The 72,089-nt window shown below is 42.8% G+C and overlaps 1 protein-coding gene across 2 annotated transcripts; it reads left to right on the top strand.

Moving 5' to 3' along the window:
* Positions 1 to 24,995: 24,995 nt before the first annotated feature.
* ppp1r3aa (protein phosphatase 1, regulatory subunit 3Aa) lies at positions 24,996 to 31,844 on the top strand. Of its 2 annotated transcripts, XM_080851296.1 has the most exons (4): positions 25,019 to 26,039; positions 26,277 to 26,329; positions 26,412 to 26,503; positions 26,934 to 31,844. In XM_080851296.1, the coding sequence occupies exons 1-4, from the start codon at positions 25,231 to 25,233 to the stop codon at positions 29,241 to 29,243; spliced, it is 3,264 nt and encodes a 1,087-aa protein (XP_080707422.1). In that variant the 5' UTR covers positions 25,019 to 25,230; the 3' UTR covers positions 29,244 to 31,844. The 2 variants fall into 2 exon arrangements, with proteins under 2 accessions (XP_080707423.1, XP_080707422.1); XM_080851297.1 differs by lacking the exon at positions 26,412 to 26,503 and having other exon boundaries at positions 24,996 to 26,039; positions 26,934 to 27,072.
* The last annotated feature ends 40,245 nt before the right edge of the window (positions 31,845 to 72,089 follow it).

The raw sequence follows: 72,089 nt of genomic DNA on the forward strand, positions 1-72,089 counted from the left end.
TTTGACATTTAGGGAAATTGTACAAACACCAGGCACATTACGCATGGCACACACACAGACAGACACACACACACACACACACACACACACACACACACACACACACACACACACACACACACACACACACACACACAAACACACCTACCTCACTGAGACGTACTCACATCCACCTTCTCAAGCTTGATCTGTGTGTGTGTGCCTCACCACACAAAAAGGCTTTCGTGAAGGGCTTTGGTTCTGGTGAATCTCCCCTTACAGCATTTACAGTGCGGCGAGGAGGGCCTCGGAGAATGACAGGTGGTAAACACCTTGGCCTGGGCGGGTGTGTGGGATTAGACTCTGGTAGCACCATTGAGGAGAACAGTGAGAGGGCCAGCGTGCGGAACAATGCAGCCAATGATGAGCGCCTGTGTGACGGGGCCCAGGCTTTCTGTGCACGATGAATACTGCGCCAGATTATAGGAAGCTGCTCAGCCATTTACATAATGTGAAACACTTTTTTTTTTATTATTCTCTTTCTTTATTTCTTTCTGTCTTTCTTTCTTCCTTGCGTTTCTTTTTTTTTCTCTTCTTTCATTCATTCTCGCTCACTCACTCAGTCAGTGGCTCGTTCTCCGCCGCCCCCAAACTATTCACCAAATAAATGAGAAAACTATCAAAGCGCTGAAATATTTCACAAAAGGTGCGAGCGAGTGGATTCCGAATGACCCGGCGCACGAACACAAAGGGCTCGCTACAGTCCCCCAGCATTCACGGGCAGCCGTCTGAGTAAGACCTGGCACAGTATTTATTATTGAGCACAATGCAAATATATTACCATGTCACCTACACCACTTTACCCGGCCAAGCTAAAGGAAATCAGAAAAGAGGCCAGGGGATTTATAGAGAATTCCGGAAGAGAATACAGTAATGGACAACCCCACCCTCCCCCACGCATATTTTATTTTAGGTGGGGTGTGAGGGGGGCGTGATATGGAAGTCCATAGAAAAGGCTCTTTTTCACATTTGGAATATTAATCTGGGGATAATGGAGAGTGTGGTCATTTCTCATGTGTGCTAGATGAACTTGGGAGGCTGGAGGCTGCCATGATGAAAAGAAAGGAAAAGAGAAAAAAAAAGACTCTTATGAGGTCCATCCAGCTTTAAACCTACTCTCAGGCACTCTCAAAACACACTCAAATAAGCCACATAATATCACATTCATACAAAAATCTAGTTTGTTATCTAATCATAACATACCTGAACAGACTCATATGTGTCAGAGTTCAGGTGCACAAAACACCTTCAGGATATCAGTAAAACCTGCTAGTTTGGTTAAAAGTTCAAAGAATGAAGACAGCCCGTGCTTATGATTTGTTATCACTTTGCATGCAAAGTTCACCTTTCAACATGGCACATGGAGTACAGTGCAGAAAAATGCCCCATAGTTGCTTATGGATCCGACAGGAGGTTTTTTTAACCGTGTGGAGGCTACCTCAACAGGCAGGAATGAGAACGGGGTAGTTTCACCTGGAGTGCTTAAGAGCAAGACAGTAAATCTGTGGATGGCATTCCTTGGAAATGCTGTTAAATCACACTGTTTGCTTTCTGCTGGCGAGCCTCTCAAAAAACATTGGACCTGTGAAATTCCTCAGCCATAAAAACTACCTCGCACAGCCACACGCTCACACCTCAACATCACACACACACACACACACGGGTACGCATGCACACACACACACTCACACTCACACACTCACAAACACTCAGTCAAACCAATCAGTTTGTGTGTCTTCAAAGAGTTATGTTTGTGTAAGTCTGTGCCTGCATGTCTCTGTGTGTGTGTGTGTGTGTGTGTGTGTGTGTGTGTGTGTGTGTGTGTGTGTGTGTCCATCAGTGTTTCACCTGCCAGATCATTTCAGTCTATTCTAGAGAATTCTCATACGGCAGCCTAGTTTATTTACTTTATCTCCAATAAAATGCTTCGCTGAGCATTAGCAACTTTGAGACATGAGTTTCAATCAGTCCTGTGGCAGCAGAGTCAGTCTGCATTAAAACACAGCAATGTGTGTATGTGTGTGTGTGTGTGTGCGTGTGTGTGTGTGTATGTGTGTGTGTGTGTGTGTGTGTGTGTGTGTGTGTGTGTGTGGTAGGGCAGGCTGTGAGGTGCAACGAAGGGAACGATGCTATAGACAGGGCAAGTGAGTGAGTGAGAGGAGCCTAATAACAAAGAAAGAGAGAGAGAGAGAGAGAGAGAGAGAGAGAGAGAGGACAAGGAGAGAGAGGTAGAAGGCGAGATAAAAGGAGAATGGTATACTACTGAATAAGGTCAGATGGGGGTTAACCTTAAGGGAAGAGAGAGAGAAATATAAATACAGCACATGAGTCAGAAGGACGAAAGGAGATTTTAACTACAGACTCTAAATAGACCCTTTCCTATGAAGAAGAGTGGGGGGGGGGGGGGGGGGAGAAAAAGTAATTAACCATTGGAGGAAAAAGAATTATAGACGTTGTGAAGACTCTTTCTGTAAAGGGTGCAGAGAAAGAGCACAGGGCAGACAGGCATTCAGGAGCAGACATGACAGCAACCCAATGGTGCTTCACACAGGGTCAAAGACAGCCATGGCCTCTCAGAGTTAGTGGATATGTAAACACAGGAAGATAGAGAGAGAAAGAGAGAGAGGGACAGAGAGGAACAGAGAGAGAGAGAGAGAGAGAAAGAAACAGAGGGGGATACAGAGTCAAAGAGATAGACGGAGCCAAATACCCCCTATCTCTATCTATAACCATCTTACAGGTAGAGTCAGGCATTGGCACACTTGGGGTAGGAAAAATGGAGAGAGAGAGAGGGAGGGAGAGAGAGAGAGAGAGGGGGGGGGGGGAATAGAAAGAGGGAGAAGATCACGGGGATACAGATGGAACGTGATGAAGACAAGATGAAGGGTGATAGATACATATATAGGTTTGGAGAAAGCTGAACAAAGATGGACAGATACAGAAACAGTCAGAGAGAACAAGATAGACAGAGTTGGGGTGTGGATAAAGGATGGAAAAGAAGAAGTGAGAAGAGAAAAGAGAGGGTCAGAGTTGTGAAGAAGAAGTAAAGAGAGGGTCAGAAACAGACATGTACAGAGGTAAGAGGACAGACAGGGTGGGGGTGGGGAAGGGGGGGGGGGGGTGTAGAGGAGGATGGAGAGAATGCTAGAGGGGGGGGTCCGCAGACAGAATCTGTTCCACATGACTTCGCCTCAGGCTCTTATTGTCTGACGCACGGAGCGAAACATGGGGCCAGGGAGTGTGACCGCGGGACTGTCCGAGAGACACACACACACACACACACACACACACACACACACACACACACACACACACACACACACACACACACACACCTGAAGCGTGTCTAATGAGGGGTTATCATACACAGACCATGCTGAGAGCAACTTGCTTGGTCAACCTGCACTCAACTATGTGTGTACATACATAGGCATGTACAAGCACACACACAGACACACACAGACACACACAAACACACACATGTACAGTATATGTGGTATATATATATATATATGTAGGTACTGGTGTGTGTGTTCATATACATATATATTTGAACAAATATGCACATACAAGCACACACACGCTCACACACACGGTCACACACACACAGAGCTGATATGGATATGGAAGCTTAAAGGGCATAAAAGAGTTGCCTTCCAACTGAGTAACCAAAACAATCCATTTTATCAGCAGCAGTAGCTCTAAAGCTGTGTGGTTGTACAGGCTTGCACTCGTGGATGGGAAGCCCAATTCAAGGCTTGTGTCTCGTAGCACTCCTTCCGTCCGTATCACTTTTCAAACCTCGATCAAATGATCAGGAGGAACAAAGCAGCTGGCATGTTGCCTTTGTAGTAAAAGCTTTGCAGTGGCGGTGGGTTGACTTCAGGCATTCAAAAGGAAAGACTATTTTTTTTTGTCTAAAGTGCCATCAAAGGTTTAAAGTGTGTAGCGTGCTTTAAATATATAAGAGAGAATGTAACAAAGAGTGTGCAACTATTTGCACACAAAAAACACCAAGATTAAATACAGTTGTAAGATACATTGAGATGTATTGCAATACTGCCATACTCAAGACAGGATACAACAAAAAAAAGAGAGTGAACTAATTTAATCTAATTTACATTTATATGAACCTTCTTTGTGACCAATTATTCCTATAATCTGGGAGACTTAAAACTCCACGGGAGGCCAAAATCCTTCAGACTCAGTTGCTTCAAAGCATTAGAAAAGAAAATCAATGTTTCTAAGAAGCCAACTGCTGGTAATGTTTTCATTTATGGCATCATTTCCACAATATTCTATGAATTGTTGGTTATATTGTTCATTCTTTGTGTTCAAGGAACATACACATCAGTTACTGTACAGAATGAGGCATCGACTCTGTATTTAAATCAAAAAGTTTAAAAGTAAATGACAACATTCAACACACCAAGTTTGTTTAATTGCGTATTTGTCTGTTTGTTTGTTTGTTTGACTGACTGACTGGGCCACCTGTGTTTCGTATTTAACCCCACGCCGCAATTAAAGAGTTTCTCATCGGTGAGAGACAGTTGTGATTAAGCTGCCAAACAGCTTCTGGAGCCAAGCCAGGCTGTCTCTCTCTCTTCATGCACAGTCTGGAGATCTCTCTCCTCTCCTCTCCTCTCCTCTCCTCTCCTCTCCTCTCCTCTCCTCTCCTCAGCCCAGCGCAGAAATCCCTCTTCCCTTCCATGCAAACTCACAGGGGGGTGCAGGCAATCAGCCCTAGACACTACAAAAGACCCCCCCACACCGCCCGTCACACACGCACACACACCCCAACCCCCAAACGTGAGACCAATTCATTGGACATGATCACCTGCGACTCGGAGCAGGCGGCATCTAATTCCCCCCACCTGAAATAACGGGTTCATGCTAGTGTCAGGCGGCTCTGATGTCATGTCATGCCTTTCCTTGGTGGGGTTCAGTTTCACAATAATCTCGGGGTGCGCTTGGAAACATTCCACAGGTAGGGATTCCGCGTCCGCCTTGCGCAATTAAAGCCGAGAATGTTCCGAATAACACAGGAAGCCCAACAACTCCTCATTTTGGGAGTAAAACCAAAAGTAGACAAAAAAAGTCATTTTCAACCGTGGCTAAAAATGTAGGCGTTGGACCAAAGCAACACAGGGGGATGGGGGAGGGGGAGGAGTGGTGTGGGGAGTGATGGCTAGCAGTGGTGTGGCACGCGATAGGGAGATGGAAGAACCCTCTGGGACAGCGAGTGTCCGTGAAGGACACTTGGCCGTGACACTCCGGCTCATTTGGGATCCGCTGATTAGCATAGCTCCCCTGGCGGATCAATAAGCTCATTGAGTCAGTCTGTCTCTTCCATCACGCCCTGATGGGATAGCAGCCCATGCCGCAGTCTCCCCCTCTCCGCAACTCTACTCTCACTGCAACTGTCCATTCTCTTGAAATTCTCTCTCTCTCACTGTCGGTCAGTCTCCCTCTCTTTGTCTCTCTTGATCTCTATCTATTTATCTATCCTTCTATCTGTCCGTGTCTCCCTATCTCTGCCTCTCCCCTCTTTGCAATTTCTTATTTCATGCGAGCTCTGAAGTGAAGTATTAAGTTTCTGCCATAAAGAAAACACATGACGGAGCTAATCCTTTACCAAATTTGTGTGTTGATAAATGTGCTGAATTGGAGAAGGCCAAAAGGCTGGTTAAGCGTGTAAAGGAATTTCATGCTCTGCATTTTTTTTCAAACTGAGCACAAGCACATCTTAGGCAAAAGAAAAAGGAAAAAACTTCTGAGTGGCGTTGCCATAATGTAGTCACACCAAGGGGCAAAATACAGGGGACACCCTGCAGCCTAGAAGTGATGCTATCAGCCCTTAGCCAAACTGAGTTGAGCAGAAATATGAAAACTTGGTACACTTCCCTAATGCCAAGACAAAACACTGAAGCAGAAAGAGAGCAAGGAGGAGAGTTTTTGAATCAGAGAGAGAGCGAGAGAGAGAGAGAGAGAGAGAGAGAGAGAACAGACCCGTGGCCTGGAAGTGAACGAAGAAAGAAAAAAAAAAAAGAAGTGAACCTTTGATGACTAGGACTTTTGGGTTGAAAAGGCTTAACTTTAAAATATTCCTGCCGGTTGTGAAAAGGGGATTGACCAATGACCTGATCCCAGGCACCCACTGAGCAAAAGGGTTAATGGTGGATAAAGATTAAGACACCCACCCCCACCATCACCAGCACCAATACCCTCTCGGCTGCATCCCAGTGCACCTTCTTCCCAATCCCAAATCAGTCTAACAAAGGGGAACCTGCCAATGGAGAGAGCCTGGGGGTGCTTTGATATCTCCCATCCCCAATGCCTACGCTGTCCAGGGTAAAGACCCGCGGAGGTTACCCGCTCCTACTCCAGGGAGGGAAAGGCTTCTATGCCAGAAAAAAAAAAATCCCATTTGGGGGCGGGAAATGACAGTCACTCTTGATAGAACAAGAAATCAATTTCAAAGGGGAGAGCGAGCAAAGTCGGCCATCCAGGCCAGTCGTCTTCAAACATGGCGAGATATGCTTAATTGCTGTAGATTTTTCCCGAACGTGTGTACATTTTCGGGCCAAAGTTAGGGCGTTTTACACTTTTTTTGTGATGATTAGAGGACTTCTGTTCCCGGACAGATATGCTTTAAGAGTTCATCTTTGAAGATTCAACTGGATACTCAACAAATTAAAAACTAATATTCAAATCTCTTTTAGGTGGAAAGAGAGCGAGGGAGGGGGGGATAAGTGTGGAATGGGGGTTCCGATTCTGCTCAACCCTGTGAGGCGGTGGCTCTTGGGATATCGTCCACAGCCCAGAGCCTTGCCACCCAACCTCACCACTCAAGCCTCACTTTAATCATATCTGCACCTCAAAGGCAAAAACCGCCAGGCAGAATATGGATATTAAGCACCAGTGCCCCCCGCCCCCCCCCTTTAAAAAAAAAAATACTTGCCCAGCATAAGTTTAATCGACCAAACGGAGAGTTGTCCATTATCGTTGCCTGTGAGATCTGGGATCACTTTTTTCCCCTCACTCTCTCTCGAAGTTTCTCCGAACTGAAATTTTTGGCAGCGTGTTTAGTTCAAACATATGAGAACGACATTCCAGAACCCAAGGTGCAAATTTTTGATGACTTGAGGGAACGGGTAACTAAGTAAATGACAGAGCTTAAATTACACTTTTCTTTTTTTAACGTAAAGTATAAAACACTTTCTTTTCTTTTACACCTCCCTCTCCGCCGTCACACACACAATGATCGAGCCCGGAAATTTGTTGCTCGATGCAATCGTCTCATAAGCTACAACTCTCTCCATACATTTCCCCATCATTACTGCAGTCAACCGTCTAACAATGCCCAAGAGTCCCCAGCACCAGTGAAAGGCTGCATTAGCAACAAAGGCCACCTCAGACACATAATCAACGTGCCATGTTTTCTGCGCTCAGATTCTTGGTGCTCATTTCTCTCTGACTTGGTGACTAAGGGCACTTGTTATCGTCACATCTGCCTCGGGAGAGAGGGCGTCTGTAAGCTTTGATGTGTTACATTTCCGTCTTTTACAAACCAGTACGAGCACAGATATTAACATTTAACAGAAGCGGGCAACACGTTCATGTTATTGGGACAAGGCACTTGTTAAAAGTGTTTCTAATTTTTTTTGAGCAGAGATTGTGCGGACACTGAAAAGGTACTTCACAAAGTGTTTAGAATTTTCTGTCATGAATGAAAGGTGATTAATGTTGAAAACTGAAAAGAAAATATCACCTTCACTGGTGTAATAAAAAACAGCATTTGACTCCAACACTTTCATACAAACGCCACAGAAATCTCTTTTCGTGAGTGAATGCTAATAAGAGCTTTAAGGACGAACACGGAGAAATGCAAATGACCATTTTAAAAGACTATAGGTACTCACCACTTTTACTGGACTTCAGAGTACACTTGTTCTGACTTCCGTTATGGCAACTGCCATTCCATATTTCATCCTGGACAAAATGAGCATTTTTTAATGTCAGAAAAAGGAGTCTTGGCCATTAAGAACAGTTGTCAATTAGCACATAAAAGTGGGCACTCTCAGCCGTGCTTCAAAAATAATGGATTCGGTGTGCTGTTTGAATGACATGTCTTGTCATGAATTTACATTAAGTGCTACGTTTGGACGATACATTTGATTCATATTGTCATAAATTGGGAGGTTACACTGAAAATAATATGGTCAATGTTTGTGCAGTAGTCGCCGCTTCAGAGTGTTACTTCATGCCAGCCTGCATATGTTAGTCGCTTTAAGTCTCCATCTGTCTATATCATGTGAAAATATTTTGAGGAGGGACGACCAACCATATAAAGAAAAACTAAAACCTATTGCCGCTATGGTGCATTCAGTCACGCTAGACGGGCAACGATCTCAGTTGATATTCTGAGATAAAAAAACAAGATTATCCCAGCCACACAAGTTCCTCCCAGCGACACACATTCTGTCTTTGGCACATTTCTCTGAAAACTTGTGTAAAAGAGATAACGCATTCTGATTCATTCCGCTTCCTTTAAAAAGGGGGCCAAAGGCTAGGAGACATTAGTAGGACCAGATGAAAAGGCTGGTTTACTGTTTTTTTTTCATACACTTACCCTTGGGGGAGAAACTTGCCAGTAGTGTCCGTCACAAGAAACAGAAGGAGACCAGAAGTGAGGAGGATCTGCAAAGAAAGAGAACCAGAAGAACCCAACACATTACGCACATATTAAAGCCATTACACACTGCACAAGACCCTAATGTGATGTTGACACAACTGCTTTACATTAGATATGCGTGCGGTTTTGTCTGTGTTTTTTGTGCAGTATAACTTTATTTATGGCCTCAGCAATGTCTGAGCCATTTAAGTATGAAATGATGAAGATGTAATCCATCAAAAGACATCTAAAACTCCCTATCTCTCCGTCTGTCTGTCTGTCTGTCTCTCCCTATACCTCTCTCTCTCTCTTTCTCTGTCTGTCTCACTCCATAATGACTGTTTTAGCGCGGAAAAACATAATGTGCTTTCTCAAAAAGAAAAGTCAACAGCGTGCCTTGAGGCTTCATGCCAGCAGGAGTGTAAATCACAGTTTACACCCACCTCAGCTGACACTTACAGGTGTACGGTAACGACCAAAAGAACACAGAGCGGTGCGGATCTAGTGTGTGGACACCCTGTCCTCCCAGTCTCTGTAGCCCAAACTAAATACACACACACACAGAGAGGGGAAAAACACCTCTCAATCTGATGTGTGTGACGTGTGTGTGTGTGTGTGTGTGTGTGTGTGTTTGTGTTTCCTTTCTCCCCTCTGTGCATTTTTCCCCCCAGAATTCCAATGACCCCTACAGGCAACCAGCAACTCCAGCATGGCATGGAATGTGCTCTCTGAACTGTACAAAGGCACTTCAGCCTGGAGACTTCTGCTGGAAACAAAAACCTGCCAAGTGCCATTATTTTTACTGTCTGAGTCTGGGGGAATGTTGCACAGATGCCTGCTATATATCATCTATAAGCTGCGTTGCAATATTATTAGAAGTATTATTGTTGTTATTAATATAATAATAATAACCATGTGCTGTTGTTTATTATTATTAATAATAAACAATAATAAGAATATGTATTAACAAATAATTTACTCTTTCAGGTCTCTTGGGTTTAACTGTGCAATTATTTACAATTTTGTAAGCCCACTAATGCTGCTATTTACACCATACACAAACATCCTATCACTAGAGCGGAGTGTAAGCCCTTTAGGCTTAGTCAACATTTGAATGAGAGATTTGTGCGCAAAATTAGATTTGAAAATGTTCTACACTTTTGTGTAAATAAATGCTTTGAATGAGAGGCAATATAAGCATGCAAGTGTCAACTAATCGGCGCAAATAATCGCGAAACATTATTTTTTGCTAATGTTCCGATCATTTTTAATGACTTCTGAGGATTTTTTCCCCCTTTTATACATGCGTTTGCGTTTGGTCTGTAAAGCTTGTACAATTTCTTTCGCAGGCAACGCATCCAGAATGCCATTAGTCTGTTTGACCTCGAAATGCTAGGGACTTACAAATACCATACACATTTCCATTCGGCACACAAAGCGGCCTCTAAATGCTATCAAATTATACACACTCTGCTTTCACACGCTGAGGGCCCCTAATAATACCGTACCCTGATATTTACATGAAATGCGGCAGTAAGTCTAGATAAACTATTTAAAATCGAGCACAGAAATACCTCCACAGCCTCAAAAGCAGCACAAGCAAAGGGGACGATGAAAGAAGACATTATGCTAACAAGTCAGATTACTGTACACAATAATTTTATCTTTAAAGTAAATACCATGCCTCTGTTATAGGGCTAGGCTGCTATGGAAAGTCACTGCCATATTCTTCCACCCCCCTCCTTGCGCGGGGGCCAAACACACTCTTATCTGAGCGAGTCGTGCAATTCAGGCCCCCCGAACAAAGATGAGTCTTCAAGCTCCGACTATTCATCGCCGGACGTGTAATTACCCCCGGTTCACAGTCTAGACGTCCGCGCTTTCTCTGTATTTAAGACCCCCTTCTGCAACATGCGTGGCACTCGCTACCCCCGAGCCCACGTTAAATCTGCCCGCAGATAAATTAGCGAAGAATGCGGCGAAAGCGACACAATGAAAAGAACTTTATCCTTCCCCGCTGCTAAATGAGATTTCTTTGAAATGCAGATCAGTGGCGCTAGATTAGTGAATTTTAGCCGCTGTCAACATCATAACAAAATACAAATGTGATTGTTCGCCCTGGACTTATCTTCTTGCCTCCATCTGCTGCCTGCTTATTTACTAGGCTTGATTTACTATGCAGATCTAAATAAGAGGCATCAAAAGGAGGGCTTACAACACAATGGCTTCTTAAGCTCCTACATCAAGGTATTTGAGACCAGAGTCCCTTAGAAAAAAGGGTGCCCATCAAAGGCTCATCTCTAATGAACTTCCATATCAGAGGGAGGGGAGGGGGGGCTATAATGCAGAGACAGACAGAGACAGAGAGAAAGAGAAAGAGAGACACAAAGTCAAAGAAAAGGTGGTGTAGAGACAGAAAGAAAAGAAGAAATACCAGCTTGGCTTAAAGAGAGGCAGAGACAGAAAGAGGAAAAACACAAACAGATGAACAGACAGCGAGCATGAAAGGGAGCACACAGAACATGACTGAGGAGGAGAGAGAGACAAACACAAGAGAAAAGAAGCCCCTTAAATCAGGGGGCTGCGCTGAACTAGGGGCCACGGCGTCGGGGACCCCCTGGCTGGGGCGGGGTGAGGTGGGGGCCGGGGAGAGGTGAGATCTGGGTAAACGCTCGGGGCTCAGGTAAGACAGAATGAGCCGTGACATGACAGCACACATTCCCACAGGCCTCGGGGCTAAAGCTCTGAAGGGCTGCCGCCTCCGCCGCTGCCACTAATGAAATATGGCCATGAGAAAATACCACAACACAAACACTGGGCTCTACTGTATCTGCAACGTGCTGCCTCCAGATTTACAGGAAGCCTCTTTGAGGATGTGCAGGACTGCCTGCCTATATGTGTGTGTGTGTGTGTGTGTGTGTGTGTGTGTGTGTGTGTACAGGCACATGTGTGTATGTGACTGTCTGAGTATGTGCAAGTGTGTCGAGTTTACAAGCAAGCAGCACACTACAGACTCAAGTGGATAGTGCTTTCTCACACAACCACAGTAATCTTCAAAGCTTCAGGAGTGAAATTTATAAGGGCGGGGTGGGGGGGGGCATTCTCTTAATTTCACGCCGTATTTGTTGCATCCTGCTTATGGGGGGAAGGATTACAACCCAAATCCCATAACTGAGAAGGGAAAAGGCGATTGGGTGGGGGTGGTTAAGGGGGGAGGTGAGGACTAGTGTCTGGTCAGAGCCAGATCTGATCCTGAGAAGACAGTTATTCATTGCTCATTCCTTCACACACACACACACACACACACACACACACACACAGAGACACACACACACACACACACACACACACCACACAAACACACAGACACACGCAAACTTATTTCTGTACAGGCCGCATATACATAAAAGACAGGGCAGTGTTGTTGCAGTGCTTGTGCTCTGGTTTGTGTTAAGAACCCAGCATCCACATGATGGTGGGTTTAGCCGGGAACAATCAGCCCTGGAGCTCCATGTAGTCTGCAGACGAGTCCAGGACACATGTGGCATGGGGGAAGGGGGGGGGGGGGCATGACCAGATGATGGAGGGATACAGAGGGGGGTTCGGAGGAGAGGTGTGTGTGGCGCGTGGCAGCCACTCGTGTGCCAGTCAATGGCTCCGGGGTATGTCCTACCTCAGGATCATATCTCCCATAGACAATGCAATGGAGAGAAATAAAAAAAAGAATGAGAGAGAGGGAGGCAGAGAAAGGGAAAAAAATTAAAAAATAAAAGAAGGTAAAAATGTACTTAAAAATGCTTGATTGGGAAAAGTAACAAAACCCAATCACACAAACACACACACACACACACACACACATACACACACACATACACGCACACACACACACACACAACAGCATGCATGCAGGCTTGCAGACACACAGATCAGCGAGCAGCAGTGGCATCCTCTAGGCTGTATAGCACCGCACAAACCACAGTTGTCTGCCGATCTCCCTCCCCCTCTCCCCCCACCCTCTCTCTCTCCCTCTCTCTCTCTCTCTCTCTCTCTCTCTCCCTCCCTCTCTCTCTCTCTCTCTCTTATCCTTGCCAAGTGGGCAGAGTGCCAGTCCCATTTGCAACCACAAGGGACTGTGGCATTTTTTTTCTTGTTTAATGAAATGACAAAACAACAGATTTACATATGCAGAAACAGGTGCTGTAACAGGTTTAACTCCTCTTGACCTAAACCGTTTTGGGAGAAGAAAAAAAAAAACATTATTATTTAGAAGAAGAAGAAGAGAAGGAGAGAGAGGGAGAAAGAGAATGAGAGAAAAAAAGAAAGTTTATTAGCAACAGCTGCCTGAAGGTATTTAGGCTCGGATGGGCACTCAAGTCTACACCATCTGTGCTGCAGGTTGCCAGAAGTGACAATCTAAATTAAAAACCACTCATCAAACATCATAAAAATAAACCATTGTGTTCCTGGGCCCATATGCTGTAAACGGCTCTGGGAGCAAGGAGCGAGAGACGGGCAGAGAGAGAGAGAGATGGAGAGATAGAGGAAGGGGTAGAGAGTGTGTGAGGAGGGGAAAGTTAAAAAGAGAAACAGAGAGGAAGAGCAAAAGAGGGAAAGTGGTAGGGAGAGATGTGAAGAGAGAAGGAGCAAGAGAAAGAAACACAGAAAGGAAAAACACAGAGTGACAGCGAGAGAGAAAGAGAGAGAAGGGGAGAGAAGGGGGAGAGAGTGAAGGTAGACAGAGAGAGCGAGAGACAGAAAGAAAGAGAGAGAAAAGGTAGAGAGCGCTCAACATTCACCAGTCTCCAGGCCAAGCATGGGCCTGGCCTACAGGAAACAATGAGATAGAGACAGACAGCTAGACACACATGCAGACAGACATAGGAGTTTGGGAACTCCACTACCTGCTCACTGCATTCCTCAACTGATACCAAGACAGGGGAAAGACCAACAGGAAGAAAAGAAAGAATTCCCTTGTTTGAGAGGTTTCCCAGTGTGTGCGTGTACGTGTGTGCGTGCGTGTGCCTGTCTGTCTGTGGGTTTGTTATTCAAATTTCCTATTTTATTATGATGATAAAGTGCACTATATGCCTGCTATAACCATTTTATTATTGTGACATTACATACAATTAGGCAAATCACATCCACTAACTGATCACAGCGAGCATCCTACCGCCCTCAATACAGAAATGGCTCTGATTGTTTTGCACGCTGTAATAAGCATTTTCCAGAATATTCTTTTGGAATAAAAGTCCAGAACCAGTTCAAATCCGAATGAAACGTTCACAGGAGGCTGGTGCTGTAGGCCGCCACTACACAGTCAGAGCCGTGCTTCTACAAGCCTGCTCCATGCCACCGCAGAGTGCACACTCAAAAGTCAGCAGCAGATTGCTCTTTTGCCCTCCTTTCGAAAGACATCATTGCCTTTCCCCTTGTTGTTGCTTTGCCCTGTTTGTATTTAGCGGCAGGCGAGCTGGGGTGGGGGGTGGAAAGGGGGCAGTGTCGGGAGTGTGGGGGGGGGGGGGGGGCAAACCTGAGATGGCCGTGACCCTGCCGGAGTGTGTGTGTGTGTGTGTGTGTTTGTGTTTGTGTGTGTGTATGTGTATGTGTGTTTGTAAGGGGTTGGGGGGGCAGAAGGCAGCTCCATATGCCTGCAGCCCCAAGCCTGCTGCTCTTTCTGCAGCCTAATGTGCTTGTCAGGAGACGTTAGCCTCACAAACCCTGTATGTGTGTTTGGCCTCCTGTTTTACACAACATGTTGAAAATAAACAGATTTTTCCCCTCCCTGAGTGTGTGCGCATGTGTGTGTGTATGTACTCTCACCCTCTCCGCAAAACAAGTCTGTCCTCAGAGAGAAAGAATAAACCAAGGTCAATATGGGAAGCCTGGTACATGGTACATGGTCACACAAGACTGACACGTGTCAAATCACCTATTCTTTATTTAATTTAGGCCTGACAGTATGGTTCCATAAAAAGAAATGTTTAGAAACCATAACACACTCCAATCAGGCTACTGTGTGTCATAGCAAGATACTCAGTGGATAATCTCACCTTTAGTTCAAATACTGACTCATTCACTGGCAATTATAAAAAAAAAACATCAGTTCCATTTTTTTTTTGTCAAAGAAGAGTGGCAGACTGAAGTGGGGCAAATCAGTGTAACATAACATATACATACAACAATCACGGTGTCAAGTCAAGACTTATGCAAAAGGTCATGACTAACTGCCCAGAACTCCCCCACCCCTCCACCCACCAACCCCTTGCCCCTCTTTTCTCTCTGACTCTCCCCCCCCTCTCTCCCTCTCTTTTTGTCATGCGGGTCACTGTTTACAGCGCCCACTGACCCCCAGGCTGATCTGTGCTGACTGTCGGGCGACCTTGCCGGTTACCACCAGTGACCCTGCCTCATCTTCGATTTGGGGGCTGGGGGTGGGTGGGTGTCTTAGCACCCTGAGAGCGATGTGTTCTATTCCTCCTCCGCCATCCTTCTACCCTGGTCCTCCATTCTTCCCCTGTTCCACATTTCCTTTCAGCCACAAGATCCTGACTTCAAAAAGGTGGACGCATTGCTGTCGCCATGGCGCAATGTAAGCGTTCAGGCACAACAAAGAAGCAAGGGGGGGATCAGCACGGGTGCTTCTGTTTTGACAAATGACCCCACATTACCCTCCGTGCCAGAGAGTCACTTATCTTAAAGATGAATAATGTTGTGGTAGATAAGATAATAGACAGAGGGGCTGAAGGTGTACCAACCCCACACCATCACAGAGGGGTGGGGAGCCAGTTTGCTTAATATGGAGGGTTAGGTTATGGAAAGAACCACTGGAGCTGACTGGAGGACTGTTAAGGGTGTCTGTTATTGAGAGATTGCGAGGAATGTATCCTAAAACAACACAAAGAATACCAGCCAAATGGATGTGAACCGCCGTGTCATGTGTGTGTTTACGCCTGCTGAGAGGGCCTGAGTGTGTTTGAGCCCTTTCCCTAAACCTCACTGATGAAGTAAAAGAGTAACGAGGGGGCCCCCAAAAAATAAATGGCTAACCCCTTTGGCCCCCGGCGTCGCTTTTCAAAAGTAAAACGCTCAGGCACCGGTCATCCTCCGCTGTGCCCGCGTTGAGAGTTCACATCGAATCCAGATTCCACTGGCCGCACCCCTGCAGGAAAAAAAACGAACCCTTTTCCCAGGCAAAAGTCACAGCCTTGCTCCTCAGTCAAATTTAGACCGAGCCAGGATTAAAAAGTGACCCAGAGCATAACTATGAAAAAAAGAAACAAAAGAGAGAGAAAGAGAGAGAGAGAGAGAAAGAGAGAGAGAGAGAGAGAGAGAGAGAGAGAGAGAGAAAGAGAAAGAGAAAGAGAGATGGAAAAAAAGTCTTGGAGCTTTAGTAGTGCTCAGTGACTGAGGAACACCAAACAGCATTACTGCGACAGGGATAATTACGGGAGAGCCGGGGCCTCTTAAGCACGTAATGCAGTCTTTTATCTGAGCGAGTCAATCTCTCCTGGGCTGACAGCTAGCAGCATATGATCCCCGTAAACAAATACTCTCACGCGGCCTGAAAGTGCCATGAAAGGCCAAAACTGTCAACACAAATTCCATTCTTGAGGAGGGGAGGGGAGGAGTGGGGGAGAGAGAAGTGGGAAGGAGGGAGGGGTGAAAAAAGAAAAGGAAAAGAAAGAGAGAAAAAAATGAAGGAAGAGAGAAAGGGAAAAAAAATAAGGAGACTTGATCACCTCTGGTTGCCTTAACTTGCATGGAGGTTGTCATGGCAACTCAGGGAGGAAGTTAACATGGATAAAAACAGAAAGCTTTTTTTTTTTTTCTCCTCTGTAATTGCCATTAAGGCTCAACGGCACCTTTTTCCCCCGGCTGTTTTGCGTTGCTACGACGAGGCTGGCGCTCTACAGTTCTGTCTGACCAGCTTACTCTGGCCCTTTGGTTTCTTTTTTGCTTCTTTCACCCCCCTTTCATCTTTTTTGACCCTTCTTTCCAAAACAACAAATCGCCTCCGAGGGGGTTGAGCAAGTGAGCAGTTTTATTTAAAATCGACTCTCAGGTGGTGAGGGCAATCAGAATGGCAGAGGCTAAAACTGGAGTTTACTTGAACTTTTCAGAAACAAAGAGTAAAAAAAAAAAAAGGAAAAAAATAAACACAAGCTATTTATAAAGCCTGACGAAACCCAGGGCATCTCGCCCCCGAGAACCAGTGAGCAGAGAGAGCAGACGAACGAACGGAGAAAGATTTTCTCCTTGTGCCCCTGCTCCTGTCTAGAGGATCGCCTCTTTACAATGACGCATGGCAGCTATTTGCATGTGTGCATATTTAAAAGCAGAGGCAATGTAGCAGAGCGTCGCTATGAGAGGCTCAACCATCAATATGGAAGTGCGGTTAACCTGCCCCCTGCACCAGCAGTGGCACAGGAGGCAGGACACGGGTGAACTGGAAACAGAAACGCAGGCCGGGCATTTCACTCCAGACTAGTTATAAATTTGGCCACATTGTCATCTGTGAGGAAAATTATCCAGATTATAAAACACAAACATTTTGGGACTGACCAAAAATAATTTATGGTCAAATTTGGCGCTAGACATATAGTCTATTTCTGAGAAAGATCAATATTTTACATATAAATGATCATGTTGGTTTGCAATATTCTAACATTGTGCAACATTCATTCTTAAAACTTCCATCATTCATTCATTATTTGAATTCCCTTAGCTTCCACAAACTGGTCGCTAGTCTTCCTAGGGTCCATACAAAAACAACAGCAATAAAAGAGGGAACAATTTGAAAGCACACAGCAGTACCAATAACATAATAAAAAGCAATATAAGCCAAAATATAACGACTAGAAAAAAGGTGAAATTACTGTCATACTCGCTATCATTTGTGTATCAGCAGCATATTATTGTGGTACCTTGTAAAGTTAAATTGTACCCATAGGTGGCGCTAATGATTTTTCGCAGTACCTGTGACACACAGGCTACTGTGTTACGCTCATGGCTTTATTATGGTTACGTTACTGTAGCCTCTTTAGCTGTACAGTGTGTGCACTTTTCCTATCGTATGTGGCACGATCCAGTGCTGGGAATACCATAGTGTAGGTTTAGGGTACTTTTCTTTACTAGTTGAAATATATTGCCGTCAATGTCATATAATCGTTATGTTGCTATCATTTATATAATTTCTCCGCAAAGACATAAGATGCACAAACTGTGTTACTGAGCTACTCCTAGCCATGCTGGGAATGTCGTGTGTGTGTTTTAAGCTAGTGTTTTTGACTGACCTGGTCTCCTACTGGCGAACATGCTGCTAATTATGCAGCATTTACCATAGCCTGTGTCAAGGGCCTTTCTCTTTATTATTCTCTCCCTCTCTGCTCCACCTTTCCTTGTCTTCTGACCGTCCATTTTGCCGGGGTGACTTGTTATCGTTAGAACAGCAGGTACCCTTGCGCCAGGAGACCACGTAACGAGAGAGTGAGAGTCGTGCCTGATTATGGGGATTATGAGAGGTGCGTCAACTCCTTCCCGCTTGCTATATTATTGCTGGTCAAGTTGAGGGTTCACGGCAGGCCAAAATGACCCTCAGGCCACGGGGAAATGTCCCGGACCCGGCTGCTCCCAACGGCCTGCCGCCTGAGGCAGGAGCAGAGGCAGCAAAGGCAGCATCGCAATTTCACTACAGCTTAACTCTGATTTGGATAAATGATGGCAACTTGTGACAATGCACACACATCAATCCTCTGGAGTGTTCATTTTGCTATTAACATAATGAAACACACGTACCTATCCCCCGCTCTCACACACACACACATACAGACCCCTCAACCCAATGAAAAATGCAGCCTGACTAAAATGAATGCATGTCTGATGTATAGCCGAGCCTGTGTGGAGCTGGGGGGGCTGCGGGGGTGGCACGGTGTCGTAGAGGTCAGCTGTCATTTGTCTGCGAGAAACTGGCATGTTAGGACAGGGACCCCCCCACTCAAAACTGAATGTCGAACGGTCAGAAAAAGGCTAATTAAAATCACCTGGTGATGGGGCAATGCGGTGTGCATGTGTGTATGTCTGTGAGCAGAGTATGTGTAGGCATGGGTGTATATGTTTGTGTTTTCGTGTGTGTAAGATATGTGTGTGTCTAAAAAAGGCTCAGCCTGGGCACAGCAGTGTTTGAGAGTGTATGAGACCCAGGCTGCCACCGAGCGCCCCTGAAAGATATATTTTTTTTTTTACAGCCGGGCGTTATTAGCCCCGGCTTTGAAGAGAGCCGCCGTGTTGAGTGATGAAATGAGGTGGTGGAGGGGGTTATGGTGGCAGCAGGGGGGCCGGGTGGAGGTGGGGGGGAGACACACCTGCATTTCACCTGTGCAGCTGCCAATAGTACACAGAGGTGTGCCTGTTTTAACGCAGGGTCATAAACCAGGCTCAGGTCATGGTAGGCAGGGGGTGCGAGGGGGTTGGAAATGCTGGTTAGGGCAGAGGTAGGTAAGGTGTGTGTGTGCAAGGGGGGGGGGGGGGGGGGGGGTGAGGGGTGGGGGGGTGTAGTAGACCAGGGCACCTTGTTAACGCTTTAAAAAAAAAAACTCCACTGATTGATTTCTTCTCAACGTTCCTCAGTCCGAGCAGATGAGGCTAAAGGGCTGTAATACTCCGAGCCCAGACAGAGAGCTAGCCTTCAATGTACACCTCACCTCTGAACACTATCTGCCTCTCACATCTAATGTACAATTAACACAGCCTCACGGAGGATATACAGTATGGAGGAGAGGCAGCAAGAACACGGTAAGATGGAAGCCATTGTTTAACAATTAGGGCAATAACACTAATACAAATCTTGCAGTGCATCCATAGTTATTAATGGTGGTTTTGATAATAATGCAATAATTAATAGTACCATGTGATACAAAAAAAAGCATATGTCTCAACATTCTATTTAATCTCTAAGACCAAATAATAATAATAATATTATGAAAAACACCTATATTTAATTCATTTGAAATGTGGTCAATACACCCATACATAAATGCTCAGGAATTGTCAGAAAGGTAATGCATGAGACTTATGCAAATTAGGTTCAAATGAACATGCATGGCAAAAATATCAAACACTTCGGGCAAAGCAGGTAGCACAGTCAATTTTAAACATTATGAAAATTAACACAAATATGCGATACGTAAACTGTGGTCAAAAGAAGCTTATAGAAGACGTCTGTCAAATGTGACATTTACAAGATAAGACACACTTAAGTTTACTTCATTTTCTTAAAACGTTATATATTGCTTTATATATACTCCTTAATTCCTGTGTTCGTCAAAAGAAATACAGCAAGAAAACAAATGTAGCCTTTTTAATAGTCAGTCGTCAAACGTACTCTATCTATAAATCAGAGGCAAAGAAAGACACATGTTGAGCTGAGGTATTTCGCTTGAATTTGAAGTAAATAAGTGTGCGTGTAATTTTTAAGTCAAAATAGCGATGTTACTAGTAGTCAACTTTACGTGTTGACAAACATATTGTTTGTACACAAGTAGTTATATTGAACTTTGCGTCCCGTAGCGCAAGAGACCAAAGTATGTCCAGTAGCATCAAAGAGTCTTGGGTCATCTTAAAAGTCGCTATGCCTTTCCTCCCCGTTGACTCTTCACTGACCCACGCCGGGGCTAAGGGAGCTAGAGGGTCTTAACTAGCAACAAACTATCGCACAGCGACAATTGTGTAGACAACAACGCCAGGAAGAAACGTTTAGTAGGCTAACCGCAAAGCACTCAAAACGCTACCTTTCGACCACCCTTTTCCATTTCAGGGGTCCTGGAGACGGCAGCCCATTTATCGATAACGAGTAGTGAAGTGAAACTCAACGGGTGGAGAGAGATAAATTGTGAAGTGAAGAAAAAAAAACTTACCAAAAACAGACTAGTAGCTTACTGCCTCCGTCAACAACGCGGGCAAGAAGAAAACAAGTCTATGTGAGTTGCGCAGTTGTGAAAGCTTCACACGTGGAGGTACGAGTTAATCATAAAGTAGAAAAATGAACAACAAGGCGCTGAGTAAATAATAGCTGCGATATTCCTCCGCTCGGAGATGCCCGCGTAGCCGTGCTGCTGTCTTCAGTCAGTGTGCTGCTGTTATTACTCACGCAACAGAAACAGCAGTACACTCCGTCCTGCTAGAATGCTCTCGCATGACGCGCAATGCCAAGAAGTAGCTTGTTTTTGCATTACGATTCAATACATCAAGATGTATTCCGCGAAGTATTTGGGACTAGCTTATTATAATGCAGACCCCGGGGAAGCACTTACGCGGAGTTGGATATTGTTATTTTTTGGAGCACTGCGACCCCATGTGACGTCATGTCCACCTGCTATGTAAATAAAAAACTCATCAGAAGTTTAATGAGAGCACCACTTTTGACAATCACAAATAAAACACCACACACCACTTTGTCTAACCAAGCCTCCATCTTTTTTGACGTATGATGCCTTTACCAGATAGTAAATGAGAAGTAGAAGCTGTTTCAAAAGCAGGTGTCTGCTCCATACATATTTTTTTTATAAACAAATAGTCAGATTTTTTTGTTAAGATGCAAACTCGTGTAAATGATAAATGGAGGGGGTATAGTGGAATTCATTTTGTAATTGAATTGCTTTGCAATTGTAATTGAATATAAATAAGATTCATGTTATTATGTATTTGTTTAATTTGTTATGACAATTCTGGCTTTGCAGTCTGTTACAGATTTGAGGTCATGGTCAGAAACCAAACAGTAAACAGCTTTAGTAAACGTTTCATTTTATATTTGCACAACCACAAATATAGGCTAAAGCTGTATCACGTAGTCTATTATATTAAAACGTCTTTGGGAAAGGCATTAGCTACCCACGCTGGTTGATGTAGACTATCTATAGACAAGACATTCGTGCCTTAATTGAATTCTACACTTAATAAACTGTAAACAATACCACGTAAGCTAGATACTGAAGCTCTGAAATGGTTGCATTCGAACTTGTGGAAAAAATGTGGGCCAATTCAGAATCTAACAAGAAATATGTGCAGAGCCCAAAACTGTTTCTATATTGTTTAGTAAATGTTTATTTGTTTCTCACATTTGTTTCAGTTGCATAATTTCTCTGTTGTAATTTATAATTTCCTAAACGCTTAAATAATCGCCAAAAGATAGATTACACATTTTTAAAGCAAGATTTTCCTGATAATGTCTATTTTTCTATCTTGATTTACACAATTAGTCGTCGCTTATGATGTAATTTCTGTGAGATCGTTCTTAAAATATCCAAGATTTTCTTTAAAGACGAGAGCCTATGTGTCTTTCGCTATTTCCATTGAGAAATCGTATGTGCCGGTATGTGAATAACTATCTGATTCCACTTTCTGATTCTGGAAATATTTTTCAATAGCGTTTTAATTGTAGTATGCTCAATTAACATGTTAATCATATAATAAAATATTAAAGCGAACAATTTAATCTATTTTAAATATCTTGGAAATACATGAGTCTATGCAATAACTTAAGCCGTCTCCTAAGAAGCACAATTCGACGAGCGATATAACAGAACACTGTAAAATGTATATTTCATTTGTTTTCCTGAAGAACAGTATTTTAAAAGTTGTATGTCTGTGTTAGATTGCCGACTGTCCTTTTACCTGTCGGTTTAAAGAAGTAATATGTCTCACGTTTGAGATGTATAATTAGGCTGGTATTATGCCTATTTATTCACGAATAAGTGTGTATTTGAAAGAAAATACATAATTTAAAGATTAAGTCGTTTATTTGTTCCTTTAAAAGGTTAATAATCGCATACTATATTGGCGCAGTCTTACAACTTTCCATACTTTCTTTCATAGAAATGTCACTATTCATCCGCAACGTAACGTAGTGCGTTGTTGTTTTGGAATGTCGAGAAATTTGCCATTCCAGTACACCCTGTAGTCACGGAGAGATCTTAGAAATTGTGAATAAACTGATGTGAGTATACAGTTCGGAATTGTGATTGTGGAGTTTTGCCTCCCCCTAGCGGTCCTTTTATGTACGTTTCCATGATTAACCAATCGACCAACCTCGTTTTGTACTGCTGCACACATATCTGGGGGTATAGTGCCACCCAGCGGATATTTTGGACGTTGCATTAACAGAAGTTTGCAATTTGTGTATGGCATAGTTCAAAATGGCGACGGAACAATCATGCAGTTTACTGTCATATTTTTTTCTTCATATTTGTCAAGTGCATATCACTGAAAATCTATTCAAATAGGTAAAGGACTGGATTAAAAAAGTAGCCTTTACAGTGGAAAACGAAAAAATAATCTGCTTCACCAAATTAGACTTGCACTTTCACATCCCCAAACCTTGCATCGAATCTAAAAGTGAGGGATTAGCAGCAGTTGCTGTAGTTAAAATGAAATCAGTGTTACCTGTGTAACTTGGCCAAGAGATGTGACTGTGTGTTGCCCTCAAATTATTTTTGTTTAATTATTCTGTGACATTGTCCTGCTCCAATACAGGGATTGAAATTGCAGTGAAACCTGTGAAATTCTACCTGACTAACTAAAGTTTGCTTTGTGATGTACTCTCTGATGAACACCTGTTCAAGCATACTTTCTAGACTGTGTATACACTTGTGGGGCTGCCATTGCCATGAGCTGTGCAAGTAGAACTGGCCAATGCCTGTGAATATATTGCTTTGTGAGGAAGCCGCTAATGCTTGTGCGAATGGCACACTGAGTTGAGTTTTCACCTTGTTCAGTGTTCACCTTTCACCTGTTTCCCTACAGCCAGATACGAGGATAGTGCCCTGCTGTTCATGAGTAAGGTGCTGTGCAGCTAATAGCTAAATAATGTTAGCACAATGGCCAGCTTGTTAACTGTTCGCTATTACAATTTAATACATAGACAATATGGTGGAGATTAAATGTGGCACTGCACCCCAGGGTCATAGTTTCTGTGATCTGTGTAACAGTATCTGATTTATCTTTTGGAAAGTGAACCATGGCAACCCAGTTCTTGCCAAGCTATCTTTGCTTTTAGCTAGCTAATGTTTCTAGAAATGAATCTGACCACAGTTTTGTAATCCCTTCAGCCTACATCACAAATGACAGTAATGACGCCAAAGACACTCTTTGCCTCACACTCATGTATTGACAGCGTCTGCCATTTTATTTATGTTCTTTCCTCCAAACTCTGGCTCAACCATTGCTCTCTTTTAAGACTAGATGCCACTCAGGGCAATGATAATCTCACATTACCATCAGGGATCACACACACTCACACACACACACACACACACACACACACACACACACACACACACACACACACACACACACACACACACACACACACACACACACACATTATATATGTCAGTGTGCCATTTTTAATTTCTTTTCAATGTTGTCCTTGTCCACTTCACTTGTCTTTCTGAGTGAAATGTTAACTTTGAATATATATTTTCTACAGCTAAATGTTTACAAGTTTTTCGAAAATGATAGAGAGCTTACCTTTTAATAAGCAAATGTTAGCATACTGACATTTCATTGGCAAATCCATGTGAGCCTTGAACATCTCATGGGTGGAATTAATACTATGTTTTTCAAGATTGATTAAAGTTTTAGCAATGTTGCCTCTCTCCCTACATCACCTTAATCACAGTATATCTCGGATTTTGTGACAAGACTTTGAAAAATATGAACATTCATCAGGAAAGTATTCATGATTGTATCATGGGTTGTAATGAATAATGTAATGGTCATGGAGACGCCTTGAAGAAAAAGTAAGGATTTTCTCTCACTTTTTAAAGAGAAATCAAACTTTGAGTGTAGCCATTAAATCCACAAGGTTCAAAATTGTGACCAAGTGTAGCAATAATAATCTGATTGGATGTTAGATTCATAAGTCACATTTTCAGGTTCATAGGTTTGAAATAATTTGCCATCTAATGGTGCAGCTGTCACTGCAATCGTACACAGCTGTCAGAACAGACAACCTAACAATTTTCTATTGGATGGTCTGACTTGTGTCATCTGTGTCTCTACACTCCTGTCAAAGTCGGTTGACATAAAGTAATGTTTTAACCTCATGACTATATTCTGGCACAAAATCAGATCAAATCTGAAACTTAAGACCTCGGATACGTCATGTAAAGTTTTCCCTATCTCAGCACTAAGCATGGGTTTGATGGACACTTGTATGATGTGGGGTTACAAAACATGTTGTAGTGACTCTGCATTCAACATCAGTTGGGGGAAACTGTGGCGGCGGTCAGACATGATAACTCTTTCGTGTGCATCTGCCAGTGATCCGCCGGTGTCATGCCGGGCGGCAGGTTATTTATAACGCTGGCTTGAAGCAACAATGTTCTACTGTAACTGGAGACTTGTAGTCTGTCAAGTCACGTTGTCTGGAATGCCAGTGGGGAAAGGGGTGAGGTGGAAATGCTTCCTGCCTGCCTGCCTGCTTAGTCCCGAGTCTGCCGGCGTTCCCATTCTGCCCAGGCATGTCTGCAGAGGTGCCACAACTCAGAGCGGCCTCCTGCTTCACCATGCCCCTGGACAGTAGGCCCTGGTTTCAATGTCCGTCCAAGGAGGCTGAAATCAGGAGGGAAGGAGAAGACAGTGAAGGGAAATGGCGGTCCAAATCCCCAACGTTTTCTGATGTTTCTGACGAGTCGGAACCTGAGTGTCCGCCGCCAATTGTGCGCAGAAGGGTGTCATTCGCCGACGCTCTTGGTCTGAACCTGGTGTCCGTCAAGGAGTTCAGCTGCCAGGACCCGGAAGTTGAGGTGAAGGAATTGCTCTGCGGACTGGAAACAGACATGTACTACTTATCCTGCCTATTCACCTCACCATCACCTGAGGTGCTTTTGAAGAAGCTGGAGGAAAAGAAAGTGGGGCTGGAAGCCATTGAACTCCTACCGGGTACAACCACCCTGAGGGGTACCATACGCGTAGCCAACCTCTGTTTCGAAAAGGCTGTGTATGTACGCACAACATATGACTGCTGGGCGAGCCACTTCGACATTCTGGCAGAGTATATTCCTGGTTCCAGTGATCGAGACACAGACGGCTTCAGCTTCAGGCTCACGCTGGTGCCGCCCTTCAAGCCAGAGGGTGTGCGCATCGAGTTTTGCCTGAGGTACGAAACACCCACCGGGGAGTTCTGGGAGAACAACGACGGCATGAACTACGTGTTGTACTGTCTGAAGCAGATGCAAAGGGACAAGGAGGCAAAGGGGAGAGGGAGAGTCAAAGACAAAGAGGAGGTGACAAAGCCAAAGGGCCAACGAAGCTGCCTCAAAGCGGCCAGGTAAGAAGAGGCATGTTAACTACTGCACATTAAAGACCATTAAAGTTGAAACAATTCTGGATTAGAATATTATGAAATGCTTGTCTACTTAGTTTTCTGTAATGTCGCTCCATTGCATTTGAAACGTTCTGCTACAGTCTGTTTCTCATGTTAACCATGCACAGTTGTTCTTGTTTTGATTATGGCGTGAGGCGCTATGAAACACTAGACTAGAACTTATTTCTTCTTTGTTGACAGTAAGAAGATGTGGCCTGAATCTAACCCAGTGGCAGGAACAGGAGAAATCCAAGGTGCGTAATTACTTCACACAGTCAACGAAATTGAGACGGGGTTGTGTTGATGCTGAGCCTGTGAGATATTTTTTTTTTCCAGATTCAGTCTCTCACAAAGTAGCAAAGGCTGCCAGGAAAGCTGTGGACAACACAGACAAATATGCTAGTGAAGATTGCCTTCAGAAAACATTGGTGAGGTCAATAAACATAGAACACAATCACATAAACAATACCAATACACTAATCGTATTATACAATACACTTTTGGCCAAAATCAGTGACTGCCTCCTTAACATTAGCTTAACAGTGAGTCCTGCATGTGTGAAGTTGAGACACTTACTCTGTCACAGGCATGTGAGAACCCAGAGGTCAGGGAAAGGTACTGTGCTCAAACAGCGTGAAAGAACAGAAACCTAATGCCCACGATTATGTGAAATATGTCACGTGTGACATTAATAAGAGCGGGGTTATTAGGAGCATGTTGATGGAAAGAATGTACACTAGATAAAGTACATGGGAAGCATGAGCAGAAAAACATTTTCCTGTGTGGTTTTTAATAACCTTACTGAGCTTGAACACACACTTTGTTGCACTGAGGGTCTTGGTGTTGTCTACTTTACAGGTGGTTAGTCGTAGGAGTAGGAGAAGAGCTTGCGTGGCCAACATTAAAGACCATTTCACACAGAAGGAAACGGAAGCCCTGGTGGGACACTTTTCTAGTGGTGAGAAAAATAGCTCGCTAATCCCCCAGCGCAATGTGGAAACATGGAGCGATGCAACCACCACCACTGAACTTTTGAAGAATGAACATGCTGACACTCGAACGGACAGGGCTCAGATACTAATGTATCACCAAATACCACTGCTGTCCCTCAGCTGGGACAGAAACAGTGGACAGAAAGACATTACAAACAGCCCAGACATCCATGCTCTCTGCAGTGGAGCTGTCCTAGAGCACCAGACAGAAGATACACAGAATGAGTTGGATGGTTCTGCAGGTTACACCCAGGAAGCACATGGCAGTGGGACAAACAGCACCATAAATGCTGTTGAGGAACTAAGCTGTCCTGCTCCAATAGCACCTCACTTTCAGTCCTCTCTCAACCAATCGGATGAAGCCATGCAGCCTGCAGGTCTGAGGGAACTAATTCAGGTGGCACAGACAGAGACAGGCATTCAGGATGTGCTCTGGCCGCAAGCCAGCCTGGGTATGACTGAGGCATCCAGCAGAAGCTTGGAAGAAATTCAAAAATCCGTTTGTCATGTGATAGATGATCCGGCACGTGATGTGGGAGAAGGAAAGCCTACCCTCAACAGTATCAGCAGAAGGGCAGAGGTCGAAGGTGTAACTTCAGCCACGTCGCAGCTAATTAATGTGTCAGAAGCTGTTGGATTGGATGACAACAAGGCCAGAAGTCAAACGTCTGACACTGACCAAAGTGCCCAAGAAGGGGACACAACACAGGAGACATTTGAGCCAGCAACACAGATGACCATAAAGGGAGCAGCACAGAGGACAGAACCGGTAGTGACGCATGCTTCCAAAAAAGTACCACAGGAATCTGCACAGTCATCAGAAGAGATAGTGGCAGAGACTATGGCAAGCATAGAAACAATAGAAAAGACTGCAGCAGATACAATAGTAATGAAAAGTACAGAAATGGCACAGAAAGAGGGAGAAATAACAATGCCACAGGTGACAGAAGCCAAAAAGGCATGTGCAATGGAAACAGCAACAACACCGACCTCAAGCCCCTGGAGACCTCTGGGTGCAAATGAAAGAGTCTCACCTGGTCCCTGGGAGAGAGAGGGCAAAGGAGGGAGCGAGCTGTCAGTAAACACTATGGTAAAGGTCAAAGGAGGTGAAAGTCAAGACCGCGTCAGCCCCACCTCTGGCGATGACACCATGACATTTACGGACACCGACAGGGCGACAGTACCTGAGCGCGTACATCCCATGAGGCAAAGAGAGGGTGAGGAGGAGATGGTGGCGGAGGGAGAAGGAGAGCATCCTTTCAAAATCCTGAATGAAAGGGAATACAAAGAATCAGGAGAGGCAAAGAGAGATATGATCCACGAGAAGGAGGGGGACTTATCGCGGGAAATGTCACATTTCAAAGCAACCAGACAGGATGTGGCAGTGGTATCAGAAACTGGCAGACTGGAGTGTAAAGTGTCAAAAGAGAGGAGGGAAGATTATGCTGCGGAGGACTGGAAAGATGAAATGGAAAAGTGTTTGGGACTGGGGAGAGAGCAGGGATACGTCAATGAGCCAGCCCTGTATAAACAGTTCACAAAGGCCAGCAAAGGGCTGGAGGGAGAATGCCACAGGAAGTCACATTCAGGGATGCTCACTGAAGGACTTGGACGGATGAGAGGGGAGAAATGTTTGATGGGTGATAACAGCACTGTACTAACCAATCCAGTAGGGTTCAAGGAAGAGCAAGGGACTGTAACTTTAGTTAAGGGTAAAGGCAAGGAATTATGGGATGCAGCTCCAAAAGCCTGTGCAGTGGAGGGGTCAAGTGGGGGCATGTCACTGCCTTCCATTATCGCATTAGAAGATCAGCCGTTGGCACAAGATCCATGTATTCCCATACCTACCCCAATACAAACTCTTTGCTCAATTCAGATCACACTGGGTGGACAAGATCCCTTTTTGTTTGATTTGGAAGAGACGTCCCCTGTCTGCCAGGTTGGGACAGCGACCTGGTCCACCTGTGCAATCTCTGCTCCATTAGGTGACACTCATGAAAAGGGGGTGGTGCTGAGACATGGGAGGCCACCACAACCTGGCAGAGGTTCAGATGACGTGAGACCAGCCCCTCTTTCCCTGTGGTTAAATGAGGTATGCTCCCTCTGTGCCATGTCCAGAGGTGCAGTGTATGTCATTCTGTTTGTGATGGTCTTCTTAACTGCATATGTTTTTTGACCTGCCATTCTGTCGGGCCATCTATTTGGATTCCCTGTATTGGTGGTGTTGTCATGGAGAAAAAACGCTGCTTCCAGGGGCGAAAGTAACAGATTAAGCCTTGAGAGTTTCTCCTGATTTGTAAAACTGAGGTCACCAGCCTTTCTCCTATCTTACATTATAAATCAAGATGCATTACTACAGTTTTTTACAGTTGGTTTTACAATTTTTTTTTTTTTCAAAAGTTTAATTAAACATTTAAATGGCTGTGGAGCTTAACTCATCTGTCGCTGAGTTAGTACAATGATGCAGTTTGGAGATGTGGTGCTGGAGCTTGAGATGGCGCAATACAATGATGCTACAAGGAACTGATTCTGATCTGTCCACCATCCTAAGAGTAGCCAAACATTCACAATATAATTACGGTTATCGTGACAGTGCCTGTCACGCCTGCTTTAGCGGAAAGGTCATTCGGCAGCTTGAGACATTTTAAGACATACGTATCTTAGGAACAGTATGACAGAGAGATTGGCTCTAATAACAAGATTGACTCTAATGAGTATTAACAAAGACTTTGAAATCAATATAGAGAGAGTTTTGAAGGAGTTTGACACAACAGGGACCATAAGAATCTTTCATTGTAACGTAGGCTGAGTTTCATTATTTTAATGAGAGCATGTAAAACTAAGGTTGATTACTGTTCGTGCACATAATGAGCTAGCAAACCAAGAAATAAAATTGCTTCAGCATTTATCTGATTGATGTTTATTGTCTAAAAATGCGTTTAAAGGTGCAATAAGGATTAATAGGTATTCGCTAAAGGTATGCTAGCAGCTAAAACTAACGAAATCTCTTGAAATGTGCTGACTTTGACATTATGACAAACTAGTTACTCAACGACTGTCCTTACACAGTCAAACATCTAGCAAGTGCAACACAAGACAAAGCAAGACGGCAAATAAACTACTTACTAGATCGGTAGAAGGTAAACAAGTCAGGTCGGCGGGCTGCAGCAGGCGAAACTACAGAACCCAGTGATATGCCTATCGACCCTGCTATGCCAATGGCACCGACGCGATTCTCCATATTAAATGTCATTGTAGCGCCTCAATTTTTTTTAAGCTGTTATTTTAAGGTTAAACTGCTTATTCTAACCCTAATCCTGAAGCATAATTGTTGCATATTGTACCTTTAAAATCTGTGGATGCTAACCCACCATAATTGGGTTCAGTGCTAGTAAGTTCGCTAGCAGGCATCTGAGTGATCTTAAATAGAAGTGGAATTTGTTTATAAAAATTGCAAGTATAAACTGAAAACAATAGCAAAATGAGAGCCAAATCAGGTTTTGGCTGGAGCAGTTCTTTAAGCTACCATAAAATCTGTAAAAAAGATAGTGTCCTATTTTTTAAACGTGGCTTGTTTAGCAGTGCAGTCTTTGTCACGCTGTCCCATGCTCCTCATCTGTGACGGAGTGTTGTCACTACAGATGAGTATGTGCTATGACAGCCATACCACTGAGCTGGGCTCTTTGGCGTAGCGTTCAGAGTGCAGGTTTGGTACCTGTAGACCTGGGTACAAGGCCGGGTGGGGTGACTGTTCTCTTCGCTAAAAATGGTGTCAGATAGCTTGCTGTTGGGCCATCGGAGGTGCCCAGTATGTGAACCGTATGAGGGAACCCCAGCTTAGGTTGACTCCTGTGTGAGGAACCCCAGAGATGGGTGAAGCACTAGTGTGTGGGGCACCCTGGGATGGGAGACCCGGGATCAATGTTGGGTGATGTGACTGCTCTTTCCCTTAACTACAATAGTCAATATATAGTTTGTCTATTTTCTCTAAACCTGACAAAATGTAGATCACTGTAGATGGAAATATGCTGTATTGGGGTGGATATGCTAAATATTCTTAAATATTGTGAAGTTCATACAAATTTCACTCCCACTACAGATGACACCATGGATCCGCATTTAGGCTACCAATAGATTTCTAATGATGTTCTCATGTGTTTTTGGTTCACTAACCCTACTGTAAAAGAAAAGCATCTGCACACTTTTTAAATTTCATATTTATTTATTTGTTATTACAATATGTACTATAAAGAGGTGGCATTCTTGTGTTCGTGTTACAACACCAATCGAAGCAGAAATAGAGGATACAGCAACCAAATATAATATTTGCATTTCAAGATGTCTTCAAGCTGTTTGTGTTTTTTAGTTAATTGTATTTTAAATGAGACCATATTCCTGCTGGTTGAGAGCATTTGCTATCGTTCTGGATGCATGATTCAGTTTTTGGTGAAGTATGAAGTGTTTTTGTGTTTGTAGTGCATTGTACACGAAAGCTTAACTTTGACAGGTGTGTGTTCGATAAAGCACACTGTGTGAACAGTTTCGAAAAAGTGTTACACAAGTGTGAACAAGATTGTAAAAAACTGTAATACCAAACTTTTCCCTAAAAATGTCATGTACCTGAATTACACTGCTGTCTATCAACCCAAAGGAGAGTTGAGGTAGTTGGGATGCATACATTTTAAGGGCCCAAGTTTTTTAAGTTATAACAATGTCAGCCTGTTTGAATATGACTATTTGACTCGTTCTTCATCAATAAAACAAGTGTGAAAAGAAAGTGTGAAAGAATGATATTTGATGTGTTTTCTACGGGCCATGGCATGTAGTCTCAGCCATGAATCCAGTATGACTTTTGAGTGGACGATATTAGACAGCTACACATTCAGTTCCAGGTTTTGGCTGGTTGGTAGTACAACATGTCTTGCATTCCACATTTAATGTCAGGGCTGTCTAGGACCTGGGAGATCTGCCATTCCACTTTGGTTTCAGTACAGCAGTTGAGCTCATTGCTCAGGGGAAAAGGATTTAGTCTTTTAAATCACAGAGAAATATAAACAACAGAACATTGACATCCTGTTTAACTACTCTTTGTTAAAAAAGAGTTGTATAGTTTTCAATGTCTGTTGTCAAAGTTTAGTCGATCAAAACCTGGAGTGTATCAATTACTGATAAAAGCAGTCAGGGACCCTTAGCTCTAATTAAAATCATGACAGGTGTTTCAGACCCTGAATAAGCCTGGGTAGAAATCCTCACTGGGAACACTATGTACGCAGTTGAAACCCATGAGAAAGCACTCAACAGGACAAATACTATTTGCGACTTCATGTAGACATCCCTTACGTTTTCAGCTCTCGTTAGCTTTTTTCATTTTTAAGTGAAACATTAAAGAAAACAATCACAAGGGAAAGTAGACAACGAAATATTGTCTGTCAGCAAGTATCAAACAACATGTGCTAGTGTCCAAAATGTGCATGTGATGTATCATATGATGTATGAGTCTTTTCATGGCACTGTGGTGCCTGATTTGGCCCAACATCAAAGGATTTGATTTCCTCGCCAAGCAATGTGGTATCACTGAACTGGATGGCAACTAGGTGTCAGCACACTTGCGTAAATATACTGTGGAATTCATACTTGCTATGGTAGTGTAGGAGCAAATTATTATGTGTGTAAGACAGCCAGTGTGTATGTGCATGTGTGTGTGTGTGTGTGTGTGTGTGTGTGTGTGTGTGTGTGTGTGTGTGTTTGTGTGTGTGTGTGTGTATAACAGCTGAAATGATGATAGCCTTGTCATGTCCTGTCCCCCCATCCCTCACAAGCTACAAGGACACCATCAGCAGAGTCAGCATGTGTGTGTGTGTGTATGTGTGTGAGAGAGAGAGACAGTAACTGTTTGTGTGTGTGTGTGAGAGAGAGAGAGAGAGATAGTAAGTGGTTTGTGTTCATGTATGTGTGTGTGTGTCAGCGAGAGAGAGTGAATGTGTGTGTGTGTGTGTGTGTGAGAGAGACAGTATGTGTGTGTGTGTCAGAGAGAGAGAGTGAATGTGTTTGTGTGTGTGTGTGTGTGTGTTTGAGCAATAGAGAGAAAGAGACATGCAAATGTGTGCACGAATACATGTACATGTGTGTCAAAGAGAGTGTGTGTATGTGTGTGTGTGTGTGTGTGTGTGTGTGTGAGAGAGAGAGCGAGAGAGAGAGGTGTCTGGGTATTTACTTCAGGCCTACATGATCCATGTCACGTATACGTCTGCAACCCCCCCCCCGGATCAGTCCCAGCGCGCGGAGTACAAGAATATCACGACAAGGCTAGGCAAGAGCCATCACACATCAGCTGGGAAACATTCCTCTCTCCACTGCCAGCTCATCGACCAAGTGCATGTGATTGTGCTGTCATAACTGACGCACGTTTGTGCTTGTGACAGTGCAACATTTCTGGAACAAGTTAATAATTAATTATTTAGACCTTCCACTTGTCTCCATGTTTGTTCCTGTGATGGTATATATAGTAGTGTGTGTGTGTTACAGTGTATTCGTGTTTGTGTCTATTTATTAGTCAGTTTGTCAATCTGTGTGTGTGTGTCTACGAGTCAGAGCGAGAGAGAAAAGTAGTGAGTGTGTGTGTGTGTGTGTGTGTTTGTGTGTGTGTGTGGGTATGTATGGAAGGATGTGGATATGTGTGTGTGTGTGTGTGTGTGTGTGTGTGTGTGTGTTTACCCAGATGAAGCAGTGAACATATTTATATCTGATTCTTGTCTGAGTCACTCTCTGTGTATGTGCTTTTGTAGATTTGAAACTTCTTACTTGTCGTGTGCTTGTGTGTTTGGAAGTGTGTGCCTGTTTGCACGTCTCAGGGTTCTAAACTTGGGTTGTGTGCTTGTGTGCGTGCTTGCAAACATCACGAGTGATTATGCCCGTCTGTACACACACATCTGTAGGCATCTTGTGTCTTGGTGCATATAATATTACGTCTGTTACTGCGTATGCATCTGAATTTCTGTGTGTGTGTGTGTGTGTGTGTGTGGGGGGGGGGGGGGGGTCATGGAGTGTATGTGAGGGCTGAAGTTGTCCTTTGAGTGGCGCAGCAGAATGCCATCTCTGGATGCCATCTGCGTCACCGTGACATTTCCAGCCACCTCTTCAGATGGCCCTGTGCCCAGAGCCCTACAGCTGGAGCTGCCTGTCACAGGACCATGTCCAGGAAGCTGGGGTCAACCGTACTGCAAAACTACTACGTTTATCATCTTATATCTTATTTCTTTATATCTATATATCTACGTTTATCATCTTATATGTTATATCTATACATCTACATTTATCATCCTATATCTAATATGTTATATCTATATATTTACGTTTATCATCGTATATCTTCTTTGGGTTACGCTTAAGAATAACCCTCCTTAATAAATCGTTTGTGAAGCATTTGTTTATAGTCTGTTTATCATTTACAAATCATTATTACAATATTAATAAACGTGCATTCACTTTTTTTAAATGAATAGTAATGTATTTATGAACATGTTTTTCTAATGGTTTATAAAATCGTTTATAAGGTATATGATAATGGTCTGATCACATTGAATAAATCCTTTAGAATTGACAAATCAACCAGTTATAAATGATGTACTAATTATTTGTAAAAAGTGTGTGATAATTGTCTACTCACCATTTATGGGTCATTATGAATAACCTTTATAATGCATTAGCTATTGTCTAGTGAATTCATAAATATAAGCACATGTAGCAATACCTCAGTTGACGCTTAACATAGGTCTTTAGAAACCATTTATTAATCATAAGTAAAGTTTTTTTTTACAGTGCTTGATCTAAAGCGTGCACTATCTATACTTTATAAACATTTATAAATGGCCCCTTACTGAGGGACATACTATAGAAACCATTTACTAATCATTAATAAAGTGTTTTGCAGGGCTTCAAGTAAAGCGGGAACTATCTATACTTTATAAACACTTATAAATGGCCCGTTACTCAGGGACATACCATTAGTAGACACTCCTGCAGCCAAGTCTCCTAAAATGACCTCATACGTTAAGATGTTAAACATATCAATGTATCTTATATTTTATATCTATATATAAGTCTATACTCCTCTGGGGTTTGTCTGAATAATTTACCACTGAGATGCTATTCAAAGTCTGGATAATTATAGTAGAGTGTGTGTTGGCGCGCAAGTGTGTGTGTATGTGTATGTATGTATGTGTGTGTGTGTGTGGTTAATTTGCCTTTTCCAGCCTTTATTCTGATAGGACAGAGAAAAGAGGCAGGAAGTGAGATCATGAGAGACTGTGCAATGACTGGTCGGACTCTGACTAAGGGATAACAATGTTGCTTCCAGCATTTGCTTCAGCGAAGACTCTAAATTCTGCATGATTTTGTGAATCACTTTGTATAAAAGCATCTGCTTAATAAATATTTCAGGCTTAGTATTAATCTATCCATATAGTCCTGCACTAAATCTCATAGCACTCCTCCTCATACCAGTGGCCCCCACCCCTCTCTACCAGCTCCTCCTCTTTCCTTCTATCCCTTCCTCCGTGTTTGGGACTAATGACTCAGTCTTTTTTTGTGTTTTAGGACTGCCTCATGTTTGTGGTTGTCTAGTATTTTCGAATGCCCATTGAAGGGGTGTGCATAAAGCCTGACATGACACCATCATAACCATGACAACTTGACATTAACTTGACATGCACACCCCTTCAAATTAAATGTTATTCAAATTTCATATCCAGAAGAGCAAAAGCTCACGTGTAAGACGCAAAATGTCAGGGGTCGAGTGCTGTACATCATGAGCTCTCCATCTGAAGACTTCTTTTACACAAAGGAACACCTTTAATGTTCTATTTAGAACTGGTATGGGTTCTCCAACCATAACTATCAAGTGGAACTTTATGGAGTTCATTGTAGTATGGCGTTCTCAGCAGGGTGTACAAGGGTTCCAAGAGGATTCAGAAGATGGTTTAATGGTTTTGTTAATTGAATTGAATGGTTAAATGGTTTAATTGCAGCAACTACACCACCTTTTTATCAAGTAGAGCTGCATGAAAGTCACCTGCAACACCTGACAATGTGACCTATGACATCATCCACCCGTGACTCAATCCTGACTGTTTCGATGCAAGTGTGAGGCCTTGCACTCACCCTGTCATCATTGCATCATTAGCCCTGGCGAAAGCTCTCCATTAGAGGCTTATTTTAAGGTGCATTAAACACGATCCTATCAAATAGGGAGTGCTCACACGGTCCACATTCCAACAAGCTTTAATTAGATGGTCATTTGAGACGGGTCAGATACCGAGGCTTTTGGATTATGCAACGCATCAAAAATGCACTTCATAGAGGCCTTAGGGGAACAAGGAAAATAGTTGTCAGAATGGTAAGTGCAATAGCTCCAAACCGGTTGGAAAAATACAAATTGATGTGCTGAATATTCTCTAATATACAGCCTAACTTAAAAAAGAAATAAGGGACAGCTTTATTAAAGCTTTCTTCAACAGTGTGTTGTGTGATTTTAGTCACATTCTTATAAATATGGTGCAATATGCACAACAAACAAACCAGTAAGTACTCAGAGGTTTGTCAGCCAAGGACAGGAGCCAAAATTAACATCAAGGGAGTAATATATTCTGTCACTGATGTTGAAAGGCATGTGAGTTCAAAGACAGCCAGGGCAAAAAGAGTAAGCTAGTAATGCAATGAGCACATGCAATTTATTTGGAAATGTCTCAGAAACAACTCTTTCCAAGTAAGTGATGTTCTTATCCAAAAATGTGAGCAGTAAGAGATTATCTGTTAAATGATGCAAACTGCAAAGACAGGAACACTACAAATCACATCTTCTCAAGTTAGAGTTTAAAATCAATTGTTGCTAACTCTAACTATAATGCTTGGTATAAGCCTTGATTTTCTGTAAATTCAAGACATTTGCATGCATTTTGAGTTTGAAAGGTATTCAGGTGTCAGTCTCTTTCACTTTAGAGCAGTGTTTCCCAAACTGGGGTACGGGTACCCCCAGGGGTACGCATAGGAAAGGTGGGGGTATGCGTTGGGGAAAATGTAATTTGCATCTTCAAACAGCCCAATACATTTTCAAACTGTCCTATAAATAGACATGACATCTTAAGAGGTCTAAAGAGCCCAGTTGCAATCCCAAAAATACATTAATGTATACATTGTAGTGTTCAGCTAAATAAATACATTACCAAAAATAGCCTGCAAGAAAATGGATAAATGGTTAAAAAGAGTTATTCCCCGGTCCAGAGAGACGCCAACCGCTATTACTAGTAGAAGGCCTACAATTGAGGATGCACCTGCAGGCGACAGCAACCCAGGTTGCTCTTCCAAGTCTACCTTGGATCAGGATGTTAGCAGTAGTACAGTGGTTGCTAGCCAAGCTACTAGCTTTTTTCAACTCGGTGCGACAGACATTGTCAAAGGCGACATGCAAACAACACAAAAAAGACTTTGATGCCCGTGGCCAAGATGTACTTATGCCAGAGTCTGACAAGCATGAAAACAAAATACAAAAATACGTCGCTGGAGATTGAATGTCTGAAGGGGTACGGGACTGTAAGAAGTTTGGGAAACACTGCTCTAGAGATCAGAAAGTGTTTGCACACTGTACCAGTCAATACTGATAATCCTTTGCACAAAATATCTGTTCACATATGTTATTAATATTACCATAATAAACAGTATACAGTAATATTCTGCAGGACATCAAGTAGTTGCCGTAGCAGCTTTTCTGTTGCATCCACATGTGTCACAAATGGTTCCACATATGGGGACTGCGATCAGGTGTCGTGTGACTTGACCTCTGCTGACCCTCTCCTGCATGAGGCCGCCTGAGATCAGGTGACACCTCACTATACCTCTCCTGGCCCTGACTGAGCCCTTGGACAGCTGTGCCAACAGTGGCCGATAGCTAATAGCCGTGATAAATATGTGGGGCAGTCTGAATGCCAGCCACCTTCTTTTGTCCTGCGCTGACCCCATTCAGCAGGCTATCAGGATATCTGTGATGTTCTCGTTGTGTGAGTTAATGACCAGACTGAGTGTTAAGAAAGATGGTTTACTGATATGTAGGAGCCAAGCATACATCCATATTGTTTACATACTCGCGGGCTCTGCTCTGCTTGAACACCCAACCTGCGCATACCTCTAGGGGGTCATGCCATACGTCACTGTTGTGACAAGGTTATAACTCATAAACATTACAATATCATTCCTGTTTCCAGGGTGGAACAAATGAACAACGCAGAGAGCAGATGAGTGAAGTAGACACTTCTGTATCAGGGAAAATACCCTACACAGCATTTATGATACATGACACCATCCGTGGAGCCATTCCTAGCCATGGCAACTTCTAAAATTGCCAGGTCACATCTCACAGGGCATCTCCTGGCACTCATCCAGGACTTCTGTCCACTGTGGTTTATGAGACTCAGCAGGGGGGGAGGACTGGATTGCCAGCAGCCTCAACATGCTGCCTCCGGCTCCCTCTCCCCAGGCTGGGTCCGGTGGGGATCCCTCTCCCCAGGCTGGGTCCGGTGGGGCATCCCGTTACAGGCTGGTTTTGGATAGGGTTTTTCCTGAGGCTATCTCCCCGACGTATGCATCCCATTTATACGTATTAATTTAGCAGATGCTTCAGGCCAAATTGACTTGCAGCAAAGTGTAGTATATTTAGTAAATAGTATATGGTATACAATTAGTATATAGTATACAATCTCATCAGGAGGACTGCTCCATAGGTAACCTACCCATGACCCTGGTGTTGGTAGCACCTTGTTGAACCAGTTGAGCTTTCCCCACCCTCCAGCATACTCTGGGGGTGGGTGAATCATCACTGCTGTTGAGGGGAAAGGGTGTTAAAAATATTACATTTATTTGTATAAATATATAATGCATACATGTTTATATTATGTTACATAAACAATAGCTACCAAAAGTACCTTGTTTTTAGCTTCTTGGGATGATGGATACGAAACATTTGAAAAGCTCCTCTGTGCATAAGGGTTCATTAAACAAGTATTAATTAATACAGTGGCATTAACGCAACATTAATTAGAAGTAAATATCAGGGTTTATTAGTGCTAAGGTTCATTTCTTCATGTTGAACAACATAAATCATATAATTAGTTAATCAATGATGGATGTCAACATAGCTCTAAACTAGCATCTTGTTCATATCAATTTAGACATTACTGCTATTTTTTTTTTTTTGGAACTCCTTTGGAAAGCATTCAACAATTTCTATATGATGAAACATGGTCATCCTGAGAGCAATGAACGTAAAGGGAACTCGTGGTATCACATCAAGGTTTTGTCATCTGAAGAAGGCAGACCCTTCTGAATGAATGGGATATGGTTGCATCATATATTCATTTATAACCTGACACTAACACTGACACTACTAGGATTAAGACAATAGAAAGTCGAATAACTCTCGTGACGATCAATTCATTTAGTTTGATTTTCTTTTAATTTAAATGGGGTGAAATGGTGAAAATTGAAAGTGACATGTACACGATAAGTAATTCCACAGCTGAGGTTAATGCTGTAGCAGACCCTCTACCACTCCCACTCCCAGCCCCACCACAAACATGACATGGACAATAGATATGGACAAACTGCACTAGGCACTTTATGCAAATTTGCACATCACCGATGAATTATCTGCCACTTTGGAACGAGCTAAGAATGCCAGTGTGTAACCACTGCACATATGACAAATAAAGATGTTGAAGTTAAACTTGAGAACATTGCTAGCTTCTGTTCAAGCTCAAGAATAGGCTACGACATGCAGCTTTGGTAAAAAATGTTGACACCTGCTTGTAAAATCAGAGATGACAATCTGAGTATGATTCAATTCAACAGATGTCCATTAGGTTTGGTCGTCCCATGATTTGGGATAGACATTTCTCTTGGGGGTTGAGAGACAAACATAGACTAGCAGCCACAACTGTAATTACCTTACAGATGCTAATCGCATCTGTTTTAGACTCTATGAAGGAGACATTGTATAGCATTGGTTCTGGCTGTGCTAAAACTGCTAACAAATATGAGTTCAGATAATGGTCTGATAGATTTAGCTGTTTTACGTAATAAAAAATTAAGTTTGTGAGTTGTATTTCCTTGTTAAAGTTTGTTAGTTGTGTTTCTTTGTGAGTTATTTGTTTATTTGTGTTGGTTAATTCCAGACATCATCAGATATTAAACCAGTATACTCTGTGGAAAACCCTTAATGGAAAGCAAATGGAGCATCATGTTGTTACTGAGAGTATGTTTTGTGACAATTCAATTTGTTTAGTTTATGATCTTTTAGAAAAGCTTCAAACAATATCATATCTGTAATTATTATAATCTTTCTCAGTAATGTATAACAGAAGAGCTCCTACTTAACTGAAATTTCCCTCTGGATTAATAAAGGATCTATCTATCTATCTCTCTATCTATCTATCTATTTTATATTTTATTACACCTGTTACAAGCATATATAATGAACTACCTTGTACTGTCATAATGTTGCTTTACACATGTAAATTAAATTCCATCCTATCTCCGTTCCCTTTGGTCTTACTGATAGGAGTAGCAGAGTTCAGGCAGTGATTCTGAATAACAAAGGGCTTGCAAAGTGTCTGTGCAGAGGCATAATATTAAGCTATACTCTTAAAGGTATGGCGCTCACACTAATAGCACAATGCTAAAAGCTATAATCTGAAAGATATGACGCTCACAATAATCACACAATGCCAAAAGCTATACTCTTAAAGGCATTAAGATAAACTCTTAAAGGCATTATGCTCACAATAATAACACAATGGTAAAAGCTATACTCACAAAAGGCTAACGCTCACAATAATAACACAATGATTAAAGCCCCACTCTACACAACAACTGCAAATGAGTAGAAGAATCATATACTAATTGAGACTGTGAAGTATAAAATTTTTAGTTTTTCCTAGGATTTTATAACAAAACTAATGTCACTTCAAAGAATGAGTCTATGTGAATAGATTCCATCTTCTGAGCATTTTTGTTGCCATTATTGTTCTGACCATTTCCTGTTTGTAAGCAGATGAACCTAACTCATCTGTGCAGTGTAGTTAGCCTTTACCTTAAAAAGCTTTAGAATATAAACATGATCTTGTACCTCAGGGATTGTGGAGAGATAGCTGATATCTGGCATATCATGTCTGGCCTAGGGCTGAAGGAAATTCTATTCATATCTTAAAAAAGAGTCCTCACGTAGTCTCTGTAATGGCTTTGAAACAGCAAACATTCTAACACCTCATCAAAATACTTACAGCATAAAAGTGCTGAATTGCAAAACTTCATCAGCTATTGAATATTTCAACACAATGTCAAAATGATTGGCTGTGGCCATGTGTATTTCAACAAGTTTACCAGCAGATGGCAGGCTAAACAAGGCTTTGGGGCTGACATTCGAGGGCCATATCCTAAGGAACAAGTCATTTAATAATTCCTTGAAATACTCAAGTATTCATCTTAATTTCCCTTAAAACCCCTTAATAAGCTTTCAGGCACTCTTAATCTGGAGACAGAGTGCCTTAATCTGTTAGTATGAGGTGCCAGCCTGTTATGAATTTCCTCTGGATCATGCACAAATCTATTTAATACTCACAGAAAATATCTGTTTCCTAGCCCTTAAGACATCTAATGTTGCTCAGGAGTGATAATACCACACAACCCCACAATTAAGCCTCTAAGCAGAAGACTCTCTAAATGTGATAGATTTACAAGCTTGCTCTGCATTCCAATTATCATACACTCAGAATTAGGAAACATTCAAACAGCAGCCTGGATGGATTATTAAAATATAAAATTAAAATAATTCAAATGAATTAGAATGTGTGTGTATGTTTTTCCATGGCAGGTGACTTGTCAGACACCAGGTGGCAGTATACCGCAATGCCGTCTCTTCCCCACTCATACACGCTAAGCTAACGTGCCAGGTTGCAGTATCTGGGTTACACGGCTGTGGCTCCCATGAGGCCAAGCACTCATGCATCATTAGTGAGGCGTCCAGAGCCTGGAAGGACAAGTCTCTTTACCTCCTCACACCAGCCTCTCTGTCCTCTCCTGCTCTCTCTCTCTCTCTTTCTCTGTCCTCTCCTGCTCTCTCTGCCCTTTCCCGCTCTCTCTCTGACTCACTTTCTCCGACTTTCTTTCATTTGTCTGTTCACTTCACTTTTTCTTCTCTCTCTCACACACACACTCTCTCTGACTCCCTTTCTTTCATATGTCTCTTTCTATCTGTTCATTCTCCTTTCTCTTATTTCTCTCTAGCCCTGTCTCATGTCATCTCATTTCCCTCTACCCATATTTCTCCCTTTTTTCTTTCTGTTTGACAACATTTCTTTATCTTGAGTTAAGTTACTCTCTCTCTCCCCCTCACTAATTCTAGGGGAAAGAGCAAGAGAGAACTAGAGTTAGTGAGGGAAAGATCATTTTACATAGTGAGGGAGAGAGAGAACTAGAATTTGTGTGAGAGAGAGAGAACTAGAATTAGTCAGGGAGAGAGAGAGAGAGGAAGAACTAGAATTAGAGAGGGGGATAGAGAGATCTAGAATTAGTGAGGGGAGAGAGAGAACTAGACTAAGAAACGGAAAGAGAGAATTAGAATTAGTGAGGGAGAGAGAGACCCATCCCTCTCCTCTTTGTCAACAAATCAGATCACCCCCTCCCTGATCTCTCTCTCCGTCGCTCTCTGTGCTGTTTCTTCCTCTCTACCCAGGGGCGGAGTGGCCATCGGGAGGACCGGGAATTTTCCCGGTCGGCCGGTAGGCCAATAATCTCTCGAGAACCAGCCTGCAGGCCGGCCTTTGCAGCCGTCGCATCAAATTCATGAGCGGCCCATTTGAATATACGTGAAATCCTGGTCCCGGGAAAATCTCTAAATTCTCCGAGCATTACAGGATTCAGCAGTCCAACCACTATTTATAGCACTATTTGTCTCTGTACATCACACCTATGGTGTGTGTCAAACTCACTCCCATCAATCCAACCTTCTGATTTTTGTTTAGCCTCATATATTGATGTAATTCTTTTTATTCAGACGCTCCATTACTTTCATGACCACAAATATAAATTGGCCAGCGATTTAATTCGTTTTTTTTTTTGTTGAATGTAGAATAGTCGGTGCAAAGCATCATGGGAAATGCGTATCGTTCTGCCTTTATCAAGTGAACCTAGGGAGATAAATTAGCGGCTATCAGGGAGAGATAGCAGGTGAAGCGGGCCTGATGGAGGGACATAAGAGAAAGGAGAAAGGAGGGGGCAAAAAGGCCAGACTGAAAAAGAGGCGGATGCTGGAGGAAAGTGCATCAAAATGTACAAGAATTACGGATTTATTCAACCAGCCGTCAACTAGGTGCGAGTGAGTTGACATGACACATTGTTGCGAATTAGCATAACATTTGAGCCAATACGGGACGCGATTTGTTCCGTATTTCCATAAGTATATACAAATACACTGTCACTGTCATGTCTGTCACCCACACATCAACTATAAATCTAACAATAATGATCAAAAGCCGCCCGTTTGTTTCTGTAGTTGATATATGGGAGGTGGAGGGGATGCGGGTTGGGCCAGTTGTGGGCACGTTGTGGGCACGTTATGGGCCGGTGGTGGGCCGGTGCAGTCAGAATTGTCCCGGTGGATTTTTGTGTCCCACTCCGCCCCTGTCTCTACCCCTCCATTTCTATCTGTCCCCCTCTCTCTCAGTACCTCTATCCCTACCCTCTCTTCTATCTCTCTCCCTGTCAGTTTCTCATGTTTGGACTTGCTGAGCTACCTCACAGCTCCCTTGATTAATTATGGCAACCCAATCATACAACTAGCAATCCAAAAATAAGATAATTCAATGAATCCCTGAATGTTGCTGAAGAACACAGGCTGGAGTGAGACTCCCACAGGGACCAGAGCCCCCCTTCTACTGCCACACACACACACACACACACACACACACACACACGCACACACGCACACGCACACGCACACGCACACGCACACGCACACGCACACACACACACACACATACAGTACATGCATACATACACTCCCCCACAGAGAGTACGACATTGAGGGAGCCAGAGCAACTTGGCTGTCAATCACGCTGAGTCGAGGGCCTGTGGAGGCTGCATGTGGAAGTGCTGTGATTAATTCGTTATACATTCTCATATAGCTCAGCTCTCATTTTCATCAAAGAAAATGGTGTGTGTGTGAATGCATGTGTGTGTGTGTGTGTGTGTGTGTGTGTGTGTGTGTGTAGTGTGTGTGTGTGTGTGTATTATAGACCTGTCCTTTGGCCTTGGGCCTCGTTTCCCGATAACGACGTATCTTAACGGCCTACGTGGATTTTCGCGACATCGTAGACTAAGTAACACTTTCTATTTACGTGCGTTTCCCAACCATCAACTTAAAGTCAGGTGCACGAGCGCAACGTGCACAAGTTCTTAAGTATCTCTTAGGAGCTGTTTACGTCACGTTAACCTGTTTACGTTAATTGCTGTGAAATTAGCTAGCCTATGCGTGCATCGAACGTGCACTGTGCACTGAATTCGGGGCGGGGATAGTAACGCCATCTCCAGCAGAGTATTTAAACTGTGTTCCCATTGTAAGGACATTTATTACGATCTGTCTGAGAGTGGGCTGTCAAAGCTAGCATCATCGAAGTCATACAGTACAGTAGGCTACATACATTCAATAAAATTAACCTACATTTGAGTCCAACTGCATGACCATTCTTACCCTACACTTACCCTTACAATAAAGAAGTGATCCTATTTCAACCATAACTTCATTTTAAATAATTTATTTCTTTATGACATTTAGTTTATAGTTTAGACAGCAACGTTGACATCTATATAATCTCAAACTTTATTTGTTGGTAACTCTCCAAAAAGGCTACCATTAACACATTTCTTAATGAAAAGGAAACATCCATCACAATAATACTTCAGTGTAACCTGTACCTATGTGGAGTGCAAATATGTCTTGCCATTACACTACCCAACAGCTCTACGTCTGCTAACACTACAGAATGCATAATTCCTACGGGCACTGCACTAGTTTTGTATAGCCCAATCTTTATTTTCAAATACTCAATATTCTTTATTTCTATTTTGATGGGAATAGGCAGGTGAAACAATGACATTCTCATGATGTGCTATACACAGAAACATCCTTTGGATTTCTTCTATAATAGGTCGAACGACGCCCCTGGTGGATTGCATCGCTAAGTGTGAAGTTACTACTGGTCCTGACCACACGTAGAATTCTTCTCAACAAAAGATACACTTAAGCTAAGTGCCGCGTCGGGAAACCCGTCTGCAACGTAGGATTCCTCTTACGAACGATTTCAAGTGCTTTTTAGGCTAAGTGCGCGTTCGGGAAACGAGGCCTTGGTTTGTTTGTCCTTGGTTAGCTGGTGTGTCAGTATAAATTTGTGTTCTGTTCATTGGATGTTTAAATAGAAACCTGTATGAGGGTATATGTGTATGCAGTTGTATGTATGAATGTGTGAAAGGTTTGCACTGATGTAAGTGTACTGCATGCGTATAAAAGTATTACTATGCAACAATTTGACACGTTTTGAGGTATGGTTTTATAGGCAATTCGTTTTGGTACCATCCTCAAATTCATTTTGATAGCATATGGTCATGTGAAGGACAGATAAACACCTGTGTCTTCCTCACTAACCATCCAGGTTATGCCCTATGTAGATCTGTGTACTGGGCTGGAACACTCTGCAAAAATTGAAAAAAGCTTTCACACGCATGCCATTGCCAGCTATACTGCTTAAAGACACCAGTTAGTGTGTTGGCAAGCATCTATCAGTGTCAGCTGGGCTGTTGGTGCTGTTTGCAAAGTTTTCGCATGCCTTTAGGTAGTTAGCCTACTAGTTTTGGAACAGAACTCCGTATTGCTGCTTTAATGTGTGTATATTGCAGGTCTCTCTTATATTCTCTGTATGTTCTTGAGCTGACGGCCCCTCTTTTTCGGCAAGGATGTTGGTTCTATGTGAGAATATGTATACGTCTATAGATGAGTGCATAGGTTACAGCTGTGTTTTGGTGTGTGTGTGTGTGTGTGTGTGTGTGTGTGTGTGTGTGTGTGTGTGTGTGTGTGTGTGTGTGTGTGTGTGTGTGTGTGTGTGTGTGTGTGTGTGTGTGTGTGTGTGTGTGTGTGTGTGTGTGTGTGTGTGTGTGTATGTGTGCGTGTGAATGTGTGTACAACTGTGGTGGAGTCTCATTTTTTTCCTTAAAAGGGTCACTCTGATACAGTGCCACTTGAAAGTATGTGAACCCCTTGAGGACTTAAGCGTTTTCTGTTGTTTTACCATGATTTTTCATTTTTTTATCACCAATTTTCCATAGATGAAATGTCAGGTTTATGTTTATCCTTTGCATGTACTTGTTTAGAGGAAATTGTTTGAGAAGCTGAAAAACTACATGAAACATGGAATTAGTCCATTTCAAAAGTAAGTGAACCCCCAGCTGAATTGATAAAGTCAAGCAGGTAACAAATTCAGTGAAACTTATTTGGGTGAATAATTAGTCAATTGAGCAAACCGATCATCTGAGACATCCTTAGGGAAAGGTTTGGGCCATACAGATTAAAAGAGAGAGGAAACCAACCAAACTACTGTAGTGCCAAGGGGTACCCACACAGATCAACAATGCCGAGAGGAAACGAGATATCCGAGAACATCAGGAAGAAGGTACCGACAGCCCATCAGTCTTGGGAAAGCTATAAGACCATCTCCAAAAGATTCCAGCTCCATCCATCCATCCAAGACAAATCATTTTGAAATGGAGGGTATTCAACATGACCGCATCTCTGCCTAGAAGTGGACGCCCATCAAGACCATCACCAAGAAGCACCAGAAGAAGAATAAATCAGGTAAAAGTCAACCCACACATCACCTCTAAAGAGTTTCGGACCTCTCTGGCAGCATCTGGGGTAAATGTACATGGGTCTACAATCAGACGAAAATTGTTGGTTTTGATCGTGACAAAATAATTCTATCTCGGACTCATCTGTTTAAAGAAGGGACTTCCAGAAGGCCTTTGGTTTATCCAAGTGCTCTCGGGCAAAGTTGAAACGGGCAGTTTTGTTCTTTCTTGAGAGCAGAGGCTTCCTTCTAGCAACCCGATCATGAATTTCATGTCTATTCAATTTTCGTCTGATTGTAGACCCATGTACATTTACCCCAGATGCTGCCAGAGAGGTCTGAAAATCTTTAGAGGTGATGTGTGGGTTGACTTTTACCTGATTTATTCTTCTTCTGGTGCTTCTTGGTGATGGTCTTGATGGGCGTCCACTTCTAGGCAGAGATGCGGTCATGTTGAATGCCCTCCATTTCTAAATTATTTGTCTTGGATGGATGGATGGAGCTGGAATCTTTTGGAGATGGTCTTATAGCTTTCCCAAGACTGATGGGCTGTCAGAACCTTCTTCCTGATGTTCTCGGATATCTCGTTTCCTTTCGGCATTGTTGATCTGTGTGGGTACACCTTGGCACTACAGTAGTTTGGTTGGTTTCCTCCCTCTTTTAATCTGTGTTGCCCAAACCTTTCCCTAAGGATGTCTCAGATGATCGGTTTGCTTAATTGACTTATTAAGCACCCAAATACGTTTCACTGAATCTGTTACCTGCTTGACTTTACAAATTCAGCTGGGGGTTCACTTACTTTTGAAATGGACTAATTCCATGTTTCATGTAGTCTTTTGGCTACTCAAACAATTCCCTCTAAAAAAAGTACATGCAAATGATAAACATAAACCTGACATTCCTTCTATGGAAAATTGGTGATGAAAAAAATGAAAAATCATGGTAAAACAACAGAAAACTCCTAAGTGGTCAAGGGGTTCACATACTTTAAAGTGGCACTGTAAATGATTTATTTCCATGTGGGCCATGTAGGTGAATAGGGTGCATTAGTGGGGTGTATGGGTGCATCCCTGTGTGTGTGCCCTGTGCCTGTGTGCTGTGCGTTTATGCATAAGTGAGGGTATACAGTATATGTGTGTATAGGTGAGTAGGTCGTTGCCATGAGTGTGTATGTGTGTGTGTGTTTGTGTGTACAGATCTCCGCCTATGGTCTTGGTTTGTCAATGTGATTTGGTGAGCTTATGAGTTTATACATATGTGATGGTACATATGTAATGGTGTATATGTGATGGTACGTATGTGATGGTTCATATGTGATGGTATATACAGTATGTTATGGTTATAGTTATAGTAAGCTTATTTAGCTAGCTCTTTATCCAAAGCGATTAACAAAACATTATACAAAAAAGAAAAACAGTTATACGATAAGAAAATTAAGTAATGAGCATAATGGAATTTAATTAATGCAATTTTAAAGTAAAAATCAATTTTCACAACAATATTCATGCTAATACTACTTCTACTAATAATAATACAAGAAGTTGTGTAGTATGTTGTGTGCGATAGGGTCCTCCGAATATTATTTGAGTGTGTTAACCTACAAAACCTTGAGAAAGAAGCTCCATGCTACAAGAAATTAATTCATCAATCATAACACGCACATTTTGTTACAGTTTTAGTTTGGTTCAATGACAACGCACCAAGTTGAATGTTAATATTTTGGGATAGCCGGATTGGTTGGGAATTCAGGAGCTCAGCTTTGGAAAGACTGAGCTAAGGGTGAAGGTCCCTCAACCAAACTGAAACAGCACTGAGGCATGCAGAAAGGGAGAAACAGTACAGTTGAGTGTGATACACTTAGCAGTGATAGGAAAACCCATGGGAATGGATGATCTGTGCACATAGCTGACTAGGAAGGAGACATGAATGTTTTGATTGATTTGTGATAGCCAGGGTTGAGTTACTGTTGGTGCACATAATGAGATAGTGACCAAGAAACACAATGGCTTCAGTCTTTGTCTAATCAACGTTTATTCTTTCTTTCAAAATGCGTTTTAAATCCGTTGATGCATCTTTAACATGCTTTCAGTCTGAAACAAATGTATTGCATATGTTAGTTAAATTCAGTCTTGAAATGTTGACCATCTTCAATGATAATCAGATTGTTTTTCAACAACTTTTTCAACAACTTTTGTTCTTAACAACAATTACTAAAACTAAAACAGAAACTGTGTGTGTGTGTGTGTGTGTGTGTGTGTGTGTGTGTGTTTGTTAGTGGGTGTGTGTTTGTATTACAGATCCCCCTCATGATCTTGGTTTGTGTCCCTTTACTTTGTGAACATATGTAAGGGTATATATGTGTGTGTACAGGTGCCTATGTAGGTGACAGGTGACATGTGGTTGTTGCCTGGGTCTCAATAATTGCCTCTCAAACAGCATTTGCTACTGGAACATATCTGGCAGTGATGCCCCAGACCTGTACAACATCCAAGCAGCAACTGGGCCAGATTCTGCTGCTGTGTGGGCCATGTGTGTGTGTGTGTGTGTGTGTGTGTGTGTGTGTGTGTGTGTGTGTGTGTGTGTGTGTGGGTGTGGGTGTGGGTGTGGGTGTATGTGTGTGTGTGTGTGGGTGTGTGTGTGTGTGTGTGGTGGACGGTGGCGCCTGCTGAGTGAATCATGATTAGTTGTTTTTCTGCAGTGGTACGCTGGCCTCTAATTCAAAGAGACAGGCTGCTCCTCACACAATGTCCCGCGGGATGCTGGCCTGACCTAATCTCTCTCTCTCTCTCTCTGTCTGTTTATCTCTCGCTCTTTCCCCTTTCTGTTTCTTTCTTACTCTCTCCTTCTCTGTCTTACTGTTTTTCTCTCGCTTTTCCCTATCTGGTTCTTTCTCTCTCTCTCTGTCTGTTTCTTCTCTCTCTCATTCTCCCTCATTCTCTCTCTCTCTGTTTATCTCCCTCTCTTTTTCGGTGCCAGCTCTGTCCTGTTGTTTTGGTCTTTTATCCTCGTTTCCTTCCTCGTTTCCTTTCTCTTCTTAGCCAGTTTGTCGTTCTCCTCTCGAGGTTAGCTTCTCCCGTGATGTTTTAGCTCATTTGCCTTCCTCCTCTTCCTCCTCTTCCTGTCTCTCTGCCTTCTGCCCCTTTTTTAACTTACTTTTCTTTCTCTGAAATCTTGCTTTTTTTCAGTTTGTTCTTCTCTAAATCTCTCTGTGACACTTACTTGCTCCTTTGCCTCTCCCTCTCCCTCTCTCTCTCTCTCTCTCTCTCTCTCTCTCTCTCGCGCTCTCTCTCTCTCTCTCTCCTTCATTCTGTGCCTAAAATCACCACCTGTCTCTTTTGGCCAGGGGGTCTGTCTGACAGAGCCAATCAGTCAGCTCCTCTCCTGTAATTACAGCTCCTCCTCCTCTTCATCTCCCCTGCATCTCCACTGCCACTCACACACTTAAGAGTCTGCAGACACAGACTGTCTGACACACACACACACACACACACACACACACACACACACACACGCACACACACACACACACACACACACGCACACACACACACACAAATACTCACACACACTCACACAGCAGATACACCTAGGCACACACACTCACATGACTCAGACCAACTCAAAGACCCCCACACACACACGCACAGACACACACACACACAAACGCACAGACACACTCGCGTTTCACGACCACTGTTTCTTGGAGAAGGCAACAGCCCTGATGGTCTCTCAGGAGCCATTCCAGAGCTATTACAGCAAAGAGCTGATCCAAAATGTCAGGCTAATTTTGGAGGGTTAGATGGCCAGGTGACAGTGATTGCTGCCCACTTCTTTCCCTCTCCTCAGGGCTCCAATGGCTGTGCTGCTCTCAGGTGGACTGGAGGACGTGTGTGTGCGTGTGTGTGTGTGTGTGTGTGTGTGTGTGTGTGTGTGTGTTTGTATGTGTGTGTTTGTGTGTGTGTGTGTGTGCTTCTTAGAACTGTGTTTGTTTGTGTGTGCGGTGCTCAGAGTGCTAGCTGAGGGAAAACTGTGACCTCCATTTAAAGGGTGTGTGGACATCAGCTCTGATCTGTCGTGTTGGTGAATTGTGTGTGTGTGTGTGTGTGTGTGTGTGTGTGTGTGTGTGTGTGTGTGTGTGTTTTCTCCTGTGGCTGCTCTTAAGTGTTGGTGAGCATAAAGAGGCATGATGACTCGTGTGGCTTCGGCAGAGCCTGTGTGGACAGTCCACCCTATCAGCTCAGTGCGTGTTAGTCAGTGTGAGGGTTTACTTTCTCCGGTGACCACCGCTGACCAGCCGGATCTGGAGCGGCTGGGGCCAGCATGATCATGACTCATCGCGAAAAGTGGTGAGATCAACAGAGGAGGGGAAAAAATGAAATAATGGCCTTGAGTAGGTTTCTGTGAGTGTGTGTGTGTCCCAGAGGGGTGAATGTGTAAGTGTATGTGTGTGTGTGTGTGTGTGTGTGTGTGTGTGTGTGTGTGAGCCTGTGTGTATGTGTGTACCTGAATGTTTCAAGTGTCTACGGGTACATTAACAAAGTCTTACAACATTCATCATTTTCTAGTCATTGCATAAGTATCTACAGTTTGCAATGTCATACTTCCTTATCAGAATTTCTAATTCCACAGCAATAATAATTTATAGATGCAGATTGTCTTGGTCATGATTTATCTGCGCAGTGAATATCAACATCACAGGAGAAAATTACTAGTGAGAAAATGGCAATTTTTTTTTTTTTGCTTGTCTAACAAGATAAAACTGCACCTGGCCATCAGAACTGATAAAATGAATATAACAGCAGAATCATCCTGCTCTCTGTGAATCAGCACTCATTGGACTTGAGTCTCTGAAAAAATCCCACGTAAAGAAACAACACTTAATGGAGATTTCAACTCCAGATGGAGATGCCATCCAGTGTGAACAGAGAGACAGAGAGTCTCTATCTGTGAGCTGCAAAGGCTGAAACTCTCCGTGGAAACAAACGTAGAGCAGGTGCTGCAGGTCGGGATGTAGTGAAGCGAGTTCACCTCTCCAGCAGGTGTGCTGCCTCATTCTGGAGCCCCAGACTCAAGGAAGTCTGTCTGCTTACCCATCATTAGTGGCTAGTGGAAGTCTTCACATGTAAGGTGATGGTACCATTAAGCCCCTGGACTGGCACGGGGTCAAACATGAAAAGGATTTATGTGTGTTAAGTGATTTCCCCTTAAAAGCATGACTTTGAATGAAACTGTGGCTTTATTTAGGAAACACCATCCACCCAGTGCCGTTAATAAATAGAGGATGTGAAGAACTGACCAATCACACACAGTGCTGCTGAGCTGTTTTGCCTAGTATACAGTATACACTGGAGAAGTAAAGACACCAGATACATAACGCCATTGCGATCTGCATTCTATAGAGAAGAGTCTAGATCTGCATTCAATAGACAAGAGTCTATATCTGCATTCAATAGAGAAGAGTCTAGATCTGCATTCAATAGACAAGAGTCTATATCTGCATTCAATAGAGAAGAGTCTAGATCTGCATTCAATAGAGAGTCTATACCTGCATTCAATAGAGAAGAGTCTAGATCTGCATTCAATAGACAAGAGTCTATATCTGCATTCAATAGAGAAGAGTCTAGATCTGCATTCAATAGAGGAGAGTCTAGATCTGCACTGAATAGATGATAGATAGTTGTGCTTGCAGCTACGTGACTCTCACCAGGTTGGTCAACACTGGAACAGCAGCCTCTTTAACCTCCAAGACTAAACCTTTCTGCGCATGCGCATAAGACATCCACAACACTCAGAGAGACAGTCCCCAATTGATTCATTTGAAAAGCTCGATTTTGTGACATTGTGTACTACTGCTCTTATCCTTGTTAGTCTTGTAGAGGGAGTAGGTTTAAGCCTCCCCTCGACAGATAGGGCCTGATCTGCAGGGAAGCCAGCAGGCCTCTGCGGTGTGTGTGCGTGTGTGTGTGTGTGTGTGTGTGTGTGGGGGGGGGTAATCAATGGCCAAATCAATGGCCCAATGTCCAAATGAATTAATTTAAGGCCATCCTCTAACGACTTGGCTTGCCCTCGGCATCCTGTGCGTTTAGCAAAAGAGGTCTCTGTCAATGTGGGGAAAGCGATAACGTGTACATTAGCAGTGAGGACAAACATGATCAGAATCAGATCGTAATCTCTTGCATGAAAATCCTTACTCTTTCTTCACTATTGGGTCATTCAGTCTTTTGCATCTCACCAGTCACAACAGCCTGTGCATGTTAACAAAATCACACTGGATTGTACATGCTGAAAAGAACAATACAATACAGTGCCCATTAATTGAACTGTGGACTTGATTTGTCTTTTGGGCAAATAATGTCAAATGACAATATCATTGAAAGTATATTCCTTCCCAAACACAAACTACAAAACTGAAATTGCTTTGATGTGTTAAATAACATGTATGCAAAAATGGTTATTGAAATGTGCTTTCGTCAGTGAAGGCTGAGCTGAGTTAGCACCCAGTGTGCTAATTTGCTGCCACTGATCAGCATGGTAACTAGAATACTCACTATTTCTCTTTCATTCCTGGTCAAGGCAAGCTGAGCGAGATGACCTCCACACCTGAGTGCTTTTAACTATGTGTGTGTGTGTGTGTGTGTGTGTGTGTGTGTGTGTGTGTGTGTGTGTGTGTGTGTGTGTGTGTGTGTGTGTGTGTGTGTGTGTGTGTGTGTGTGTGTGTGTGTGTGTGTGTGTGTGTGTGAATGTAAGGGAGGATAATTGGCAGGGCTGTTAATTTTCTGATGTCAAGAAGTGCTGCAATGGACGTTTTCCAATCTCTTTCCTCTTAAAGACACACATGATCAAACTCTCTCTCTTTTGTTCTCCGTTACACACCTGAGCACACACACACACACATACACACACACACACACACACACACACACACACACACACACACACACACACACACACACACACACACACACACACACACACAAACACACACACACACACACACACACACACACACACACACAAACACACCAAACACTCATACACACACACACACACACACACACACTTCTGTGAACACATACTGAGATATGTGCATAATGAAGGTGGGAAAGGACTCAGATTCTTCTGAGTCGGCTTTACGAGTCACTTGAGTCTGATTCACCAAGAGTGTAGAAATCCTACCAATAAAACTACAAATACATAAATTCAAACTTGAGAGCTATACTACTGTGAGGGGCTGTCAGTGTATGTGTAATTAAAAAAATCTGAAAAAATTAACTGTTAATCGGCTTCAGTTCTTACTCAGTCAGCGCCAAATGAGTCCAAGTTCAGATAGAGGGGGTGATGATTTGGGAATAGATGTGCCGTACACTGTGGGTCAAATAGTTTCACAGCATAGCTATTTCCAATGGTTTTGCCTTTCACAAAGATTATAGAGTGTAATCATTGGCTTTCACCAATTTAATCTTTGGCTTTATTAAACACAGGACAGGACTTCTAGCAGGGGCGGCTTGTCCATAAGGGCGATTGGGGCGACACACTGCCTATGAAAAAAAAAAAAAAATCCCGATGTATAAATGCAATTGGATATTTTTTTTTTTTGAGTTTTCGTCTTAGAGACATAAAAAGAACAACCACGGAAACATTGAACCCTTTTCTAATATTATTGCTGAGGTCTTCTAGAATAGAATCATATATTCCATTTGTGCATCAATGTTTTTAGTTAAGCAAAATGTACAAAAACATCAAGGCATGTCAGTCAACTTAGAAAAGTCTAAAAGGCCTTGGACCTTAGAGTGTTAAAAGCGTCTGCTAAATGACTAAATGTCAATGTAAATGTTATATTTTTTTCTGTCGGATTCTACCACTAGACCGTCTGATCTGCCTTTAAATGTCATTGTTCCAATCAGGTACCAGCCAGGCAGTCAAGGCAAAAGTCGTGCTTCAAATGGCCCCGCCCCTTTGGGGCGATTTGGGACGAAATGAGATTCGCCCCGGACCACTCCCATTTACTTCCATGTTAAATCCATTTTTTTTCAAAAAACAGAGCTCTCTGTCACTTCACGATTGTAGTCCACTACACGATTGTAGTCCAATACATGATGGTAGTCGCACATGCTCAGTTGCTCACTGCACAATGTTAGTCGCCAGCCGATGGTAGTTGCGCATGCGTCACTTTGGAATACAATCACTAGCTACGGTCTGTATTTCTATATACCACTGTCACTTTTCATAGGTTTCACAGTGTGAACTAACACTGCATTATTACCTCCAGCAAGGATGTTATGCGATCGGGTCCGTTAATTAATTTTTACCTCCAGCAAGGAGGTTATGCGATCGGGTCCGTTCATTTATTTGTCCGTCTGTTTGTCTGTCTGTTTGTCTGTCTGTGGACAAGATTTCTCAGAAACTACTGGGTGGATCTTTCACAAGAGGTGCATCTTGGTCCTGGGACATCCCCATTTAAGTTTCAGGATGATCCGGATCTGGATCCGGATTCTGGATCCGGATTTGTGTACCTCCTTGCTGGAGGTCAGAAATCTCGGATTGCTCTTGTTTTTTATGTGATGACTTTCAGGATCAGTCAATAAATATTGTTGGGTTTGTTGTTACTGGACATATCATGTGTCCTGTTAAGCTATGTTACATCATACAACATTTGAGACATGTGGATAATGAAAAAGTGGGATAATTTAATGTGGAGCCACATCGTGTTTGCATATGAAGGCTCCTGGATGCAACTTTCTTCCATAGCGTTCCACCTGTAACTTGCTACTCTAGCTATGTAGCAAGAGGGGAAATATGATGCTGAAATTGTGTGCTGCCAATAGTGGACAAAAAGGTATTGCTGTATGAGTTAATCGGTTAACTTAATGTACCTACTAAATGGGTCGGCTTAATCATTATAAAAAAAATTGCCCCCCCTGAGAATTTTTTCAGGAGTCTCCACTGACTTCTGCTATAGTGTGTCCCTCATTTATAAGTAGCATAGTAGCTAATAAGAAAGGATACATTTGCAATTATAAGTGACTGAACTCTGAGTTTACTTTGGGCTGTTCAACAAATTACCATGGCAACAACTGGACCAAGTAGTTCCACCCAAGCAACCACAGCAGCAAAGGGTCAAACTGGGAGCATTTGGACACAAACAAAAACCAAAGTGTATGCAACATTGCAACTTTTCAATTTCAAGTTGCTGCAATTGTTGCAAAAACTGTGATGCCAAACTGTCCTGCTCAGTAACTATATATGTGAAACAAATCGAAAATTCAGCCAGGGTTTGATTGAAAAAAAAAACCTCACAACCATGAGAGCAGGAGTGGACCCTGTATTTAAAGTTTGGGCCTTCAATGACAAATATTTTTTTCTGGCAAAAAAAAACATTAGGGGGTAGTGGGAGTGTCACACCAGACAAAAAATTGGTTTGCAGCATTGAGATAAGCAACGAGGTAAAAGGACCACATAAATGATTTACTGTTGCTAGATTAACTGCTGAGGCCATATTTCTTGCATAACCAATACCCTGCACTCAACTAACAGCGTACGATCAAACAAGATTATTATCAAATCAATGGTTATTTTCTACGAGACAAGTCCAATCCTATAAATTGTTTATTTGTCAATATGATACCGCGTTTCCTAGGCTCGTCCTCACATCATCCTAATGGCAGACACAACAGACTTTTTGTTATACTTTTAGCCATCAACAGAGACTTTTACAGTCCTTATTGTACATCCCCACATAACTCTCTGGACTGGTTCATCTTGGCTGGCGTGGGTCAAGGCATAGAGGTGCACACTTATCGCTCTCTGAAATGGTTCATTTTGGCTGGCGTGTTTGAAGGCATAGACTTATCGTGCAGACTTATCGCTAAGGCCAAACATTTCACTGCACACTCACTCATTTACCGTTGATCAAAATCTCCTTTTTATTGCCCAAATGTTGTTCGGCTACTTACATTTAGCATGTGTATAAGAATGACACAATTTGTAGAACATGAGTTTGTATAACATGTTTTTTTCTGATTGGTTGATATTTTGGAGGTGAAAGAGCAATTTGCATTTCGCTCTGTGGAAAGTTCTCTTTATCCACTCAGTCAAGATCATCACTGTGGATGATGTTCCCCTGAGTCACTCAGTCAGGATCCGTGGTTCTGAGTCTGCTTAGTTTTCAGGCTCTGCAGAGAGTTCCCCTGATTCGCCTAGTCAGCTCACCTGCTCAATAGCGTCCCCTGAGGCGAATGATGACTTGAGGTGGCAACCACTTCCTTTCGTCTATGATAATGTTCGCCTGAGACAGTAGGTCTGTACAAATGGATCAGCACATAGGAGGGGAATTATCTCTGCCAGCCATTGTGCTTTGGGCCACTGGGTGCTATTAAAATCAGTGTCAGCCTCTGTTCCCTTACCCCAGCTGGGGCGGAGAGAATCAGACACAGTGGGGTGAAGGCATTGAGCAGCATATTCAGCCTTGGGTGGGCTAGTGCATGGAGATATCTGATAGGCCGTATCTCCCCCATAGCAGTTCCACTATTTGAGGGTGGAGACACCACCCGCCACACAGCGTGTTCCCCCTTTGACTGCAGATGTGCACCTGTGTTCGGGCTACTTGGGACATGTCCTGCCCATGTACAACAGGACGTGTTGGCTTACCAATTGCTGCAGATTGCTTGCCAGGCAGTACAGAAGGGGAAGTGCACCCCCCCCCCCCCTTGGTGGTTGATACAAGCCACTGCTGTGATACTGTCAGCGTACATGTGTGTCCCTACAGGGGTACGAGTAAACGTCTCAGGGCTATCCACACAGTCAATAGCTCCAGGTATGTGCGTAATGGTAGTGCCAAGGGCTGAGCATATAGGAGGGAAGTTATCTCTGCCAGTCATTGTGCTAGCCTTAACCCTAACCTTTGGATACAACTCAATGACTTCTCTTCTCACAACTGCAGCCACATCCTCAACCTGATGTGTTCTGTGGCCTATCTGTCAGCAAACTATCTGCTCACTTGGGGCTCTCTGACAACAAAATAATCACCATGGACTTTATTTCACACACTATGACTTTTCACAACCTTAGATCTCTTGATCCCACCGTGATCTGGTGTCCCTGGCCCCTCCACCCAGCTCAAGTGGGGATGCAGTGCTTCTTTACAACAGCTCTCTCTCTTTCTCTCTCTCTCTCTCTCTCTCTCTCTCTCTCTCTCTCAAACCCTGGATGAACTTTCTACTCGCAAGACCAGATGAACTTCCTTAAGACAACTGGCCAGTGTCTGGAGCGCCAATATAAAAATACTGGGCTTGTGTTCCAAGTCCTTGCTTCCTACAGTGACGCACTGAAATCTGCTGACTCTTAATATTACTCTAACGTAACTGAGATCAACAAAAATAACTCCAAAGCCAATTTCTCTCCACTCAGCTCTCTACTGAGTCCTGTCACCTGCCTGCCCAGGTCAAGGTAATAACTAATTAACATCATTCATAACATCAAACATCCCAGCTTCTGGTATCTATTAACCCAGCCTGTGACTTTCCCCCTTCATGCGGAAGCCTGCTCAGCCCTGAAACAGCCCTGGTCAGAGAGCCTAATGACCTCTTGCTGGCTGCCCACTATGACTTTCTGAGCATTTTAGTTGGGCCTTATCATGGCCTTTGACACCATCAACCACTCCATCCTACTGCAATAACGGGGAAGCCCATGGAGCTCACGGGGAAGCCGTTGTATCTCACCAACGGACAATAATTCACCACCATAAATGGCGTCCAGTCCCACACATCCACGGTGTCCCTCAAAGGTCAATCCTTGGCCCTCTCTGAAATTGCTTTTTCAAACTCAATGAGTTCATTCTCATCGGTTCACACAAGTCACACATTGACAAGCCCCATAATTTCTGTCTCACCATCCAGACACAAATCCATCTGCTACTCTCCTTTTCTGCTGCTTAAACTTAAACACACACCCATTTCCTTCCGGCTGGACTACTTTACTTTTCTACTTTACAGGTCTCCTCTCTATCCTACTCAATCCACTATGTCTATGTCCATAACCCAGTTGCCCATCTGTTCACATCCCCCCCAACCCACCCCCACATCACTCCAGTGCTTCAGGACCTTACTGGCTCCCTGTTCAGCAGAGTATTGAATTCAACGGTCTTCTGATCACCTTTGCATTCAAAAAAGTGCTTTGAGTATGTGAGAAAAGGCTAAACAATAAAAATGGAAATATTTTTAATTATTATTATTATTATTATTAGTTTTCTGCCAATGAGAGCGCTTCCTCAGCATGTTTGAAACCCATGCACCCATGAATCCGGCTTTTCTCCATTTTTACAAGGCCTAATCCTCTTATGGATGCCCCCACAGCTTCAGCCTCTGACGTGGACACGCTGGGTTTTTGCTCTTGTCATCACCTACTACTCTCCAGCCTCCACTTCTCAGGAACACAGCTTCCTTCCCAACTAGGCCCGATGCATCCGACCTACTGTCTCCTGTGCAGTACCTGCTCCCACTCTGGGTGAAAGTTTGGTGGCTCCAGCTGCAGTTTCCATCTCTCCCCAGTTCAAATCTAACACTATACAAGGTTAACCTCATTAACCCAACATTAACCTTGCCTCTGCTCTTGCCCACTCCTGTAATACATTTTGTGTTTAGAAACTTTGACCCTAGGCTGCAAAAGAACTTGGTGTTCGGGGAGTTCATTGTTGCTTTTTGCATCTTCAGGGGCGTGCTTGCAGTCTTCCCAGATCATAGAGTTGAACTAGACTCTTGTCTGGCGATGATGGTGGACTTGAATCATCGTTTTAATAAGTCTATTTTTTTCAAGGACCACAAATCTTTTTCTGCAACATCAGACTTTTAACACAAGATAAGGTTGATCTGTGTCTCAAAACTGCCTTCAGCACCACTGTTAGTCTGCTCGCTGTCCAGGGTGCTGAAACTGAAAGGCCTACCTTGGCCTAACATGGCTGCCGTATTGCCTAATGGGAGTGCTACGTGTAATAATTTTAATGAAGGTGTTTGACTTCTCACATTTGTAGCCAGTGCAAGGACCCTCACCCAAAATCTGTGTGCCCCCATTGCTTGAGACCTCAACAAAGAAAGTAGATGTGCTCCCATAAAAGACAGTTTAATTACTCACCCCTCTACTCCTATTAATGGGCCCCCACTATCTTCCTATCTCTCCGCTCATCCTGATTCTGTTCGTCGATTATCTTCTCACTGGATTCACTCAAGGGTTGATGTTAAGGGTAGACGTGGTTGAGTGGTCGAGCAAGGTGGAAAAGACTCTCAGGAGGCGTTGCGGTGGAAGTTGGGATTTTTTATTTTGTCCCAAAATAAGGCCGTGAAGGCTAAAATATGATTCAGAATAATAATAAACAAACAAACAAACAAAATAAGAATAAAGAAAAAACTTTGCAAAATAGAAAATAAACTGGACTTAATAGTCACAAAACAAATAAGCCAATATGCTAGCAACTTACTTCGAAATTTGGAACAAGGTAGCTGTTCACCAATAGAGCAATCTTGGACGCATGTCCGTTTATCCTCCGCTCTCCCGATTGACTGAAGAATCTCGTTTAAGTAAGGCCTACCCGTGCCCTCAATTGGTTCATACCATTTACTTTACAGGGGTGTCACGACAGACCAAACACCTTGGACTAAAACAGCCACCAAAACAATTCCACATAACTGGAAAAATACATCAATAAATATACAAAAGATCCCCTGCTGGAAGGCATAGCCAACATATTAATTATTCAGCATAAAAATACGTTATACAAAAACTGGTTCCCTTCCGGTTATCCAGGAAGTCATTGACCTTTTAAAAATACCCGGTACGAGGGCGGCCATTCATTTATGCACAAACAAACACAAGACGCGACACCGACAGTAAGACAAATACAACTGCCATATGAAATTGATGTATGGTTTTAAACTAAATAAACAGAACATTAACGAGACAAGACCTTGTATGTGTGATTATTGTAACGTAAGAGAGTATGGATAAGTATGTATTTAGACTGTAGAGGTGTTATGGTGGCTGGATACGATCGTTAAAGACCCGGTTGTGTATGATGTTAAAACGCATGAATACAGCAACGGGACTAACAGAAATTGGAGGGTGAATGGCTGGGTTAACAAACATTAAGAAACTAAGTGTATAATGACATGGACAACGGACATGAAACACACATAGCAAACACATGCACATGGTGAATGTTCATTGAGGCAGAGTATCGCTGCCGTGACGGTAGCGCAGCGCTCCGTCACAGTTGAGGTTTGGGGTTTTGACCCCACTATCAAAATCTTACATGGCTAGGAACCTTCAGTCAGTCTTAGCCAAGCCTTCTGTGCTGTCCAAATTATTCTTAAAAGAGACAAATAAAGGTTATGTTGTTGGCCCTTTCTCTTCTCCTCCTTTTTCCCCCTACCATATCAACTTGATCGGTATCGCAACTCACTACTCTGTGAAGAAAAGGCTCATATTTTCTCAATGTCCTCTCCTCACTCAAACTCTTGGGCTAGTATTAACGAAAGAACCATTCTACGCTTCCATAGACAATGCCATTAGTCTGATCAAGGTAGCAGGTCAGGCTGCACATTTAGCAAAGGCTGATGTTACTGATGCTTTAAAATTATGCCTTTTCATCATGCCTATTGGCCGTTTTTCTGGGGTGAAGTGGCAATCTAAATTTTATTTTGCAGTCAGGCTTACTTTTGATTGTAGATGTAGCAGGTGTGAGAATGAGCTCATTCAGTGAAAAGCCTATCTGACTAGTCCTCAACGAAGGCTGCCGGTCAGATCTGTGGTTTTGGTCTCATTTGTTAAATGATTGGAACGGCATTTAGTTTTTCTATAACAGTGAATTCTAATCTTCTGATTAGCTCAAGCTTGTCATGCATCTCTTGGCTTTGGGTGGTATTTTCAAGGCACATAGTTTTCTGAGAGATGGCCAGAAGAGTTCATCAGGTTCACTGCCGACACAGCCTCCTCGGCTCTCTTCAAAAGTTTCCCTCTTTCTCTGTCAGTCTTCATTCTCCATTCTACCCCTTACCCAAGGAATCTGACTGTTCTTCTTATTATCGCCAGTGGCCTAATGAATATGTAGCTAACGCATGTACTTGAGCCAATTGTTGTGATTTATGCATTTGAGTAACTTCTACTGTGCTAATTCCTGTACTAGACCCCTGTCCTGCTGATCGGGTGGGTTTCTCTCTTTTATATTCCATTCTTGAATAGCACATCTCCCTTCCCGGGGATGAGGACGAGGTGACCCGCACTTCTTCTGATTTCTTGGGAGGCAGCTGCAGAACCCTAAATCACATGTGCCACAGGCTATTCATGTCTCAATGCTCAGCCCAGCTTAGCATCCCTCATCCGACCTGTGTCATCAGGTCCTTAAACATACTATCTAACACACACACTCTCACCAGGTAAACATACTCACATTCATCAAGCCTACTCACTCTTGTCTATTTTCAGACATGCATTCTCATAAGCTCTCAAGCTGATGCACATTCTTAGAAGCAAACACACTCATGCACACCAATCTATAAAACTAACACATACACACATACTTCATTATCACAAGCAAACACTCTCACCTACTCTCATCTCCAAAACTAACAGTCACTGAATTTCATTCTCAAAAACTAACTAACACACACACTTGCATTCTCACAAGCTAACACACGAATTCCCATTTCCCCAAGCTCACACACTCACATACTCTATGTTCTCAACACACACAAACACACACACACAAAGGGCCATACACAAATCTGTTCTCAATAGAAAACACACTGGTGCCCATTGTCACAAGCTGATGATCAAGCTCACACACCTACACACTCCATTCTTAAAGGCTCACACACTGGGGCGATCACTGTCTCCCCCCGAGGACACAGAGGACAGGGGCCCAGTCCTAGTGCTCCACACTCCCCTGAGAACGCCTACTCCGCAGATCACTAAGCATCTGAGGGAAACCAAGGGAGGGCTGGTCTCTTTTACAATCGTTACAAATCATCTCAGGGTCTCTCGTTAAAAGAGCTCGTTTTGCATCACCGCCTCTGCGCAATATCAGAGCAATGCAAGTGTGAGGTGCTCTGCTATGTGTGCGTCTCCCTCATCTAATTCAAATAAAACACAGGAAATATTTGTTCTTTGCAGTGGCAATGAATTCTACAGATACAATTTGTTTTAGCACATTTTGAAAAGGGCAGTGCAAGGACCTTGATGTGAGACCTCTCTGCAACAGACTTGACCTTGATCTGGCAAACATATGACAGGCCTTGGTTAGATCTGTTTTAGAGTTCAATGCCAGATTGTTTTATAGGTGCTGACCCAAGCTGGTAGTGTGGTCTTTGGTGAAGTTTGTATGCATGGTGTGTGATCTCAGTCGGAGTCTCTCAGCTGCTAACAGCTGGATGGATGGCCATGTGGGCTAGCGCTAGCGCCGGGAGAGGAAATTGATCCTTTGGGCCCTAATCCTATTTCCTGCAGGCTAGGTCAGCTGTCAGACCACCTCTTTGAAAAATCATTATGCCCTGAAACACTGCAGTGGTCCATTGTGAGCTTTAAGATCCATACTTGCCTTTAAAGGGGTTTAAATAGTCATAGACTACATGTTCGTAAAGAAAACTACTCTCGCAATATCTCTTGCAATGTTTAATGACAGTGATTGCCATCATACAGCGCATACCGTTAATTTGCCTTGTGTTAGCTTTCCTAAACAACATCTACAAGGCACAGCCATGATTTGTGCAGAAACGCACACACACGCACACACACACACACACGTTAACACACACACACACACACGTACACATTCACACACACAAATACACATACACACGTACACACACACACACAGATAAAAAGAAACATGAAAGGTTTTCATAATTAGATTGTCTTGAACGTTCGTTGTTCATTGTGACCCTTCACATATTCACACACACACATAAACACACACACACACACACACACACACACACACACGGATTTGCGCTGACACAGATTTATAATCAAACACACACACATACACACACTGTCTCTCTCTCGGGTCAATGGAACTTTGAAGGGTGAGCACAGACCACACAGCAATGATTCACAAGGGAGGGAGCTGTGAGGTGAACATGCTGCTGCAGAGCGGTGCTTTGGTGTGTGTGTGTGTGTGTGTGTGTGTGTGTGTGTGTGTGTGTGCACATGTGTGCGTGTATGTGTATGTGTGTGTGTATGTGTGTGTGTGTGTGTGTGTGCTTGTGTATGTTTATGTGTGTGAGAGAGAGAGAGATGGAGACCCAGTGGAATCATTCCTCAGAAAGAAATCTGATTTGATGTATCTAATAGAATAGGTTCTGGGAGAGACGCAGACGGGAGGGAGAGAGAAAGAGAGAGAGAAACAGAGAGAAACAGAGAGAGAGACTCCTCATGTATATATGTGCATTTAAACCCTTGATCTATAAAATGAAGATAAGAAGAAGATGAAATGAAAAAATAAGATAATGCAAAAAAACATCATCTAAAAGACATACACAAAAACACAGTCCATCTGCAGCACCTGAGAAAGCTATATTAGATTATATTAAAATAAGCATGTTTCAAACATCACAGAAAATGAAAATAAAGCTATTTAGGTAGGATTTTCTTTGACTAGCTGTGCTAGGTCAGTGCTATTTTACCTGCGGGAATCTTTAATAAATGTGTGGTTGAATAGCTTGGTGCATTTGTATTGAGTGGAAAATCTTTTCAAATGTTAGCCATTCACTGTTAATGCACATCCCTCCATGGGCAATTTGCTGTTGCTGAAAAAAGGGCTTAAATGACTATTTTGAGATGGAGCAATTTTGTTCATTCTACAACAGTCAGCAACAGTCCATCAGTATGGAAGAATTTCAATTAAGCTAGGACAGAAAATGACTGACTGAAATAATATGTGGGTTAACGTTCTCCATTGTTCCGTAATTGATATCCCCTCCAGTATGAAAGCGTTCTGGACCATGTTTTTCCTATTTAACCACAGCTGACACAGGTGATTTGCAAACATCCCATATTACAGTATGTCAAGGGTGATTAAAACCTCCACAGGTGATGGACAAAATGGCAGATGACAGTTTGAATAACATTCTTAGTGGGTTGTGGGTGTGAGATTATTAGAGTGACTGCTTTTTTTTTGTGAATTTATTTACAAATTATAATTATAACAATTTTTTTTTTTTTTTTATAAAACACATTTCATACAAAGGGCAAATCAATGTGCTTTACATTTATAACAGGAAAAGGAATATCCAACGATAAAGATACGTGGAAGATAAAAATGTATCTTAAAGAAAATAAAGAACATATCTATAAAATAACATGCAAAGTACATAAAATAGAATAAAAACATTATGGAAGTAGCCCGGACTGTGGGTTTATCTCCTTCGGAACACCAAATCATGAACCCTAGAGCCATAGCCCGAATGGAATCCATAAAAGCTCGCCCCTGCTAATATGTCTAGAGATCTACTTTCAGAATAAAGTGCATTCGATAGGTTCCAAAAAACATGGTTAATCTGAATAAATAAAAAAGGAAATAAATAAAAACTAGAGCGCATTTGATCAGTTAAGAAAAAGCATCCAAGTACAGCTGGGTCCTAAGTCAAGATTTGAAACTGGCTACATTTGGAGCACCTTTGATGTCATCTGGAAGTTGGTTCCAGAGCTGAGTACTTTGTTAGTACTAGTGCTAGTTTAGCTAGCTTCTAACAGCAGCACTTCATTAAAACACAGTCAGGCTTCACTTAACAATCACAAAACAACTGACACACTGTAACACTGCTTGTTCATTGAACAGACATAACAGAGGGGCCTCAATGTCATAGTGAGTAAATGTGCATTTTGCGACACCACTTGAGCTACTGGAACACTGTTTACTTTTGTTTGCATTTCTATTTCTGCAAAACAACAAGTCATGACTAAATGTTAAAAGCACAGCACCGGTGAATCATGAATTCGACTGGAGTGACAAGCTAAGAGTAAAGCAGTAACTCTCAGTAGCTCATTTTCAAGACTATCAGCTCACCCACCTACCAGAGCCAGGTCATTGGCCAGCCTCATAGTAACCGTAGTGATTACAGTAAACCGATGTCTGTAAACATCTCGTAGAAGTCTTGTTGTCTCCAGCATATTCATCCATCCAAGTAACTGGAATAGAGAAAAGGAAAAGTGGACGGAGAACGACAGAATACCCCTCCCCATGTATGGGATTGGAGAAGAGGGAAAAAGAAAGGCTAAAGGAGAAAAAGAAGAAGAAGAAGAAGGAGCAGGGCAGCATTGAGGGAAGCGAGCCACAGAAGAAGCTGGATTACATTAGTTCATGTCTCTCCATTGCATTTTACAGGCATTGATTTTCCCTGCGTTTGACTGGCAGCTCGGACAAGCAACACCTCAGCATGCTCCTGTCAGCTTGGCAGAATTACTGCCATGCTGTGTGTGTATGTGTGTGTGTGTGTGCATGTGTGTGTGTGCGTGTGTGTGTGTGTGTGTATGTGTGTGTGTGTGTATGACTGCATGTGTGTGTGATGCATAGGTGGGGGATGTGATACAAACCAAATCCCAAAGAAAGGTTGAAAAACATGCACGCTAAAAAAAAACTCTTTTTCTCTTTTACACATGCACGCACACACACACGCACGCCCAAGCATGCGCACACGCACGCGCACACACACACACACACACACACACACACACACACACACACACACACACACACACAAAATAAAATGACTCTCTTCCCCTCCATCTCTCTCTCAGACACACACAGACATATATATGAAAAAGACAAAATATGGCTGTCATATCATTTCCAAGACAATCTCACATTTATCCTGAATCTTATTTTAAGAACTAACCATAAAACAAAGTCATTTAACACCTTGCATGTATCCTGATATGTCACATATTTTTCATATGTATATTCATTTATTCATATTAATTAGATACTCAGAATTGACTAGTTAATTTCCATATCATCCATGCTATACCATAGAAAAAAAACATTGTATCTGTTACTGCCAGACCCGTAGAGATTACCCCTGTACCGTAATTTGCATTACATGGGATGCACACTATAGTCTTATTGTCTTGACAGTGTTCCAGAGTTGATATAGACATAAAAAAAAATATTGAATTGCGCTTTCTCGGTTAGCTAGTGACGTGATGACATAGGTTAGAAGGTCACAGACCTGTGCACCCACGGCAAAGAGGGAGCTTGAGTTTTGATTTCTTGCCTTTATGGGGGGGGGGGGGGGGGGGGGGGCTTGCGTGTTTCCGTTGCCGTACTGGTTACTACCCTACTCCTTCTGAACGTGTTCTCCCTATGTGCATGTGATTTGTGGATGTTGTGTCTGGATGCTACTGGATGTCCCAAAATTTCCCTTGGATTAATAAAGTAACCATCCATCCAAGATCAAGTTACTGCTTACTACTCATTGATCTTACTAATGAGCTACTAACATTTATAACTGGCAAAAGGGAGCCTTATTGTAAAGTGTGAAACACATCATCAGTTACTAATGATCTACTAACATTTATAACTAGCAAAAGTGAGCCTTATTGTAAAGTGTGAAACACATCACCATTCATAAACTAGTTAGTAAAATTCACAAGTTTTTCACATGGAATCGAAAGTAAGATGCAAAAGATACAAATTCATACATATTGAAAATCAACGCTGAAATCAAATAATGAAACTGTTGAGTACTATTTAGACATAAAAGCTTTACGCAGACATCAATTAAACACTTGGAAAGAAATGGAAAGGCTTTATGTATATCCTTGAACAGCCAAAAAGTAAATAATTTTGTCCGGGGCACGACACCATTGTAACGAGTCAAGATACAAGAATGGCAGGGAGTGTGCAATGGGCTAGTATAGCCAGTTAAGGCATAGACAGTGGGTTGCTAAGCAAATAGTGAGCCAGCATCGATGTTTGAAAACGGTTATGACTGTTATAACTAATTTATAATGGCTTATTAATGACCTTTAAAGGGTTTTCAACCTAATTAATAACCTAATTATAAACCATTTATAAACCTTTATAAAGGGAGCCTTATTGTAAAGTGGTACCACTAAATCTGATTCCATAATAACTTTGCTAAATCTTTTTGCTAGATTAATACAATAAGCAAGATCCTAAGCTTAAACATGGATGGGCCAGCGCAATGCTCCCCCACGGCTCACGATAGCTTTAGTTCATGCGTGCCGGGTGGTGCTCAATACTCTGCTCGTTGTCGATCAATGAAATCAGGTCCCCCTTTTAGAATGTACAAGTGTATGGAGTCTTTCGATTCCTCCAAACTGTGTACACCTAGAGTCATGTTTCCACATTGCTCATTCCTATTGAACAGATGAGAGAAACCAGGCCAGTCTCAGTGTATTTCCTGCAACAGCAATTTGTGTGTGTGTGTGTGTGTGTGTCATTGTATATCTGTCAGTGTGTTTTTGTTAGGTTATGTATCTCACTGTGTATGTCAGTGTGTGTGTGTGTGTGAGTATTTATGTCAGTATGCGTATGTCAGTGTGTGTGTTTCAGAATGTGTCTTGGTGTGTGTATGTCAGTGTGTGTGTGTGTGTGAGTATTTAAGTCAGTATGTGTATGTCAGTGTGTGTTTTAGACTGTGTATTGGTGTGTATATGTCAGTGTTTGTGTGTGTGTGCGTGTGTGTGTGGTGTGTGTCTGGTGCTCCACACAAGGGTGCTTCCTTCAGCTGTTTGTCTCTCAGTCTGCTCAGAAACCGCAACCTCAGACTGTTGCTAATGCTACCATTGTTTGAAGACTGCTTCAGAGAACAAACTCTCACACACACACACACAAACACATAATTATGGAGAGAGATTTGCATAGACACATAACCGCACCAAATCCTACCCTGAAACACTGTTTATGCAGACACATACACACAAATCACAAATATGCTACACATTCTTGCACACACAAACACATAAAGAAGCATACACAAATCTGACACATGTGTAGGCCAATCCCTCTGTTTTGAATATGAGGGGGCGGCAAGCATCTTTTTTTCTTTTTAACAGGGCTGATATGTTGCCATAGCGACTGCTTTTGAATTGAGTCAATATGAAAGAGTCACTTACAATTCAGCTGCAGCTCTGCCACACTGACTGAAAAAAAAAGTTGAAAGAGGAAAAGCCAAATGAAAGATTGTCAAAAAAGGTAAATCAAAAAAAAGTGTAAGTAAGATCCGCCCCACATGTAAACCATATACCGTGCATCTTCTCTCATCTCAGCCTCTTTTGATCCACACCAATGACAAAAGCCTCTTTATGGTGATCATTACAACGCTAGTATTAGCATCCCTCCTGCCAAAACGCAGCTGACTAAGTCATGCCAGGCTTTGCATACAGTTGTATGATGAGGGAGCTTATGAGCAGATGCCACCACAACCAAACATAGCACAAGCAGACGTCAAGGGACCACTAGTCCTGGATGGGAAACTAATTTAAACTGCTAAAGATACAGATACGGGATTGTCACTGACATGACACTGACTCTTGGTGATATTATATATTTCCTCCCACTGAACAGTGTGGTATAAGGACTATATATCAAGTGGATTTTTTCTTACCCTGAGAATTCATTTGTTCGCGCACTGAAAGGAACAAATGCATTTCATATACACTGTTGTCATTACAGTAAGACATAACATCATATACATGTTCTATAAAAAAGTGGTTGTCATGATAGACATAGGTGTGCGGCAATGCATGGTGGATCAGAGTTAACTTTAATACAGATGTGAAGCTTTTAAGCTGATTAGCACTGACATAAACGAAGTGTAACAGAAAATCAACAAAATTCATTAAAACAGAACGGTTTGGTGAACTCAACACACGAAAAAATTGGAAAAGGAAGACATTAAGTTTCACACTGAATATATTTAATGCCTTGCACATCCATTGCTTTCTTTCCCATTCCGAGGCAGCATGTTGGAAGTTAATTCCCTCAGGGGCTCGTTTTTTTTCTGTTTTCTTTTGTTTCAGGCGATACCTTAAGCTCTCTCCCCATGAGAATTCTGTGCACGCCCCTGCTCCGCGCTGCGCCGCGGTGCACTCTAATATATTCCTTCCTATTTTAATAAATGATAACCGGATGGATCACCAAACAGTACTTTTGAGTTATCTTATTTCACATTTGCATTAAGAACTTTTTGGCCAAGACTGTTGTGGAAGTGATATGAGAAGTGGAAAGGGTAGATGGTAGCTCCAGTCTACAGGCTGTTCCAGTGGCTGTCTGGAAGAGAGTTGAGCCGAGTGGGCAGGCAGGTTTATTTCTGGAGTCAGTTTGTTTTTCAGCAGAGGGTTGAGAGGACCTTGGGCAGCACAGGCGTGTGGTAAAATCAATGAGGGTTTCATCAACTGCCACACACACCTGCCCTGTATGGCAGAGAGGACAGTTGGAACCTATAGGCACTCAAGGTCAAAGGCATGTGCACATCTGCACCACAAATACACACACATCAAGAAACAAACACACATGCACAGAGACATCTGCACACAGATACATTCACACATTCCCCCTTACTTCCACATGCTCGCAAGCAGGCATTCATGCACTCACACACACACACACACACACACACACACACACACAAACACACCACACACACACACACATTACCCCTTGATGGTGAGGGCCAGTGTCGCTAAGCTGTGTGAGTGCAAGGGGACAGGAGAGAGAGGACTCTCAGGCAGTCAGTCTAACTGACTGATATCAGTGGCCATGACCACTATCCACCATTTGACAAGGAGCATCATCAAAACGCCTAGCTTTCATAGCCACATCATTTCTGCCTCTACACTGAATCTTTCTCCCTCTCCCTCTCTCTCTTTCCCCCTCTCCATCTCTCTCTTTTCCCTCTAAATCTCTCTCTTCATCTCTCTCTTTTCTCTCTCTATCTCTCTCTGCTTCCCCCTTTTGCTCTCATTCTCTTTTACTCTCAATACTCTAGATATATCCCTTTTACCTGTGTATATATATATTCATCTCTCTCTTTTATCTCTCGCTGTTTTCATTTCTCTATTACACTCTCTTTCTCTTTCACTCTGTCTGGATATATGCCTTCCTCTGTGCATGTCTCTCTCTCTCTCTCTCCCTTGCTCTGCTCCCAGATTCATGAGTAGTCAGAATCCAACCTGCCCTCATTTTGAAGAAGGGGGAGGGGGATCCCTGTTCGCACAGACATAAAGTCGCACAGGGAGGGAGGGATGGAGAGAGTGAAATGGAGAGAGAGAGAGAGAGAGAGAGAGAGAGAGAGCTAGTGGAGCAGAGAGCAGGCTTGTCCTCTCTGTGTACAGATGGAGGAATCCTTATCAGACACATGCTCTTGCTCTCTCCCCGTCTTTCTCTCTTTCGCTCTGTCTAGCTCACTGCCTTTCCACCAATGGCTGCACGCACATGCAGAGGCACTGAGGGTTTCCAAGGCTACCCCAGCAACCACCTCCCCCTTCCCAACCGCTCTACCTCAGCCTGAATGTCAAACAGCTAATAAACGCAACAGGACCACTTACATCTACACGCAACTCACTGTGGAGTGAGTGCTCTCGCTCACTCCTTATGTCTTTCTTTCTCTCTCTCTCTTTCTCTGTCTCTCTCACTCTATATATCTCTGTCTCTCTCTCACTATATATGTATTCCCTTCTCTCTCTCTCTCTCTCTCTCTCTCTCTCTCTCTCTCTCTCTCATAGTCTGTCTTTGTTCCTCTCATTTCACACAGCATAGTCTATTGGACCAACAAACCTATTCTGTCTATCTCAGTCATGCATGTGCACACAATCACACATACACACACACACTCCTTTACACAAATCAATACATTCTTTTTCTCTGTCAGCTTATCTATTTTTCTCTCTCTCTTTGTCTCCTAGACACACACACAAATAAACATATTATCTACCCAACAAACACAGAAACACACACACACACACACACAGAGTCCCTATCATTAACAAACACAGTCTCTCTCTCTCTCTCTCCCTCTCTAACAAAACATTTGACATGAATCCATGACTTCCTCTGCGGAATAAGAAATCCT

The sequence above is a fragment of the Sprattus sprattus genome (assembly GCF_963457725.1).
Source record: "Sprattus sprattus genome assembly, chromosome: 14".
NCBI lineage: Eukaryota > Metazoa > Chordata > Actinopteri > Clupeiformes > Clupeidae > Sprattus > Sprattus sprattus.

Bases quoted from the DNA above. Each gene is read 5' to 3' on its own strand.
- ppp1r3aa (XM_080851296.1), top strand. From the start codon at position 25,231: ATGTCTGCAGAGGTGCCACAACTCAGAGCGGCCTCCTGCTTCACCATG. The intron at 26,040-26,276 runs GTAAGAAGAGGC...CTTTGTTGACAG, and splicing joins AGCTGCCTCAAAGCGGCCAG to TAAGAAGATGTGGCCTGAAT. The intron at 26,330-26,411 runs GTGCGTAATTAC...TTTTTTTTCCAG, and splicing joins AGGAACAGGAGAAATCCAAG to ATTCAGTCTCTCACAAAGTA.